At 41.9% G+C, this 72,089-nt stretch overlaps 2 protein-coding genes and 4 long non-coding RNA genes across 7 annotated transcripts; 4 read left to right on the top strand and 2 right to left on the bottom strand.

Annotated features, from left to right (window-relative positions):
- The first annotated feature begins 14,732 nt into the window (after positions 1-14,732).
- On the top strand, positions 14,733-19,849 carry LOC124266684. The gene is made up of 4 exons (XM_046701484.1): positions 14,733-15,320; positions 18,488-18,559; positions 18,942-19,028; positions 19,509-19,849. The coding sequence occupies exons 1-4, from the start codon at positions 14,783-14,785 to the stop codon at positions 19,847-19,849; spliced, it is 1,038 nt and encodes a 345-aa protein (XP_046557440.1). The 5' UTR covers positions 14,733-14,782.
- A 14,231-nt stretch (positions 19,850-34,080) lies between these two features.
- LOC124266689 lies at positions 34,081-34,531 on the bottom strand. Its single transcript, XR_006895817.1, has 2 exons — positions 34,469-34,531; positions 34,081-34,145 (listed from the first exon to the last, which is right to left on the bottom strand). It is a non-coding gene; the product is annotated as an uncharacterized LOC124266689 (long non-coding RNA).
- Positions 34,532-47,594: 13,063 nt separating this feature from the next.
- LOC124266686 lies at positions 47,595-48,403 on the top strand. Its single transcript, XR_006895814.1, has 3 exons — positions 47,595-47,632; positions 48,084-48,162; positions 48,363-48,403. It is a non-coding gene; the product is annotated as an uncharacterized LOC124266686 (long non-coding RNA).
- An 847-nt stretch (positions 48,404-49,250) lies between these two features.
- LOC124266687 lies at positions 49,251-49,710 on the top strand. Its single transcript, XR_006895815.1, has 3 exons — positions 49,251-49,283; positions 49,400-49,478; positions 49,679-49,710. It is a non-coding gene; the product is annotated as an uncharacterized LOC124266687 (long non-coding RNA).
- Positions 49,711-50,289: 579 nt separating this feature from the next.
- LOC124266688 lies at positions 50,290-51,025 on the top strand. The gene is made up of 3 exons (XR_006895816.1): positions 50,290-50,362; positions 50,657-50,693; positions 50,946-51,025. It is a non-coding gene; the product is annotated as an uncharacterized LOC124266688 (long non-coding RNA).
- Positions 51,026-58,423: 7,398 nt separating this feature from the next.
- On the bottom strand, positions 58,424-67,352 carry LOC124266679 (scavenger receptor class F member 1-like). Of its 2 annotated transcripts, XM_046701478.1 has the most exons (5): positions 66,850-67,352; positions 65,396-65,472; positions 64,774-65,169; positions 64,235-64,355; positions 58,424-61,872 (listed from the first exon to the last, which is right to left on the bottom strand). In XM_046701478.1, the coding sequence occupies exons 2-5, from the start codon at positions 65,451-65,453 to the stop codon at positions 61,662-61,664; spliced, it is 786 nt and encodes a 261-aa protein (XP_046557434.1). In that variant the 5' UTR covers positions 65,454-65,472; positions 66,850-67,352; the 3' UTR covers positions 58,424-61,661. The 2 variants fall into 2 exon arrangements, with proteins under 2 accessions (XP_046557434.1, XP_046557435.1); XM_046701479.1 differs by lacking the exon at positions 66,850-67,352 and having other exon boundaries at positions 65,396-65,694.
- Positions 67,353-72,089: the final 4,737 nt, after the last annotated feature.

Genomic DNA, 72,089 nt, shown 5'->3' with positions numbered 1-72,089 from the left:
GACGCGCATAGGGTATGGCTTCACGCAAGACCAGCTAGATAAGATCACGGACGGTGAAAAGGCCATCGCTCTAGTGTACGGGAACCAGTTCTGCGTTCCCCTCGACTTCGAGTTGCTCACGGGACACGCGCCGTTTTACCAGGCCCCGCTGGGTGATAGGCTTGAATACGAGCTCACGTTTAATGACTATAGCAAAGTAGTGCGTACGCCAAATGGTGATGAGGCCAGTTACGCCATAGACAACATCTCTCTGAAGTTGGACATGGTCACTAGCCCGGAGCTGGCCAGGCAGGTTCAAAGCCACTACTCTGGGAAGGTGGCTATCCTGTACGATCGCATACTGAGGCATAGATCAGTCGTGCGAGATAAGAGCGACACTGTGTGGAATATCAACCTGAACGTGCTGGCGCGATCGATGAAAGGCATCCTGCTCGTCCCCGTGGAGGATTACGAGCCGTTCCGGAGGGACAGCGAGAAGTTTTTCAACCCAGAGATTGAAAAGGTGGAAGTGACCATCGAGGGCGTGCCCAACCAGCTGTTCAGTCATGGTATGAGACCATACCAACAGTGGGATGAGATAAAAAAGCTACCGAGCAAACAACATTACATAACCAAGGACCTGGACCTATCCTCCGTGAAGATCGGTGAATACCTGACCACCAAGTACGCGCTATGGTTGGACATGCGATCCACAGATGATGATAAACTACACGGTAGCGGTCGTCGCATAGACAATGGTAGTGAGGGGATTACTATCCAGATTACCAAGAAGGCTCAACCCGCTGGTAAGTTGAAATTATATCTGTACGTTATTATGGACGCGCAACTTAATATAGACAATGGGAGATTCGTGCAGGCCATCTACTAAGCCACGTGGCATTGATTTGCCCCGCGACCCACACTGCGCTATAGTGTGCGGGCAGACTGGCTGTGGGAAGACCGTTTTCGTGTTGGATATGTTGGAGGGTTACTACAAGGATGTGTTTGATAACATCGTTATCATGTGCCCTACTCTGAGCATGAATAGAACGTACACGGAAAGACCTTGGGTGATGACGGACCCGGACGTACACAAAGTCGACCCGGGAACACGCCTGCAGGACTGGTTGAAAGCTCTTTACGAGAAATTTAAAGGGGAGTCTACACTGTTCATACTGGATGACTGCAGCGCTAATCGCGAGATAACAAAAAAGAGAGACATGCTATCGTACCTGGCCTTCTCTGGCCGACACGCAAATCACAGCGTCTGGGTGCTAACGCAGAAGTTCAATTTGGTGTTGAAAGACCTCAGGGAGCAGACGCGATGGGTGGCCTTATTTCGCTGCAAGGACAGGGATTCGTTCGAGGAGTGTTTGAGAGAGAACGATGTGATGAGCAAACATGATAGGGAACGGGTAAAGAAACAGCTCGCTGAAACTAAACACGCTAAGCTCGTGCTCAAGACCGACCAACCCGTGGCCTATAGGGTGTTTTAGCTTAGCAAAGCTTAGCAAAGCTTAGCAAAGCTTAGCAATGCTTAGTATAATGCTTAGCATTTAGTTATAGCTATGATATTTGAAGTGTTCGTCGTGTGCAACTTAACCTTCATTTCTCTCTGTTTCACCTATATCGTATTATATATAGTTAAAACTAAATCTTACTTGTTACATTATAAGATGGAGTGTGAGGAATTGCTAGAGCAACTGTTGGTCCCCCAATCACCACAGGTGGACGATGACAAGCGAGAGAAACTGGTGGCGTTGGCTGTTGGTGGCAAAGCCAAACATTACTTTGGGGAGTACACTCCAGATAAAATTCACAAAATGTCAGCTGAAGAAATCGATAAACTGTACGCTAGATACGAGTCCCGTCTCGGAGCAGAAATGACAAAAACAATAGGATCGGCTATGACCCAGATATACACTGGTATTGCGGCATACTTCCTTCCCATTCCCCAGGAACGCCGACTGTGGGAAGACCTCGAGAAAGACCCTTTTATCGAACACGCCTTGAGCTCTATTAGCTGCGAGCTGTACCACAAATATGGTATGTTGTTAGCCCCGGTGACGGCGGCGATTATCACGGCAAAGCATTGTCAATTTGAGAGGAAAAATAATAATAATAGTATAGATGGATGCTGCACAGGAGACACCACACCTGGAGGAAACCTCCAGGGGGGGGAAACCCCCATGTTGGGGAAACCCCAACTGGAGGAAACCTCCAGGGAGGAGACCCCTTCAGAGGTGACGGTGGAGACCCCAAAGTTGAGGGAACCCCAACCCCCTACAGTAACCAGGCAGAAGAATCCTAAGAGAGTAGCTGCCGGTAAAAAACGGTGGTGTAACCAACATAAAATTATCACGGTGACTCACCCGGGGCGCCTCTTGTTGGCTGTAGGTATGACTGCTGCCGTGGTTATCTCATGGTTATATACACAACACAGGAATCCCAGGGATTCAGGGGAGCCCCCACAATTAGAGGTCAACCCACATATCATGTTATAATTTAATATTTTTATATCATATACATAATGTCTGAGGGGAAAACGTTCGTCAACGACGCATACCACGCCACCGTTGTCGCCAGTGTAGCCGTAGGGTACGCTCGGTTGACCAAAATGGTGCTTAAACAACCGACTATCAAGCTAGATTTCAACCTGCAGGATATGGGTATGCTTATAATGAACCTTGGTATGGCGATGGCCACAAAAGACATCCTAGTAAAACAAGGGATACTACCTGAAAATATTATGAAGTAAATATAGGATGGCCACGATAGCTATGATGGTTGGTGGGGCGTCAGTAAATGCCCTAGCATTTTCCGGGAGTAATTTCCTCTTCTCAAGTCTACGGGGGTCGGACGCAGAGCGTAAGAGGCATGACCTCGCTGTAGAACGATTACAGGCGGCACAGGCCGAGTACGCTAAAAAACGCCTCCAGAGGATCGATTACATTAACGAACAACTCAGGCGTGAAAACCATGCCGTTCAAACATTCCACGATGTCGACGATGCAGCGAAAGAATACTACTTATTAACTGGTAAACAGTTGCAACCACTCAATAAACCCACACTCGCTCAGTACTACACACCATCCAAGGGACAAATGGACCGTGAACTGGTCTTCATAGCGCTGGGTATAGCAGCGACTGCGTTGGTTGCAAAACAATTAGACTAAGTACTCATATAAGTATGCTAAACATGAGACCTGCTCCATACCGATGCGAATATATACTTATGGGGAAGACCGAGACCTGTGGTAGGAAATGCAGGACTCTGGGGTACTGTTGTTTCCACATGGGAAGCCCTAACTACGCTTGTTCTGTGTGTGGTATCGGGGTTAAAGGGCACTACTGTCTATGTAAAGCTCACGGGGCGAACGTAGTCAGACATCACCTCATCTACAAGAATAAAAAGGCCTACATAAAAGAACGTAAGGCGATTTCTCAAGATAAACCCCAATTAGAGATTATACACACCTACGTATAGCTATGTTTGTGGAAATTGAGCCCAGGGAAGGTTGCCTGAGAAGCTGGCAGATGGATGTTTGGAAAAGTATAGATGTTAGTGTCCTCAAACCCATGATTGTTAGTGAACTATATAAGGGGTGCTCGTTTACAATCATGGTAAAAGTAGGGTTTGATGTGCCATGGGCTGGGCACACTTGGAATTACTTTGATGGGGGGCGAGTAGATGTGCATGGGGATATAGATATACTTGTTGACGACTCGTTGCAAGTAATACAAGACACGCGCATGTTCCGGATGGGTCGAGGGAATAATCGATAAGGTGTATCTTGATTTTTTACCTTTACTGTGACCCAATTAGACATTGGTTCTCTTAGGTGTGTACGGAGCTCAAACAAATCGCAAGACAGAGAGGCATGATCGGGTATTCTCGAATGCGGAAGCCAGCCTTGTTGAGATTACTAGGTTTAGAAGCCCCTCCTACGGTAAAACAATTAAAAGCTCAAGCAAAACAGCTTGGGTTCACGGGTTATTCAAACCTGGGGAGAGCCGGGTTACTCGCATTGTTATCACATGCCCCCGCAGCAAAACCTCCCACTGTAAAACAATTAAAAGCCAAGGCACGTGATTTGGGGTTAGGTAGGTATTCCTGTATGAGGAAACCACAGCTTGTAGAACTATTACGGCAGAATAGAGCTATTGACCTACAGTTCGTGCGCACTGAGCGCGCTGTAGGCAACTATTTGAGAGGCTGGCGCATGCATGTTGATAGGAACATAGATATCGCAGATATCAAGCCTCTGATAGCTGATAAGGTCAACCAGGAACTAAACAGTCTAGGAAGTATCAAATTTCAAATCACAGTGAAAATGTCGCTCGATAAGCAGGTGTCACTGAGTACGTTCAGCCTTACTTCCGAGGTAAACAAGAGGTTGTCACGCATACAGAGACCATTGACGCATCAATCGATACCAGTTTTCAGCAGATACGAGAATACCTAGAACGTTACACACACTTGGGGTCCGGGTGGACTGTAGATAAAATCGATAATGTCTATCTAGACATAGCTAACTACGTGCCGTTCAGAGGCGGGTCATACCTAGACTTGCCTCCCTACTATAGGAAAAAACATGCCATAGTCAATGTCAGGAATAGAGGAGACGATTGCTTGAGGTTAGCTATCAGGTCAGCCTTGTTTCCAGCTGACACTAATTCGAACAGGCCTTCTAGTTATCCCCAAGACGATGGGCTCAACTGGGATGGTATAGATGAACCAACCCCCATATCCCAGATAACTAAAATAGAAAAACAGAATAATCTGGCTATAAATGTCTTTGGGCACGAAGGTAACACAACAATAGTGCACAGGGTCAGCCCAGCGTTGGGGGAACGTGTTATCAATATATTCATGATTCAGCGAGGTGACAAGTATCACTACACATGCATAAAACACTTTAGCAGGCTGTTGTACGACCAATCAGCACACAGAGAAAAGACCCACTTCTGCGAACGGTGCCTACATGGCTTCACACGAGCTGATTTATTAGAATCCCACCGGGAGGATTGCCAAGGTGTGGGGCAGACGGCTATACGAGTCGACATGCCTAAGAAAGGTGATAATATCCTAAAATTCGGTAACCACAAGAACCAAATGTCTGTGCCTTATATCATATACGCCGACTTTGAAGCCTTGGTCAAACCTGTTACAGGTGGGGTTGTTGGGGATACTCCCAATGCTCTACCCACAGGCGGGGTTGTTGGGGGTACCCCAACCACACTCAAAACACAAGAGCATGAAGCCTGTGGGTTTGGATTCATTGTCGTCCGTTGTGACGGGGAAACAAAAGCTCCCGTAGTGTATAGGGGTCCTGATGCGGCTGAAAGGTTTCTAAAGTGTTTGCAGGAGGAAGAAAAAATTATTAGGAACGCACTGTATAGAGTCGCTCCCATGCGTATGACCAAAGCCGACCGGCTAGCTCAGGCCTGTAGCACTAATTGTCACGTGTGTGACTCACCACTGAACGGTGATTCGGTGAGGGATCACTGCCACATAACCGGTAAGTATAGAGGCGCGGCTCACAGCGCGTGTAACCTTAAGCTTAGAATCAACCCTAAGACAATAAACATTCCCGTTGTCTTTCACAACTTGAGAGGGTACGACTCTCACTTAATCATGCAGGCCATCGCGAAATTCGATGGTAATATAACGTGCATCCCCAACAACATGGAGAGATACATCTCCTTCAGCTTAAACGGCCTTAGGTTCATAGATTCAGTACAATTCTTATTGTCGTCATTAGACAGTCTGGTCAAGGCCAATGATACCTTCCCTGTTACCGATCGATACACAGACGCCGAGACTAGACCCCTGCTTATGAGGAAGGGTGTGTACCCCTATGAGTACATGGATAGTTGGGCCAAGTTCGCCGAGACCAGACTACCCCCCATCAGAGAATTTTACAGCAATCTGACAGACTCGGAAATATCCCAAGACGATTACTCACACGCTATGAATGTATGGAATAAACTAGGTTGTGAGAATCTGGGTGACTATCACGACCTGTACTTGAGGACAGATGTACTGCTGTTAGCCGACGTGTTTGAGATGTGTAGGCGGACATGTTTCAAGCAGTATAAACTCGACCCCGCATGGTATTACACCAGCCCAGGTCTGTCGTGGGATGCCTTGCTTAAAAAGACTGGTGTTAAGTTGGAATTGCTTACAGATTATGACATGCACCTATTCATTGAGAAAGGCTTGCGAGGCGGAATCTCCATGGCGGCCAAACGATACGCGAAGGCAAATAATCAATACGTGAAGGGCTACGACCCTAGCAAGCCAACCAATCACATTCTCTACCTCGACGCCAATAACCTGTACGGCTGGGCCATGAACCAGTATCTACCCACAGGGGGATTCGAATGGGCGTCACAGGAGGTCGATGTTATGAGCATCGCACCAGATTCGAATAAAGGTTATATCCTCGAGGTTGACTTGGAATACCCCAAGGCATTACACACATCACACAACAGCTACCCCCTGGCCCCCGAACGTATGAGGGTTAACCCGGATTGGATGTCTGAGTACCAACATAACTTGTTAGGCGGGCGGGTGACGGACGTTGAAAAACTCGTGCCCAACTTAATGAATAAGACCAAGTACATCATTCACTATCGCAACCTACAGCTGTACCTGTCGTTGGGTATGAGGCTGACCAAAATACACAGGGTGCTCGTGTTCAACCAGAGCCCCTGGATGGAGCCTTACATCAGAATGAACACAGACCTCCAAAAGCTTGCTACCAGTGACTTCGAGAAAAACCTCTACAAGCTCATGAACAACTCGGTGTTTGGTAAGACTATGGAAAACCTGAGGAAACGCGTGACCGTGAAGCTGGTTCGGTCGAATGAGGAAGACAAGCTCAGGAGACTGATAGCCAGTCCGGCATTCAACCGTAGCAAGATATTCACCGATGACCTAGTTGCCCTACACATGAAGAAAAGCCACATAAAATTCAACAGGCCTGTTTACGTGGGGATGAGCATCCTCGATTTATCCAAACACCTGATGTACGACTTTTACTACAATGAGCTTAAGAAACAGTACGGCGACAGGTGTGAAGTGCTGTACACTGACACGGATTCCCTGCTGATGGAGATTCGAACCAAGGACGTGTACGAGGACATGAAAAAACACCTCGATTTGTATGACACCAGCGACTACCCTAAGGGCCATACCATACACAGCACGGTAAATAAAAAGGTCCTAGGTAAGATGAAGGACGAGTGTGTTGGCACGCCCATAGCCGAGTACATAGGTTTGAGGCCTAAGATGTATTCCATACTGAAGGCCGACAATGGGGAGATCCGGAAGGCTAAGGGTGTTAAGAAGTACGTCGTGAAACAACACATCAAACACGCCAGATTCAAGGAAGCCCTGTTCAAGACCCGTACCTTTAGGCATAAAATGAACATGCTTAGAAGTGATGGGCATAAGATATACGGACTGACTATAAACAAGACGTCCCTGTCGCCTATGGACACTAAACGTTGGATAGCTATTGATGGCTAAACACGTACGCGTATGGGCATGAGAAAATTGAACATGTCACGGAACCAAAGAAAGTTTGAGGCTATTTACTATAGCCCGCGTGGGTACTGGAAAGGAGCTAGCGCTGTACATAAGCTAGCTAAAATGGCGCGAGTATCCCCGGAGGAGGCCAAAGCGTGGCTTGAAAAACAAGCCCTGTGGCAGATCTATTTGCCGGCACCACGCTACGTGCCTAGAAGGAGGTTCGGTATTAACATACCTAATAGCGTTCACCAGGCAGACCTACTGTTCCTACCCCACGACAATAGGTACAAGTATGCCTTAACTGTCGTGGATGTGGCTAGTCGTTACAAGGAAGCCGAACCCTTGACCACGAAAGATTCGGTCCAGGTAGCCAGAGGATTCGAACGCATATACAAACGCAGTCCGCTGACGTGGCCAACAGAGCTGCAAGTTGACCCCGGGCGGGAGTTCATGGGTGCCGTGTCACAACAGGTTCGGTATTAACATACCTAATAGCGTTCACCAGGCAGACCTACTGTTCCTACCCCACGACAATAGGTACAAGTATGCCTTAACTGTCGTGGATGTGGCTAGTCGTTACAAGGAAGCCGAACCCTTGACCACGAAAGATTCGGTCCAGGTAGCCAGAGGATTCGAACGCATATACAAACGCAGTCCGCTGACGTGGCCAACAGAGCTGCAAGTTGACCCCGGCCGGGAGTTCATGGGTGCCGTGTCACAACTGCTAGCCAAACACGAGACAAAGGTCAGACGTGGCACGGCCGGAGCCCATCGCAGCCAAGCCTTGATTGAGAGATTTAATAGGACTTTGGCTGAGCACTTATTCGGCCATCAGTATGCTAGGGAGATGGCAACCCCGGGAAAACGATCAACTGAATGGGTCGCGAGGTTGCCTAAGGTGGTGTCGGCAATCAACCATGAAGCCACCCGTCTCACCAGCAAGAAACCGGCAGACGCTATCAAACTAAAATCAATAGTGGCAGAATCGGCTGCTCCATTGCGTGGGAAGGAGAAACAGATACCAGATAGGGCCCTAGTGAGGTATCTATACCAACCAGGGGAACACGAGTTTGATAGCCGTAAGCGAGCCACCGATCCTATATGGTCAGTCAAAACTTACAACATAGATAAAGTGGATATGAAAGCCGACGAACCTAACTTGTACTACTTGAGGGATGGGCCAGGTAGGGGGTTTGTAAGAGCGGAATTATTGATCGTACCGTACGGCACAGTGTTACCTCCAGTCAACACGGCATAGCGTTACTTCACCCATGTCCCCGGTGGCGCGTTCGTCCCAAACTTAGGGGTAATGGTAGCAAGAGTTAAGGGCCCGATCAAAGCCTTATTTCACAAATAAGGCTTTGCAGAGGCTTTTGTTGAAAGTGATCCAGAACCCCCATTATATATACTACTTTGTTTCAGAGCAGTATGCATTTATCTTGCCTGACCTTGACAAGATGTAGTTTTTGTTACTAAGCTCAGAATACAGTACAAGCTTTAGAGGCACCCAGTCTGGTGTTTTCCGTTGCTACCTGGATTTCCTGTAGAACACGTAAATTTTGAGGTCGGTGAATATTTCATGCGTGTGGGTAATACTTTGTGCTAAGTGGGCGTGTAAATGTTGTCAGAACAGCAGATTTAAATGACTAATACTGTGATCAAAGAAAGTGAGCAAATCGGTGTCTTGAGTGAGTGAGTAATACTGTGATCAAAGAAAGCGAGCAAATCTGTGTCTTGAGTGAGTGAGTAATACTGTGATTAAAGAAATTGAGCAAACCTGTGTCTTGAGTGAGAAATTATCCACTCCTTTGTCCAAGGTGACTTTCAGCCCGCACTTGCACTAATGACCACATAATCATTCTCTGGTGTCATGTGCTTCTAAGTTTCCGAAGTCTGCCGTTTTTTGAGCGCTACGTGTCATTACTAGAACATGTTTTGCATCTACAGTTTACGCTCCGAGTGACATTGCCAGGTGCGTTCTATTTAACCTAAAATCCTGCATCCGTATTTGGGGAATCTTAAAGTAGCTGCACAAAACATCATCTTGTTAACATCTGGGAAGATCTGTGCGTGATAATTCATGAATAGAAGATGGATAGTGTCTTAGTCTCTTTCATTGCCAAACAGACAGCAGATGCTAGACAATCTGATTTATTGGAACATTGTGTGCTTGATTCATATTTCAACACGACATCATATTTATTTTCTGTTCTGGTTCAATGGGCAGATAACATAAGGCTGACAAAAAATGGATCAGAAAAATACTTTCACGCAGTGATGGATACACTAATGATTTACTAGATGTAAGATCAACACAGTTAAAACTGAATTAGGCTGGACTAGACCCAGGAAGAGATCCCACGATGAACTCTGTATTGCATACATCATTTGCAGGTTGAAGTGACCACAGATCAGATTTATCTGGGATAGATTTGGACACTAACTCCAAGCTATGAGTTGTTAGGATTCGATAGATACATCTAAACATATAGAATAAACTAATGCAGTCCTAACGAATGCTGATGTCATAAATCAGAAGTCAGAAATTAAACATTAAAATTCCTCTAACACTATCCAGTTACCTTTTCATCTGTAACTGTAGCTTTGCATCACGGAAACATGTGTGCATGTGCACAATGTGTATAGTGTCCACGGGAATAGTACAATCTACTTTGAATTGAAAAATGTGTAGATCGTAAGCATATACATTAACTATTAGTAGTATGATACACTTTAGTGTTCGAACAGAGATTTAAAAATACTAAACATGTATAAGTTGGGATGTGCTGAATGTAATAGTCGTTTCATTGATTGATCCATCTTCACATACAGCGTTACTATTCTTGCCGACTCCATTCCAAAGTCTTGGCATTCTGACAAGAACAACTACTAGTGCAGGGGCTTGTGGAATTCCGTGGGAATCACATGTTATTTTTTGGAACCAATACTAATTGTAATGGCTGCTGTGTATAGATTGAGAAAAAAACTGGTTAAATTTCTTTTGGGCTATCAGTGTCATTGTGGGGTGACTGAATATGAGTTCCCAAAATTGCTTGCGACACCATTTCGAGAAAAACATGTTTTCATAAACCTATCACAACATAGTCATGTAGCATATCAAAATGCAGCTTATGGTGTATGACATAGAGATAACCACACGATATGCTTATAATTTCAATTTGATGACATAAAATATGACATAATCATATAAATTAATCAAATATTGTCTTTCCTTCATCGGACACCAACATTGTAAGTATTTGTCTATATCAATGGAAACCATTTATTCAATTAATGTATTCTCCCATTTCATAATATATACTACCATGACAAACTTCTGTACGTAGTAATAATAGTACCCAGGTAAGGTGACTAGCATATAGTCGTGCACAAGTGACACTCCATCCTCGATAATCTCCAGGGTATACGTTACGGTCACTCTCCACTATACCCTAGATGCATCCACGGCTTGGGGCGATGATTATATTACTTCCCTTGGCTGGCTTTTTATCCAGCAAGGTGCCTACCCTGGGAAGTTGAGCGAGCCAAGCACTACTCACTTTCGCGTCTTAAATTATCTAACCGTTTAAACTTGGCAACACAATTGATGCAGAGATACTTTGAAAGAAGTGGAAGGAATTCTTTCATATATTCTTTTAAAATTTCTGATCTGTGAATTTGTCTTTATTATTTCCCCCAAAATCTGAGTGGCACGACGAACAAACCTTTGCAACTGAGACCGCAATCTTTGTTGACATTGGCAAGCTCGGTTGTAATGGCGGCTTAGCTGAATGCGGAGCCAGCCAAGGGAGGTAATAAAATTATCGCCCCAAGCCGTGGATGCATCCAGGGTATAGTGGAGAGTGATCGTAACGTATACCCAGGAGATTATCGAGGATGGTGACACTCGTGTCTGGGTAATTAAATGACAGATGACGTAAAGCCAAATCTGCAGTCAAGACAAACTGAATGTATTAATACAAGAGTGACACATTATATCACAGTAAACAGATAACTGTATGTTATAAGTAGGGTATGCAATATATAATGTGCACTAGTACGTTTATTTCAACTTTCACATTGTTAAGTACTTGCATGGTCATTAACCTGCAAGAACAACATATGCCGCTGAAATACAAGCTTCGACATTATATGTCATACAAACACAAGCACGAATTCATTTTTTTCTTAATTTTGAAACTAGAAGGGCCCTCGTTAGAGAACATGCCTCCGCCTTGCATAGCAATTTCCTTTCACTATTACATTGTTAAAGTACTACTGTGTACTTGTATTTTAATGTACTTTCACCAAACCGTACGCAGATAAACCTTGTGTCATACCTAACATAACCACCAAGATTCATTCAAATCCATCCCAAACTTGTTGAGTTATTATTCATATTCTCCATTTATTTAACATTGCGATTATTTTCATTATGTACCTCTGTGAACATGCACTTTAACATACACTCCTCCTGTGCCCATCGAAACAGTGTCATTGGACGATTACAAGCTGGTGAATTCAAGAGTGTCGTGGCGAGGACCTTCAGTATTCATCCCAGCATAATAACTCGTTTGTGGGATCGTTTTATGCATTCCCTTTCGACAAATGACCGTCCAAGACCAGGAAGACCGTGAATCACCACACAGCCCAAGATCGCAAAATCCGGGTAACCCACCTACGTGACTGTCATCATTCCGCCCGGGACACAGCACAAGAGCGGTTTTGAGCCCGGAGAATGTCCGATCAGACAATCACAAACCGTTTCCGACAGGTAGGTATGCGTGTCAGACGTCCACAAGTTACCCTCCCTCTAACACGATTACATCAATGTCCGTGCAGCCATGGAGCCTTGGAAACTAGATGCACATATGGTTCAATGATGAATCGTGGTTCGTGACGGAAGACAGCGTGTCTACAGACCACGCAATGAACGTTTTGCACTCAACTGCATCAAGCAAGTAGAAAATGGAGATGGTGTGATGATGTGGGTAGCCATCTCATACACCTGGAGATCGGAATTTGTACTTGTCAAAGGCAATCTTACGGCTGCGAGATACAGCGACCAGATTCTCACGTGCATCGTCTTGTTTACCGCCAAAGGGAGCTGTACCTCACACAGCACAAGCTACAGTGGACTACCTGGAGAATAACAACATCAATGTCCTCCCCTGGCCCTTCAGATCCTCAGATCTGAAACAAATTGATTACATGTGGGATCAGATAGATATATGTGTAACTCCACGTCGTAATCTGCCATTGAGGCTTTAACTGTAACTGTTGTTCAACATTCTGCAGCAGGAAAGGAGGATTCCAAAAACGAAACATCCAACAACTGATTCAATCTGTGTCAAGAAGGTGTCATGCAGTTCTAGCAGTAAGAGGTGGCCATACAAGGCAGTAACGTCAACGTCACCTCGTCGACAGCAGGAATGACTATGATGACTGTCATTCTTGTGAATTGCGCCTGAGATACTTATGTATTGGTTTACATAATTTCAATAACGAGCCGTTTATTTTAATTGATTTACATAATTGAATAAGACCAAATTTGTCAAAGATATTTTGCTTTTCCGTTTCTATTTTTGAAGAGTGTACTTTTTCAACATCTAACAGATTGGTCCTGGGGACATACCCAAGAGATCCAGAAAGTTTCATTGAAATCAATCTAGTAGTATTTGAGTAAAGATGCCAACACATACACACACACGCACGCACGCACGCACGCACGCGCACACACACAGTTGCATGCATACCCTCTGCAACAAACCTTCTGTTTTGGCAAAAGCACTTACGATCATAGTGATTATTGTACATACTTATATTATTGAGATTCGTGATATATAATGGTACACGATCTAGTTGTAAAACACTCATCACAAGGTACATTTTGACATACTACATGCCTATGTAGTGATTGGTTTCTAAAAATATGTTTCCTCACATTGGTGTTGCAGCTCGATTATGGATACCGATGTTCAGTTACCCCAGAATGACAGTTATAATCATCAGAAAAAATGGAACCATGTTTGTTTTGGGTTTTTTTTGTAGTTTTTCTAAATCCATATGCAATACTGACCACAATTATCAGTGGATCCAAAATCTAAAATGCACTGGGAGTAGAAGTAGAAGGTTTAACCATTATGCTACCCTACAACCCCCTGTAATGTAATGCATGTAATGTATATCCTGTACAGTAGAGTAGAAGGTTTAACCATTAGGCTACCCTACCACCCCATGTAATGTAATACATGGAATGTATATCCTGTACAGTAGAGTAGAAGGTTTAACCATTAGACTACCCTACAGTTCCCAGTAATGTAATGCATGTAATGTATATCCTTTACAGTAGGGTAGAAGGTTTAACCATTAGGCTACCCTACAGCTCCCAGTAATGTAATGCATGTAATGTATATCCTTTACAGTAGTACATAAAGGACACTGGTATGTATTATAGAGTAAAAGTAAGAAATGTTTCATTTTGGGGTTCATCTACAGGAGCATGCTCCAATATCTATTTTGTCGGATTGAGTCCCATACGGAATTCGAACCCCATTCAGTCAGGCACCTAGTTGCCAGTACACATAGTCAGACACCTAGTCGCCAGTATACATAGTCAGGCACCTTATCGCCAGTACACATAGTCAGGCACCTAGTCGTCAGTACACGTAGTCAGACACCTAATCGCCAGTACACATAGTCAGGCACCTAGTCGTCAGTACACATAGTCAGGCACCTTATCGCCAGTACACATAGCCAGGCACCTAATCGCCAGTACACATAGTCAGCCCTCTAACCCACTCAGCTTTCGCGGCTTCCTCAAGATTGAAAATCGTACAATTGGTACCCTAGGCCTTGGAACGTGTGCACCCCTCTGATAAGTGAAAATTACGACCGAAAGCTATCAATACACTATATGTACCTTTCTGTCGACTCAACTCAACAAAAGTACTAGAATCTGTCCTTCACTGAGACAGTATTATACCAACTATAACAAGTGTTACAATATATGTCGTTACGTTATAAGTGACAATACACCGAGCAGTGTTGTTCTTGCTGGGTACATGGCACTGCATATCCATCCCATGTAGTTATCCGCCATGTCGGTTGCTATCACGCCACGTGTACGCACACTACTGGTGTAGCGTGTGGTTCCCCGAGCTGGCATTGTGCCAAACACTTGAGTCGGGCTATATTAAAGCCGTTTACCCGGCGGCGAGGCAGTCGTCTACCAAGCTGCGTGCTGTACAGTTTGATTGAACAATGGAGCTATCAACACTGGTATTCCTCATTCTTGTGCTGACTGCTGTCAGTGACGTGCAGGCTGTTCGCAAGCGTGGGACCTTGTCTAAACGGGTGAGAGAGGTGGAAATGGATATCAACGCTTGGAAAGGTACAGTTGCTAATCTTGAGGGTAAAATGATAAAACGCTTTAATTACTTGGAGTCGTCACTAAAAGAAGAACTGACCAGAACTTTCGTCCCTGCCCTAATAAAGCCCCTCGTCAAACAAGCCATTACCGACATCATGAATGAAGATTACATCGGGAACATGATCAGCGGGCATGTTCTAGAGGAGGTTCAAAGTTTGAAAACAAAAGTACAAAGCACAAAGATAGAAATCAAGGCACTGGCACAAAGGTTGAGAAGTGTTGAACAGGAAAGAGACACATACAGGAAAAGTCTCGGAAAACTACGTGGAAGTTTAACCGAAGACATCCGTGTATTACAGCTGAAAGTGAACCAGACAGTTGCTGACCTGCGTGATGCCAGGACCACCACGTATCCTGGAACTACAGCAGGTGAGAGATTTAGTAAAGATTAGTCGCTTAATTAACGCTCCCTCTTGACATTCCAACCGGAAGATATGAGAATATTAACATTATTATTTCGTTTGAATTTAGCCAATGTTTTTACAGTCATACTGCATACGTACTAAGTTGTATCTTCTGCTTTGAAACAATATGTTGGAGGTAAACTTTCTGTATTTTTAGTGGAGACCTTTCATTTCCGAATATGACAGTGTTAAACTACTCTTATTTCAAATCCTTCTTGACCAATAAAATGTGTGAACACACAGGCTGTCATTACAGGACATGTCAACACAGGATTAACATAACATGTCAACATTGGGTTATTTGCTCAAGCACATTGTTTATTGGTCATGTAATATAGGGTTGATTGGACATATATTTTATTGGGTATGTGTACATATAGGTTATTGTGTATCTCAGCGGAGACTGAATTGACGTCACGATGCATGTCAGTTGTCATCGCCTCGTACGGCCTCCTACAGTAAACTACTCCGTTGCATCCCCTTCCTTGGTTTGCACTTGCTTCACGCAGCTAACATCACTGGTGGAAACATTACGTTTATGTTTTACGACTCACAAGTTTTCAGCGACACGGAAACGTTCGCAATGTTTACATTCCCTCAATGCCATCGTGGGATGACGCTTGACTACTCAGCTTCATCTGGATGTACTGATCCAACTTGCGTTGGTAGTAGAAATTAGGGGTGTCGCGATACGCGAATGTATCGATACATCGATACATTTTTACTGACGATACGATACGCGATACATGCTTGCGTGTATCGATTCCTATTTTAAGACTTTATCGATTCAAATTTTTATGCTATATCCATCTCCGTCAAAGTCTTGATAGTAAAATTATACCAGACCGCTCCGATAAATAGATGTAGCTAGCTTTACTTAAAAAATAGGTTGGAAACTAACAGCTTTTGTGATTGGCTAGACTATTTTGATGGACCAGTCAGCGAACGCGTACATTGCCGGTAAGGTAATGCTATGAAAAGGCGCGATAATTATGTATCGCGATACGTATCGTATCGTGACCTTAAAATCGTGATACGTATCGTATCGTGAGATTGGTGTATCGTGACACCCCTAGTAGAAATGCGACGTTCATATTGCCCAATGTGGTTTACGTTAATGGCAGATGTAATTAAAATAATTCAGAGAAGATATTTAATCCGAACGTAAACCGTCATGAAACTGCTACCATCAATGGTACAGAGCGCCAGTTAGCCCTGTGCGAGGATTCTTTATTTAGGTCACCGACACCGTAGTTTGTTTTCTGCCATAAATTAATCGTAATTATCCTTAGAAAGTATTAAATTTAGCATCCTAGAAAAGAAATTCAGTTTGCTCTAGGAACTGTATTTCTTAATTAGTACTCTATCTTAGTTACATTATTAAAAAATGATGTCATATAAATTACAATTCCATCGTGGTACTAACCTCACTAATTATAAGAAATATATTGAATCTGAGATATGGTTACATATTTTAAGGTGAAATGCAATTAAATCTCAATGTATTTGGTGGTTGCATGAAAGCGATAGTAGATACTCACTCTCGATACATGACAAGTACTTGTAACAGCCGCCCTCCATCTTTCGAGCCCACAAATCTTGTGTGACGCACCCAGGGTCTCGGTGGCTTGGAGAAGGTTTGGCAAGGGTGGGGCAAGTATCTTTTGATTGGAAACTATAATCCGTTATCAGTAGTGTTTAGTCGTAACAGTGAGTACTTCCTAATTAATTCCTTCTTAATTAAACCTAAGAATCAAGTGACACCTTCAACTCAAATTGCCCTAATTAGTTTACACTACCGCATCTCTTCGATTTATGCCGCACCGTGTGTAAACAACCTCAGCTCAGAGGGATACTTGCCCATGAAAGGTAGGTGAATACCGAGTTTCTTATTAATATCGAGTTAAAAGGATAATTTTGCTTTTGGGACCATGAAATTATATCAAGATATCCGAAATATCGAGGCGTCCGTATCAAGTTAAAAGGGCTTGAATAATGATAAAATATGAAGGATTTTACCCTTGTTGTTTATCCAAGCACATTGCTTCCATCCACAAGTAAGTACGGCTGTGTCAGCTGCAGTTTTCGCCTCAGATAGTAGTTGTGTGAGAATTGCACTGCCGCCATCGTTCGGTATGCTGACATTTTCTGCGCGCTTGGACAAAGTTTGCCTGACACTTTGTGACTAAATTTAAACTGTGTTGCACAAACAGGAAGTCAAAAGGCGAAACCGCATTATCAGTGGTTCGTTTCGTTTGCTGTTGTTTCACTATGTAGTAACTATTTCATGCATTTTGTATCAATATGTGATGCTTAAATTGTATTTATGTATATTTCTTTCGTCAGATATCTGTGATTTTTTTTCGACAACGTTTCAAATTTTGTTTAGTTTCAAATTTGTGCCCAATGTAATGAGACAGTGTACCCTCCATTGAACACTAAACTTTAAACCTGCTTCACATTAGAATTTATGGAATTGCCTAAAATACCATGTACAAAAATAAACAGCTAGGGTGGGGACATCAAGGTAAGGCATTTTTGAAATTCCAGTTACGGTTAATGAATTCAAACTGAAAAAAGGTGGTCATTCCAGAAAGAGGAATTATAATTAGGTATAAGTGCAGATGTTTTTGTTTGTTTATCTATTGTTTTCTTTCAGTGTAATAATGAAAATATGTTTATACTTAAAGTACCCGTAGAATTTGCTCGACACTAGCCTAACCCTAACCTAACCCTGAGGGCAAACAGATCCTTTAGTTACACTGTTCATGTTTATATTTCAAAACAGCACAACAATCTATTCAGTTACTACATTTCAACAAAGAGGAGCATCGCAGCTGCTGGGACACAGTCAGTGCAACGCTTATTACACTTACTGAATCAAACTGTAAAAATATATGTAGGAAATGTTCTTTTTCTCTCCTGCAGAGACACGGGGTCTTGATGAACAGGTATCTCAATCAAAGCAAACCGTATATATTTAATACTTCTGCTATAATAGATGTATTTGGAATTTATCCACACATAATATTGAAAGGCAAAACAGTATGGAAAGCGAAAACTGAGGCCAGTAGTAATAATAATGCTTATGTGCTATGTATAGTTTTCTGAATATAATATCCCTTGTTTCAGCCTCGACTGGCCCGACCCAGAACAACATGGTTCCACCAGCGCCAGTGACGACACAAGACTCTGATCTACAGGGTAGGTGGTAAAGCCCAGCAGATAGGGACGTCAGTCCTTAATTCTCCGTCCATTTAACAGAGTGGAGTATATATACCAGTGGAGATTCTGACTTGAGGTCACAGGATTTCAAACTGCCACTTAAGGAAGGATTTCAAACTGTTAAAAATTATTTAGGGAGTGTTACTCTTTTCCTGCATAGACATGCGGTCTCGATGGAGAATTATCTGAGTCAAATTGAACAATATATATTTAATACTTCTTTCATAAGATATGTATTTAGAATTTAATCATACATAATACTGAAAGACGAAACATTATGTGGAAAGGCGAAAACTGAGCCAGCACTAGAAATGCTTATGTGCTATGTATAGTTTTCTGAACAACATATTCCCTGTTTCAGTCTCGACCACTGACGTGAGTGATGATCGGACACCGAGCAAGACGGTTCCACCAACGCCAGTGACGACACAAGACTCTGATCCCCACGGTAGGTGGAAAACCCAGGAGTCAGGAAGCTTAGTGGTGTCGATCGACGTTCATGTTGTCGGTCACAGGATTCCACGAACCAGATAATTATGCTGAGGTTGCCACCAGACAGCTGGAATACTGCTGAGTGTGGCGTCAAACACCAACCAAAACACTGTGACATAAACCAACGTTATATCTTATTACCCTAAAACCAAACAACAGTTGTACTGACATTATCAACTTGTAAAGTTCAACAAACATCAACACTCTCCAGCCGAACATAAGATATTGCTACAACTTCTGGGTCTAACAGAAAGTTCTGTATTAAACACACCATCGTTTATCCCAGAAACCAAATGTTGACATTCCCGCCATGTTGTATTGTTGTCAGCCATGATGGAATTGTTTAAATGATGTAGCAATGTCCGAGTCACGTATCACATGATGAAAACATTGTAGATGTGTGACACAGATGTCTGATGTTTACTTTGTGTTGCAGCGACTCCATCACCAGCAGCAGGCCGCCGCTTCTACTTCGCCAGCAGAGACGGCAACCTGGAGACAGTGAAGCGGATCCTTGCAGCGGGTCACGTTGACATCAACTATAGAGGAGGAGTCTTCAGTGCGACACCGGTGATGGAGGCAGCACGGAACAGACACAGCGATGTGGTGGAGTTCCTGGTGGGTAGAGGGGCTGATATGTCCCTGGTCAGCAGTAGCGGTGGCAACGTCCTTCACTACGCCTGTGGTGCTGGAGACCTGGAGACGGTGAAGCTGATCGTGTCCAGGAACGTGCTGGACATCAACGGTGATTCCTTTTTCCTTTTTGAATATAAATAAAACTTGTTAAATGTGTTTTCAGACATTTTGTCATTTGTTGTGTTTGGAACCTCGCAGGATCAGGTAAGAAAATTGTGAAGTGAGTGTAAACATGAACGGTGAGTGATTGTACGTAAATGTCGCCCGTCTTAACAGAATTCTGTGTTAATTTTGTTCTGAGAATATAGCGAATTGTGAAACAGACAACAACAAACTGTTTGTTTACATGTTGCTGCACTCTGTGACCACAGACTGAGCCGAGGTTCACCCAGTGACATGGCGCCAGTTGTACAGTGACAGTGACGCCACACTGCTGGTGACGTCACAGGTACACACTGAGGTGGCCGTCCGTCTTCTCAGCCAGATAGGACAGAGAGCGGCGCAATGCTGGCTTAATGCCATGCACCACAAGCAGTGTTAGTCAAATACCATTTGGTCGGTATCGTTCATCAAAGGAAGAATGGACATATGTAGCTGATTACTGCTGAGATTTAACCCTTTTGGTGCCACAGGGACATGCACCCCTTCTACAGTGACTAAACACACAGTATACAAAATTAAACTGAAAACAATCATCACCCGAATCATCTTAGCTTTATTAATCCCTGGATGTCAGAATATCAAATATCTCCCACAGTGTTCTAGCTGTTTCTTGATCTAACATACTGCTATTTGGGTAAATGAAATGAACGGTAAGAAGTATGTATATCGTAAATCTCGCCATTTTTGACACATGAAGAATTCGCCATTCGCGGCATCGTGTACTGTATGTTGTAAATGTAAATATCGGATATTTACCCGTTGAACTGAATTAGAAAAATAGACAATTAGTGCTCACTGGCAGGTGTTTGTCAAGTCGCCAATGATTATGCTGGAACCTCGCCTATAACCTTGGGGTAACCTTTAAATCGTCTTGGGGGCAGGCAAACACAAACACCGAAGTGAGCCTTCCTATATATTTGATAGTGAGTGAGTTAGCTTAGTTTTACGCCGCTTTTAGCAATATTCCAGCAATATCACGACCTGGGACACCAGAAATGGGCTTCACACATTGTACCCATGTGGGGAATCGAATCCGGGTTTTCGGCGTGACGAGCGAACGCTTCAACCACAAAGCTACCCATTCGGCCCTATTTGACAGTGTTTACAAAATCCTGTTTCACGTGAGGTCTTCATGAAACGCCCATTCCATCGCACGTGATTAACACTCAGTTGGAACACACACATGATGATATTAACCCCCTGGATGCCGTTCAAATAGTGTTGAGGATATTAACACCCTGGATGCCGTTCAGACAGTGTTGATATTAACCCCTGGAGGCCGTTCAGATATTAACCCCCGGATGCCGTTCAAATAGTGATGATGATATTAACCCCATGGATGCCGTTCAAATAGTGTTGATGCTATTAACCCCTGGATGCCGTTCAGATATTAAACCCCCGGATGCCGTTCAAATAGTGTTGATGATATTAACCCCCTGGATGCCGTTCAAATAGTGTTGATGCTATTAATCCCCTGGATGACAGGTTTTGTTTGAAGAGTGAACGTTTTGTGAGAATCGTGCTCACACAGCCCTAAATCTATCTTGGGCTATAAAATTATACAGAAATGTAGAATATTAAATTCAATTTCCTATCCGATGGTATAAATTCAAATACTAACTGTAGATACTGAACCGGCTTGCACAAATAAACCCTACTAAGTGCTGTCTGAAGTTTTGTTATGGTAAATATAAGTAAATGTCCCCAGCAGTTATGCCTATACTATGGTCCAACAAAAGCACTGCGCGACGATATTTGTTTTCGTTTTTACTGATTGTGTGTACTGATTGATAGTAACAAACAAGCCCATTTATATTGAAAAGGAGCCCTAGGGAGACCAGAGAACCTGGGGAAAATTAAACTTTCTTTATTTTGGGTTTTAGCATTGCAGAGAGGGCTTGGCGGTAGGGAAATTAATGTGGTTCAGGGACTGTGAGACAGACTAACTGTGCCATTGTAACTCAGGTCACGGGATCATACAAAAATCTTAAGTCCAAAATTTGCTTAGCCCCCCAAAAATCTGAAGTCTAAAATATTTGTTTAGCTAAGATTTTGGATAAGACTGGATCATGAAACTGTCTCAGCAAAAGCTTAATTAGCTAAGATTAAACCTAAGACAGTTACCATGGCAATTTTAGAATGATGTTATCATGTCCGGTCACTCTTAATTAATTGAGGAGAATAGTTTAGTAGCAGGCGCCTGCAGAAATGTTCCAAACAAGTCAGCTGACGCTTTTATCCCTGCCGCGGTGAATTTGAGTGTCTTTAAGGTTGGGATGTTTTTGAAATACACCAACACGAACGCTTAAGTGCGCTTTCTGCCATGTTGCATTGGATAGTGTTTTCAAATTCACGTTTCGCGAAGGCCGGTATTGAGACGCACGTATATTACATCACGTATATTTTATTCAGCTGTGACAAATACATCACTGAATCCCTCATACATTTTAGTATTAAATGAGAAATGGTCTTTGTCACTAAAACCAAGTGTCTAGATGATATGAAACGAACGCTGTGCGCGAAAGACAGCACTTTTTGAAATGTAAACAAAGAAACATTGAGACTTTACACTGTGTACTGCATTTTCTCAAATTTCAGACACCCATTCGTCTATTCGTAGCATGCATAGGCTCAATACTTTTAGAACATACATGGAAATAGTATCGTAGCAAGAAATAGCAAATTAATAATAGATACAATACAGTAATGTGATATGTTTATACGAAATTGTCAAAGTTTCTGTGCAGCGTGACGCCATGACTGACGGAAAATGTCGCAGAACAACAACGGTAATACTCGGCATATCTTGCTTCTTCTGTTACTTACAATAATAACGATAAAACATGTAACAATACACAGATAGTCAGTTCATTCTGATTACTCACATCACACATTTATACACAAACGAATCTAGAATCAAGGGAACGGTTCTCGCAAAATCCTGTCTACCCACGTCAGCGAAGCCGCCATTTTGTAAGAAATCGGTCAACGATAGTGATGTCATAAGCGTCAACATTGTTGTTACATATTTGGCAATTTCTTTGAGGTGAAGGTCGGTTGAATAAGAGTACACACAATCGCCATGTCCCAACGATTACACTTTCAGTGTTGTAATAATATCTATTTTGTGTATCGTTCAGATATTTCTTCATAAAAATAATGTCATTATCTACATTTAGCTTTATTCCATATCATGTCCGTGAATAAAAGGTAAACGGTTTTTATTCTTTCACGGGTTTTGTTTGTTTGAATAATATTTACATAGGAACCTGACATAATGAGTGTAGTGGACCATATTTTAAACCATTAAACAAGTATTAGAAGAACAAACGTAGGCGTAACTGCAACATGTACTTAAATAGTTCCTACCATGTGCAATATTCGCCATTCGGACCAATATTACAGTTGTATATGAACAGGTTAATGAACAGCGATTTAACTTTCATGACCCCGAGGCCAGGTGTTGTGAAATATTCTTTTTAATTTACGTCAAATTGATGTCAAACAGGTGCGCGTGTTGTTCATATTAAGAAACACTGTCAAACCATCTAATTATGGATCTATTCAGGACATTATTTAAATGTTAAAATCAGCCATTTTAAGTTCTGTCGAAAGTGTGCTAAATTTGGACATTGAAACTGAAACCTTTTATACAATTCATGGAAATTAGTTGAGATATATACTAATCAGCATACCAATGTCATCTTTTTCAAACTACATAAAACAAGCAATGACGTCAACTCCAATGTTGTAGTCTTTTCAGTAATTTCGCTACATTAGTCAAAATACATCTACACAGGAGAATATGTGAAACTAAGAACTAATTTACATATCGGATAGGGCCATCCAAATCGCTTTCACGTGTTTTCTCATGAAGTATATTGTCATCTTTTCTTATTAATTGTGAAACTACCAAAACGTAGTCAAAATACATGGACACAAACAGGAGAATATGTGAATCCAAGAACTAATTTACATATCGGATAGGGCCATCCAAATCTCTTTTACGTGCTTTCTCATGAAGTATATTGTCATCTTTTCTTATAAATTGTGAAACTACCAAAACGTATCCGCTGATATTGGGGAACTTTGTATTGGAATAGTTTGGTTCACTGTGAACAAAATATAAGGAAAATATAGCGTCCGTATCCACAACAAGTTATGTTGACCTAGTATTAAGCATAGCGGAGTTATGCCCCCTTATCTTTATACGTGCATGACCTATCTGTCGTCGTTTGACGTCATACAAGAAAATCCATTTTCGACATTTACTGCGAGTCATTTTTAATGTTGAGCGTATAACGTTATGCAGAAGCAAATAAACCCATTTCATATACATGTATATAGTTCAGATATCAGGCTGTATTTTCTTCGCTTACACTTTCCGTATAGATGCCAAATTAAAAAAATCATAGCATATAGTTCTTTTATCGGTGCACGATAAAAAGCGAAGAAATGTACTGTTTTTTAACGCATACAATTTTTTGGGACATTATTTAGCAGTGTCTATTTCGCAAACCGCCGAGGTATTTGCATTTATTTTTTTACCAACGGATAGGAAATTTAATATTCCACATTTCCGTGTAATTGTATAGCCGTACGCTGATCCAGGACCACGCGAGCGCAAATCTCGCAAAACGTTCACTTTTCAAACCTTTTGAAAATGTGCGCCTGAAAAAAACTCGGCATCAAAAAGGGCTTAAGACTGGTAGGTTGCAGTCTCAGGATTTAAGACAAAAATTGATCTCAGTCTTAACTTTTAAGACTAAAAAATGTACGTGAGCCCCGTTTTAAGACAATATTTTGGACTTAAGATCAAAATTACATACTTAAGCCATTTTTAAACTTAAGTCACTTTCATGACCCCGGGGCCAGGTCACTTGGACAGAAGTCACTGTTGATAAGGACGCTTTATTGTCGTGAGGTTTCGTTCACAATAAACCAGACTATTCCAATACAGAGATCCACTTTGTAACCGGATACGTTTTGGTGGTATCACACATTACAAGAAATGTTGAAATAACACAACATGTGAAATCACGTAACAACAAAATGGATGGCGTAGATCCCATATCTACTTCAGTTCTTAGATTCCCATATTCCACTGTTTGTGTAGATGCATTTTGAGTATTTACTCCCAAGTATATACTCCAAACCGTTGTGTTCCTCATAATAAAGAAGTTGACACCCATAAAGCTCTCCTCATGTGTATAACGTCTAGATTTTCATCAAAGACCTGAAGGCAAAATAACATAATGAAATTAGCTTCGTGAAACATATCTGAACACTACACAAAGTATACATCATCATACTTACACTGTAAGTAGTTTGATAGTGTGACTCTGTTTACTCTTTTTCAACCGACTTTCATCTTAAGCAAATTGCCAAATATGTACAACAATGTTGACATACGACATCACTACTGTTCACAGATGCTTGCCATTTGTTTCTGTTGTTTTTGTTGTTTGTTTTTTTATTGCAACAAAGAGAGGTAAGAAAGGCCAATGATTCCGTTGTTGCCTCGTTGATTTTGCGTCAGTCGTGGCAATTTCGTTTTAATTCTCCAAGTCATTGGATGTCTGTCAATATTAGAAAATGTTACACAGTGTAAAAACTTGATTGTTCTGTGTCTACATGTCAAACAAGCGCAGTCTTACGAGCTCAGTATTCGTTTTCACACCAAATATATTTCGTTTGATAGCGCCTCAACACTTGGTATTGGTGACAAAGACCATTTGTAATTTGATCCTAAAATGCACGGGGAATTCAATGATATATTTGTCGCAGCTGAATGTGAAATATACGTCTCGTAATGGTCGTCTCATGACCGGCCTTTGCAAACGTGATTTGGTAAACACTATTCCAGTATGTCGGAAAGCTCACATCGGCGTTTGGGCTTCTCTATGTTCCACTCCATCCAATTCTAGGTTTATTTCAGAATTACCATTGATGATATAATGAACATGGATATAAGTCATCACTAATATGCTACTTTTTTAAATTCTTCCGACTTATGATCCGATTTTAACGTTTGGCAACATACAGAAAACAACTCCGTCAATGGGGGTTTCGCAAAATGTCAAAAATGGCGAAATTTACAATGCATATGACTTTGAAAAAGTCATTTTCAGCACTTTTGCTTTGCCGATGATGAGCAAGTTTAGGTAAAAATGGAAAACATTCAGACAAATAACAATACACACATCATTCACTCATATACTGAACATCATTGAAAACGCACCACTTATAAAAGTTCAGTTTATTGAAAGCACGTGTAAGGAATTGATATTTTTTGAGTGGATAATAACAGATGGACAAATCGAAAAGTCAATATCGTGTGTGAGCGCCATTTGCATTAAAACATGCAGTTCAACGTCTCCTCTTTGAGTCAATAAGCGTCTACATAGAGTTCTTGAGGATGACATACCACTTCTGCAGCAGTGCAGCCTCAAGTTCCCGGATGTTTCGCATCTGTTGCCGCCGCGAAAGACTTTGACCAATTTCGTCCCACAAGTGCTCCATGGGAGATACATATGGCGACTGTGCTGGCCAATGAATAACCTGGATGTGTTGCTGGGCCAGATACTGCATGGAAAGTCTTGTTGTGTGTGCCCGTGCGTTGTCCTGTTGAAAAATATGGCCATCTTGGTGGTGATTGAAGACAGATACGATGTGATTCTGAAGAATCTGCTCACCGTAACAAATGGCATTAACTCTTCCTTGACAGACATGAAGGCAGTGTCATGATTGTAATTTATTCCACGCTGACCATGACACTCCCACCACCCAAAGATCTCTCTGAACCACACACTTATCAGCATAACGTTCACCACGTCTACGCCAAACACGTAATCGGCCGTCAGCATTACGTAGATGAAGACGTGATTCGTCAGTGACTACCACACCACGTCATTGTTGCAACCTTCACTGAAAATGCCTGCTAGCCCATTGTATACGCTCATTACGGTGTCTGTCAGTCAGAATTGGTCCAACGTAAGGACGTCGAGCATGGGGCCCTGTAGTGTGTAGACGGCGTCTCATGGAGTCAGCGCTGATGACACCCACGTCAACCTTGAACTAGTGCAGCGGTCCTGGCAGTCGGCAGTGTTCCATCACTGATATGGACAAGGTCAATATAGCGATCTTGATGGAGCGTCATAACAGGTTGTTGCCAAGGTCATTGAAGGTCAAGGGTGCTGCCTGTCTACTGATGTCGTCTATGGAGCCTAACGATGGTGGAGTGGCCAAGTCCAAGTTGTCGAGCAATATCCCTGCTGCTGGAGCCAACCTGAATCATGCTTAGTGCACGATCTCTTTCGTGAGGTGTTAACCTCGGTATCTCTGTCCTCGTTTCACAATCGTTAGTGAAGCAACGAGAATCGGTTCTCATACATCTGCTTTTAATGTCACAGTCAGTATAATTTCAGAATGAAATTCGCGCTTTGTTTCATGGCATGGCTGCATGTTGATGCATTTTGCAATTAAGAGTCATTCTATGGACAGGAATTTGTTTCTAAAGCATTTTTTTCAGCTGGACATGACCTTCGACTTCATGTTAGTTATATTCATTGATCATTGTCATGCTGAAATCCATCTTGATTAAAATATGGACAATTTTAGACTGGTGCGTTTTCAATGATGTCCAGTTTATAATCTTCACATCAACGAGTGTACAGTTAACAAAATTCAAAGTACAACCATGTTTAAAGTGAGGAATTGTTCGCCTTTATGTTGTTTGATCGACATATAACAATGGTCGGTGTCCTCCCATTACGCAGACACCCAGTTCGCAGACACCTTAAAACAACAACATTTACGGTTCAGTGAACAGATTATCTACTGCCTGTTACCTACACATTATAATGGAATAGTCCAAATAAAAGCACAGGAAAAAACTGAAGCTATAATATTTATTTGGAAAGATGGACGAAAAAACAGTAATTTGAATTTGTATTGCTCAATATAAAACAGTTTATTTTCATAAACACTTCGGTTTAACCTTCTAGTCTAACGGGAGTCGGCATCATCATATTGAAAACATTAGCTTAGCTATTAGATATTGCGACACTGTTGTATCATATAAATCAATTAAAGACAAATGTGAACCTAAATATTATTCCTATGGAATAAAGAAGTGATATGTTTTGCACACAATATTAAGATATATATATATAAGTAATTACACCTTATTTAGAATATATTTAAAATATGACACATCATGTCAATGCGGCCATGGATGTGAGAATGTTTTTCATTACTTCCTTGAATGTCCATTCTATACTACTCAAAGACATAAACTGTTAAAATCTTTAGAAAGTATTATTAAAATTAGAACACTGATTGCTATTTATCGTGTCTTACATGGCAATGCATCTGTCTCATTTACTGCAAATCAGAATGTTTTCAAATATGTACATATCTATATCTCACCAACAAAACATTTTCTCTGTTAACTTCTGTTGTACATATGCTATTATCTGCAAGGGGCTTTTCTATCAATAAACACAATTAAACCTCTCAGTGACAAACCTCTTTTCATATTCGATAGTAATTGACGGTAAAAACAATTTTGAGAAGAGAAATCATTTATCATTTAATCACAACAAAGTTCTGTTTCTCCACAATCAAACTTCTCAGTTACGAACCTGTTTCAGGCTCACCCTGCTCTACTCACTTGACAGTGGACTGTTCCATTATACACGTAGGTAATGAACCTTCTTGTTCAGTGTCTGTCAAATGGGTGTCTGTCAATTGGCAGATAACCCAATGGTCCAAATAAATCGCAAGGTGCACGTTAATATTAAACGTTTTACGTTTATCAGGTTCCATGCTGTATCACCTATTCCGTATTACTCTGCAAAATATAGAAACTCAAAAGTAAAAACGTTGGAAAGATATGACAATGTTTTGCTAATTTCATACAAAATGACAAGCACAATATTATTGGGGAAATTAACTTACATCGTTGTGGCATAAGAGGTAGTATAACGGGTTTATGATAGCTCTAAATTTAACAGGGGCGGTTGGGTAGCCTTGTGGTTAAAGCCTTTGCTCGCCACGTCGAAAGCCCAGGTTCGATTCACCATATGGGTACAATGTGTGAAGGCCATTAATGGTGTCCCCCGCCGCGATATTGTTGGAATATTGCTAAAAGCCGTGTAAAACTAAGCTCATTATTTATACAATTCCGTCAGTTTAAACCACAGGAACTATATCTTCAGCAACAATACAGTAAAGTTCGTAACAACATATACATCAACTTGTAATTGCTACATAGTGCATACATTCATTCAAGTTGATATCAGATACAAAGTGGATACATTCATTCAAGTTGATACTAGCTACATAGTGCATACATTCATTCAAGTTGCTATCAGCTACATAGTGCATACACTCATTCAAGATGATACCAACTACATAGTGCATACATTCATTCAAGTTGATACCAGCTACATAGTGCATGCATTCATTCAAGTTGATACCAACTACATAGTGCATACATTCATTCAAGTTGATACCAGCTACATAGTGCATACATTCATTCAAGTTGATACCAGCTACATAGAGCATACATTCATTCAAGTAGATACCAGCTACATAGTGCATACATTTTTCAAGTTGATATCAGCTACATAGTGGATACATTCATTCAAGTTGATATCAGCTGCATAGTGCATATATTCATTCAAGCTGATACCAGCTACATAGTGCATACATTCATTCAAGTTGATACCAGCTACATAGTGGATACATTCATTCAAGTTGATACCAGCTACATAGTGCATACATTCATTCAAGTTGATACCAGCTACATAGTGCATACATTCATTCAAGTTGATACCAGCTACATAGTGGATACATTCACTCAAGTTGATATCAGCTACATAGTGGATACATTCATTCAAGTTGATATCAGCTACATAGTGCATACTTTCATTCAAGTTGATATCAGCTATATAGTGCATACATTCATTCAAGTTGATACCAGCTACATAGCGGATACATTCATTCAAGTTGATATCAGCTACATAGTGCATATATTCATACAAGCTGATACCAGCTACATAGTGCATACATTCATTCAAGTTGATACCAGCTACATAGTACATACATTCATTCAAGCTGATATCAGCTACATAGTGCATACATTCATTCAAGTTGATACCAGTTACTTAGTGCATACATTCATTCAAGTTGATACCAGCTACATAGTGGATACATTCATTCAAGCTGATATCAGCTACATAGTGCATACATTCATTCAAGCTGATATCAGCTACATAGTGGATACATTCATTCAAATTGATACCAGCTACACAGTTCATACATTCATTCAAGCTGATACCAGCTACATAGTGCATACATTCATTCAAGTTGATACCAGTTACTTAGTGCATACATTCATTCAAGTTGATACCAGCTACATAGTGCATACATTCATTCAAGCTGATATCAGCTACATAGTGCATACATTCATTCAAGCTGATACCAGCTACATAGTGCATACATTCATTCAAATTGATACCAGCTACACAGTTCATACATTCATTCAAGCTGATACCAGCTACATAGTGGATACATTCATTCAAGTTGATACCAGCTACATAGTGCATACATTCATTCAAGCTGATACCAGCTACATAGTGCATACATTCATTTAAGCTGATACCAGCTACATAGTGGATACATTCATTCAAGTTGATACCAGCTACATAGTGCATACCTTCATTCAAGTTGATACCAGCTACATAGTGCATACATTCATTCAAGTTGATACCAGCTACATAGTGCATACATTCATTCAAGTTGATACCAGCTTCCTACTGGATACGTTAATTCAAGTTGATATCAGCTACATAGTGGATACATTCATTCAAGTTGATATCAGCTACATAGTGGATACATTCATTCAAGATGATATCAGCTACATAGTGCATTCATTCATTCAAGTTGATACCAGCTATATGGTGCATACATTCATTGAAGTTGATATCAGCTACATAGTGGATACATTCATTCAAGTTGATACCAGCTACATAGAGCATACATTCATTCAAGTTGATATCAGCTACATAGTGGATACATTCATTCAAGTTGATATCAGCTACATAGTGGATACATTCATTCAAGTTGATATCAGCTACATAGTGCATACATTCATTCAAGTTGATACCAGCTACATAGTGCATACATTCATTGAAGTTGATATCAGCTACATAGTGGATACATTCATTCAAGTTGATACCAGCTACATAGAGCATACATTCATTCAAGCTGATACCAGCTACATAGTGCATACATTCATTCAAGTTGATACCAGCTACATGGTGCATACATTCATTGAAGTTGATATCAGCTACATAGTGGATACATTCATTCAAGTTGATACCAGCTACATAGTGCATACATTCATTCAAGTTGATACCAGCTACATAGTGCATACATTCATTCAAGTTGATAACAGCTACATAGTGCATACATTCATTCAAGTTGATACCAGCTACATAGTGGATACATTCATTCAAGTTGATACGAGCTACATAGAGCATACATTCATTCAAGTTGATATCAGCTACATAGTGCATACATTCATTCAAGTTGATATCAGCTACATAGTGGATGCATTCATTCAAGTTGATACCAGCTACATAGTGGATACATTCATTCAAGTTGATATCAGCTACATAGTGGATACATTCATTCAAGCTGATACCAGCTACATAGTGGATACATCCAATTAAGCTGATACCGACTACATTTTGCATACATTCAGTTAAGCTGATACCGGCTACATATTGCATACATTCAGTAAAGTTGAAACCAGCTACATATTGTATACGTTCAGTTAAGGTGATACCAGCTACATTTTGTATACATTCAGTTAAGGTGATACCAGCTACATATTGTATACATTCAGTTAAGCTGATACCAGCTACATAGTGCAATACATTCAGTTAAGTTGCTACCAGCTACATATTGTATACATTCAGTAAAGCTGATATCAGCTACATAGTGCATACATTCAGTTGAACTGATACCAGCTACATATTGCATGCATTCATTCAAGATGATACCAGCTACATATTGCTTGCATCCAGTTAAGGTGATACCAGCTACATATTGTATACATTCAGTTAAGCTGATACCAGGTACATAGTGGAATATTCATTCAAGATGATACCAGCTACACAGCCATAAAATATACGTATGTGTATACATTGCCTTTGTGAAACAGCCATTCAAATATTTCTGTGGTGCAATTATGATGACTTCAAAGTGCGCCTGCCATGGCCGCAATAGCACCCTTCAAGAGCAGCCTCCTCGTTGTGTGTGCTGGGTAACGCCAATGGCTCTTCACCCCCGTGTGGACCAGGGGTCGTATAGGTCCACAGGACAACCCGTTTGCCGTGGGTTGCGTCCCTGTGTCGGCAGAGGAGGGGAGTCTGGTGGTTGAGGATGACGGAACCGGCAATAGTGTTCAATAATTCCAGAACACTTACTCTTTTGACTGTAGAGCTAAGGAAATCGGAACTACGGCCTGTTAAAGAGGGAACTTTTTCTTTAGGCATTGGAAAGCCAGGAAGTGTTGATTCTTGCTAGATTTTACTGGCGCTTCCTTCACCTACCTCAAACGCTATCTCACCACTAATAAAATGCGAAACATCCGTGTTTGTGTCGTAATTGTGACGTAATTGTGACGTAATTATTGACTTATACATGACAATAATGTGAAGCAAAAATATTCCCCGTTCAATTATCGACGGTTTGATAACTCCACAACTGTGCAAGATATCAGCATGCCATGAACAAGCTGAGTAGTCCCGAGTGTGGGCTTTACAACATTATATCAAACACGATAGTACTATATGCCGTTCAGGAGGAGAAGATTTGTAAACATAGGCTTTCGCAGAGCTGTGACATTTTTATGAACAATATAGAAATGCGTTTTGACAAAATTAACCATTTTCCATGGGTAATAACTATGACACTATTCAAGTTATCGACATGCCGTGAACAAACTAAGTAGTCCGGAGTGTGGGCTTTCTAACTGCATATCGAACATGATTGTACCATATGCCGTTCTGAAGAAGAAGACGTGCGGACGTGTGAAAAATCGCAAAGTTTGTGTTTGTGTCGTAATTGTGACGTAAATATTCATTATTACATAACAACAATCTGAAGCAGAAATGTTTCCCATTCAATTATCTCGACATTGGTACTTTGGGAAATTAAATCCATGGTGTTTTCGAAGAGAGATATTTTTTTAAACCCTATGAAAACGCGTCTTAAAAATTCACCAACTTCCAACTCCAAAATCATTCAATATATCGATATTCATTGTGCAAATTTTGTAGTCCGCTGTGTGAGCTTTCTAACGGCGTATCGAACATGAGTGTACTATTTGCTGTTCTGGAGAAGAAGATGTTTAAGCACAAACACCGTCAAAACGTGAAAATCGGCAAAAAATTCAGTTTTTCCAAAATTGCGGGACATTTCATCTGCTGCCCGACTTATTTTATGCCTTGAATCAATTGAGTATGAAGATGTCTACATCGAGGGAAAATGTGGTCAATTTATCGCTCCTAATTTTAGAGATATTGGGGTTCAAAGATTTTGACGTTTTGGGTTATCTTACCGGAAGTAGGAAGTCGGGATTTTTTCAACCGGGCATCAATTTAAGCCTACATGCTATCATCCCTGTAAGTTTCATTGAAATCGACACAGTGGTTAGTTCAGGGCAGCTGGGCCAAAATTCGTACAAATAATAATAAGAATAATATTCGGACGAAAACAGTAGGTCTTCCAGACGGTCGTATTTATCAATTTCTTGCACGTACATTCCGATAATCACAGACGATTGAAGTGTCATTACAAACAGCATCTAGAATGTCAAATATTTGTTGCTAAATGATCAGTTGCTAAGATCTTGACATATCCATCACCATCATCATCACAATCATCACAATCATCATCATCATCATCATCATCATCATCATCATCATCAACATCATCATCATCATAAGAAAGCAATTCCTCATACGTAGATTCTACCTCAGGATATAATGTATTTACACATACTAACCGCACGATATCTATGTTAGACATATCAAATGCACGTGCATACCCTTGAAAAGTCATGGAAGTTGATTGTCTGGTTATAGCAGCCGATCGTGCGGTCCGGGATTCCAGGATAGGTCAGCATAGATTTGTTGTGCAGCTCGATGTCCGTGGGGATATTTTCCCCTCCCCTGGGTGACACGGTGCCGTGAGCATACTATGATAGGAACATACTAGGATATAGTTTAAAGTGCCCGGAATATGCGTGAATGTAACGTACAGTGTCACGATCATACTAGAAGATAGTTTAGAGTGCCCTAAATAACTAGAATAAAAGGTACAGTATTGCAATCATACGAGAATATAGCTTGCTGACAGTGTCCCAAACATACTGGGTAAAGATCATACTAGAATACAGTTTATAGTGCCCATAATATACCTGAATAAAAAGTGATCGTGATCATACTAGAATATAGTTTGCGAAGTTTCCTGGACATACTGTGTGATAGCTTTCGTGAACAAATGTATTTGAATGCTCACCTCTGATGGTTCGGCTCCACGTGCGAACAGTACAACGAGAGTGACAGCGAACAATTCCGTTTGGAGGTGGCTGAGGAATAATATGTAGTTCCGTTTGTCTCCAAAACAGCAATTATTTTTGCATGTACTGCAGTTTCGTCAGATTAATAATTTATGTTTGTACCATGTTTTCAAACACAGTTATACATTCGGTAGCAAGTTGACATTTGGTCAAGAAGTAGTGACCCCAATGGAGAGCCCCCATTTCTTCATGCATACGAATAATACGTTCAAGTAGCAATTTAAAGTGTACACGAGGCAGTTTGTCGAGGTAGATTATCTCCAGTGTCCAACATTTTTCATTAAATAACCAGTTCCCTTCCGCTGAACTAGAAATTGAGACCAGTGAGACCACTTGATGTTTTTTTTTTCATATTTAGATATATGCAAACAGATTCAGAGGGGATAATCTGTCCACAAGGCTGCATGACAAAGGGAACGAGTCCCGGTTTCAAATAGTCAACTTTCCTTCACGTCGAGGAATAGTCTAGGTTCAATCAAGCTTGTTGCTTTCGTCAAGATTGAAAATAATGTCTCAGAGATGCGTTGACTGATTATGATACTCTAGGCCTTAGAAGAACTTGCAAAACGCTTATGTTACTCGTGGAGGACAATGTGAAATATGGAACACCAAAGTAAAAAATGATGTCCGATGCAATTCCCTATTTTGAATTGTTCTCTATGTTTCTGGTACTACAGAAAAACAAATGACCAAACCCATGTTGACGATTGCATAGTGACATATATACTGAAAAGAGCCCCCCCCAAACCAACCACACACACACACACACACACACACACACACACACACACACACTCCCCTTGCATGATAAAGCACGTGTAGTCATCAGCTCTCACGAAAAAGAAACGATATCACTTTTCGTGGATCACCAACAGAAACTTATATGTACACAAAATACAATGCGGAGGCTTGCTTAAGACGCAAATTTGTTATTACAGTTTGAACTTCGACATTTATACGTCATGTTCTCCTTCGGATGAATCAGTGTAAAACTTAACATGTTAAGAAATATCTACTGTCTACTCATGTACATTCATTGTTGTCGATAGTAACATTGTTAGCCAACATTAGATTACTTGAGATTATGTCCTTCATAGGTTTTCAGGGCATATGTGATAGTTTTGAGTAAACACTCCACCTAAAACTGTTCTAAAACTGAGGAAATAGTTTCAATATTTTACCTAACTTGAAACCAATGTTAAATGTGATTTTGTTGTCGTCCTTGTCCGTACGCTTAACCAAGTTGTACGTTTACATTATTTAGATTATAGTTTGAAGGCAGGATAAAAGTTGTCTCCTTAAGTCTGCAAGACTGAGTGTCACCTCACGTGTTCATTACTTACATTATAGTTTGAAGATAAAAGTTGTCTCATTAAGACTGCAAGACTGAGTGTCACCTCACGTGTTCATTACTTACATTATAGTTTGAAGATAAAAGTTGTCTCATTAAGACTGCAAAACTGAGTGTCACCTCACGTGTTCATTACTTACATTATAGTTTGAAGATAAAAGTTGTCTCATTAAGACTGCAAGACTGAGTGTCACCTCACGTGTTCATTACTTACATTGTAGTTTGAAGATAAAAGTTGTCTCATTAAGACTGCAAGACTGAGTGTCACCTCACGTGTTCATTACTTACATTATAGTTTGAAGATAAAAGTTGTCTCATTAAGACTGCAAGACTGAGTGTCACCTCACGTGTTCATTACTTACATTATAGTTTGAAGATAAAAGTTGTCTCATTAAGACTGCAAGACTGAGTGTCACCTCACGTGTTCATTACTTACATTATAGTTTGAAGATAAAAGTTGTCTCATTAAGACTGCAAGACTGAGTGTCACCTCACGTGTTCATTATTTACATTATAGTTTGAAGATAAAAGTTGTCTCATTTAGACTGCAAGACTGAGTGTCACCTCACGTGTTCATTATTTACATTATAGTTTGAAGATAAAAGTTGTCTCATTTAGACTGCAAGACTGAGTGTCACCTCACGTGTTCATTATTTACATTATAGTTTGAAGATAAAAGTTGTCTCATTTAGACTGCAAGACTGAGTGTCACCTCACGTGTTCATTATTTACATTATAGTTTGAAGATAAAAGTTGTCTCATTCAGACTGCAAGACTGAGTGTCACCTCACCTACTGCTTTGCGCTTAGTATCATTCCGCACATGATATCCGCAAAAATATATTGTGCCTGTGAAAATATAACAATCACTGAGAGATGTATTGAAACAGTGAAGTTACCAATGATGAAGTTTTCCTTCCAATGCAGCGGAGAACAATGCGGTCGTATTTATATCTTCAAAGTGTGATATCGTACGTGCACAAAAGTTATGAAATCATCAGAGCTGACAATTTCACAGCTGATATGATACGCCCTTGTCAACAAAAAGTGTTAAGTCCGTTAAATGTACTGATTTAAAACACGAGCAGGATACGTACACAGTCTGGCAGAAATCTGATCACTCTCAGCTTTATATCAATGCAATCAGTTCCATAATCGTTGGTATCACTTGTTAGACGTTGGCGCAGCGTCACTTACTCAGACGATGCACAGATGGGCTTGCACCTAACATGTTAAATTTAGGATGAGAACACAGAAGCTGTGGAGACAGGCTGCACGGTCTGGTAGGACATGATATAAGTAAACAAGTCTAAAAACGTAACAGTCCTTCACAAGTGTACGTTGCAACACTGAGTTTATATATTCCACAATATATGCTGGATAACAATAATCGATATATGTAAATTTTGAAATTATGAATAATGATCTATTTATTCATTGACAAACTTATGAAATAAAACTCATAAGAAATGCCAATATGTGTGTGTGTGTGTGAGTGAGAGAGAGAGACAGTGAGAGAGAGAGAGACAGACAGACAGACAGACAGACAGACAGAGAGAGAGAGAGACAGAGAGAGAGAGAGAGAGACAGACAGACAGAGTGAGAGAGAGAGACACAGAGAGAGAGAGAGAGACGTTTAATCGTGTCAATATTATAGCTATATGGCGATGGAAACAATATTTATGCCTTTTTTTAGTGGCATTTTAGAAGTGAGACTTTCAATATGGAACAAGTTTTTATGGATAACAACTTCTTTATTTCGTGAGTGCGACGTTTCGATACAGATTCTTGTACCGTTGTCAAGCAACTCTTGCTTGACAACGGTACACGAATCTGTATCGAAACGTCGCACTCACGAAACAAAGAACTTGTTATCCATAAAAACTTGTTCCATAAAGATTTATGCCATCACGTTGGCTTTTACTCACTGTGACTGTTGGTTATGCTAGCTAATATCAAACAGACGCAAGCCAATCGAATTTCTGAAAAAGTAGACACTATCCTGTACTTTGATCAACAGTAAACACTGGCAGAAGGATAGCATACTTAAGCTCCTTAACCTACATTGTGCCACCGGCATATATGATCTCATTTGACCATACTAATTCATTTAATTTTAAAACATAAACCGATTACCAACATTTACCTACAAGTTGAATGTCTCCAAAATGCCAACAGTTGAATGAACATCGACAGAGGAGTACATATGTGTGTAACGAGAATAACCATTAAGACATCGTCGGATAGCGACCTCTTGACACTGGACAGATAGGCTGAGTAGGTGTAGCCGGTATTGTTTTGTTTTTTTAATTGCATGACACGGACTCGAACATAATTGCATACTTACTGGCACATGAAACAGTAACACCAACACAGGCACATACACGCGCCTACGTACTCACTTTGACACAGACAAAAAAGACAGAAAAATCACATGGGCCGGGTAAGACACATGCATACACGTACACGTATACCCTAAACACACGCACACACGCACGCACACACACACCAGAACCACCACTACCACACACACATTCACACAAAGAGAAAGGCGCGCACCCCCACACATTGTCACAATTACAGACTTGCGCGCGCGCACACACACACACACACAATCTCAAAACCACTAGTTAAGCAAAATAGTATCTGATGTTGTTTCACAGCATAAATTAATCTGTGAAGTATGAACACGTAAAACAACAACAGGTGTTGATAGCCAGCAATCCAACTAAAGCCACCTACTAGACTGATCATTTCCCCTTTTGACAACGGGGACATTGTTAATGTGTGTTTCCCTCTTGTAAATGTAAATGTCTTTATTGGAACTATTACTCTTCCGTGTGTACGAGCTGATAGTAGGAGGTAAATATACTCCCACTCATTGAATTCTTAGTGTACACACACGGACAGAATATATCTCGTGGACCTGACACCCTTCAAATTCCAATTCGCCGTGAAATTCTCCTCGTCACCTTCAGACATTGTTATTGTATCTATGCAATGTATTTACTTTCGTAGGCTGGGAATATATGTTCAGATATAGACATGTGCTTAGGACAAAGGTCCATGAAGGAGCAGTGGGATTGTTTTAACCAAAAATTTCTTCACATATTCCAGGATCGCAACTTCCCAAATCTCGTTCGGTTTTCAACATAAGCGTGTTTATGAAAGCTGTGGCTACTGGTGTCCCGGGTACCCAGTCTCTACATCAGTATGTACGAGGCCTGTTACTCTTGTAACAATCATGCATGCATGCATGCATACATAGATATATACATACATACACACACACACACACACACACACACACACACACACACACATACACACACACACACACACACACACACACATACATACATACATACATACATACATACATACATACATACATACATACATACATACATACATACATACATACATACATACATACATACATACATACATACATACATACATACATACATACATACATACATACATACATACATACATACATACATAATCTTTTGTTGTATGATGCCGAAGTCTCGAAGTGATCTATCACGTATTATTGTTTTATGATATCCTTTACAGCAAATCCATTTAGATAATAAATTACCATGGTGGTCTAAATATCGTACAATTCCTGAGAAATGGAAAGAATTTACTTGCAAGCATTCTGCTTAATCGGAATCTCAGTTAAACGGCTTTTACATATAACACGTCACAATTTAATTCTGGACTCACAAAAGTCCAGAAACTCTCCCCACTGTGGACACTTTCTGAAAGAGATTCGACAAAATTAAACATGCAGTTGTTATGAATATATGCTAAGTATGAAAAAATGAAAAATTGTTTTGTCGAAAACTCAAAATTTACACTTGTTAGCCCATGAACCGGCCCCATATGAATAAATGCTAAGGATGAAAAAATAGAATTTTTTTCTTTTCGAAAACTCAAAATTAAACTCGCTCTGTTTAATGTTTAATGTGCCAATAGCACCGCTCAGAATTCATTTTTTGGAGCTGTAAATAATGAGTGTATGCTTAAAAGCATCATAACACAAATTACAACTCATGTTGACTTAGTTCGGCTAATTTAGAGCGATATTTTAAAAACCCCAAAGCATTGCTAAACATTATATACAGTTATGTATGTTATGTGTTATGTATGATTGTGATTAGTAATTTATCAATTTCAGTATGGTCAACATACAAATGATAGTCAAATTGTGTCTTTCTTGGCTTTGTCATCTCCTCCGTCATCGCCCACCCTCCCCCACCATTGTTTTGGCCTCAATCCGCCCGTGTGTGGACAACATAAGCAATTATCTATAAACAAGTTCATGATATTTCGTGGATACACCAATTGCATAACACCGCCTCTGATCACAAACCCAAACGGCCCATCCCTTGTGACAGGTGTTAATTAGACGGTACCAACTAGAGAATGTATTCTACAACAATAAGTCTATTATTCTCTGGCAAGGGTTCACTTTTATGACATGTAATAAACCAAGTTCAGTCAGTCAGTCAGGTAAACTTTTAATTAATACATGATGTCACGTAGGTCTATGTAATTTGTGGACTCTACCTTCATATATCAGTCATGTCTGCCAATAGCACCACTGCCGCTGTGAGATGAGGAACATATATGAGGACTATACCTTCATATATTAGTCATGTCTGCCAATAGCACCACTGCCACTGTGAGATGAGGAACATATATGTGGACTATACCTTCATATATCCGTTATGTCTGCCAATAGCACCACTGTCACTGTGAGATGAGGAACATATATGTGGACTATACCTTCATATATCCGTTATGTCTGCCAATAGCACCACGGACACTGTGAGATGAGGAACATATATGAGGCCTATACCTTCATATATCCGTTATGTCTGCCAATAGCACCACTGTGAGATGAGGAACATGTACGTGGACTATACCTTCATATATCAGTCATGTCTCCCAATAGCACCACTGCCGCTGTGAGATGAGGAACATATATGTGGACTATACCTTCATATATCCGTTATGTCTGCCAATAGCACCACTGCCACTGTGAGATGAGGAACATATATGTGGACAATACCTTCATATATCAGTCATGTCTGCCAATAGCACCACTGTCACTGTGTGAGACGAAGAAGATATATGTGAACTATATATCCATACATCAGTCATGTCTGACAATAGCACCAGTGCCCCATTTAACAATGGACATTTATCAACTGACATTTAATACTATTTCTGCCACTTTTTTACATAAATTAATGAGTGTATTAAAGGTATTTTGCCTGATACATTTCTCAAAATTAGTTGTTTGAAATAAAAAAATGTTCTTGATAACAATGTGCACGAATCGCCCTCTCAAAGCACTTTCTCGTTTTGCAATTTCCTTCATATGAAGGATGAATGTCCTCCCTGTCGGGAAGATTTGGTGCATGTGGGTGTTTAGGACATTTTACGTTCGTAGCACTGCTCATCAAACGTCCTATAGATGCAAAAAAAAAGGATGGCAAGAACGAGGAGCAGACAGAACCATTATTCTCTGTTCTTGAAACTTACCTGGTTCCCTGTGCCGTGACCTGTTGGCCAGACACCTACTGTCTGTATTTTGTGTACAACAGACACAACAAACTATGCCGTGGTTACGGGGAGGATGGTAGGTACACGTTTACTGTCCTTAGCTTATTGTATGTTAAGGTGTACCTGATGTTTTTTGGCGCGTGTGTTTACTTCTAAACTTTTCTACCTGTCTTATTTTTACTGTCGACATGAACGAAATACCTTTTGATAGAAACAATTATAATGGTAAAATAAATGTTAGCATTCCATCTAAACATCTGTTCGTGGAGTGAGTGAGTGAGTGAGTTAAACTAGAGTATCACAGATGGTGTCTAAAACTAGCATGGAAATCTAAAACTATTATATTCACGAAGACAATACAATGTAAAAACAGGCTATAGGTCGCTAACAACCGAAGATACATCACCATACTAGAGACCATTGGGGACATATTTGCAGTGCTTTCGCTACCTGCATGGACCCTAGTTGGATTTACACCATCCCTTCACCCGCTGGCGATTGTAGAGCACGTTACCCGACAGTTTAAAATAACAAAAATACTACGTTTAAAAATCTGGTAATTTTAAATTTAACTTTGAATGTTTTGGGAGTTCTTATGTATCCTCTTAGAAGGACAATAAGTTTACAATACTTTAACCCCCTTTTAGGATACAGGCACTAAAAATTGCAGTTGCTAATTTAAAGTACCATGTTGAAAATGTCATTTATCTTTTTACAAAACATATTCAAAATGTATCCATCACCCATATAGGGCGTGTGAGGCAGTCACCCATGATTTCGGTCACCACTTTCAATACGTGTTTGCTGTGAAGGACATATTCGTGTATGGTTTTCTTTGTGCATGTGTCCTGTCCACTCTATTACCTATTTAAACTAAAACACTATTTACACTTTCTCTTGAAGTCTGTGACGATGAGGGGAGCGACAAAACATCGGGAGACCTGGTGTACCAACAAATGTGCAAAAAAGGATGCCGAAGTAAGTACCCTCTTTAATGAAGGTAGATGTAAAATGATGCCACATTTCAGTCAACTTCAGCTTGAAAGGGTAACTAACAATCATGTTTCAGACATTAACATCAAACATTTCTAAGGGGATTATTGGTTTCTGCTTGACCATGCTTATTGGAAACACAACAACTTGATGCATGTGCATACACAGTTCCATGAAAGTTTTTTTTTTATAATTTGTATATTTATCTAAGCATTTAGGAGAATAGAGCATGGCAGTTTGACCAAACCCTATTGAAATAGTCTTTATTACAGTTAATGACAGAGGTATACTTTGTTAACTTATAGAATTCAGTGAACCCCTTCTGTATGAACTGGAATGTTTGTGGGTAATTAAAGTTGAAAATGATTCCATGAAAGTTGCATTTGTTAAACATGCTTAGAACATGAGCGCAAGCATACAACTTACATTGGACTTTTGGCATTTTCCTTTCATCAAACAATACTGTCTGACATTATTTTGCCAAGAAGAACACGGCAAGGCATGCTATGTGTGTTGCACTACATGATGGGACTGTCTGAATGAGCCGCAATAAACAGTTCTTTTACCCTTTTGGAGGTAGGTTAACGTGTCCTGAGTGGAAGGTCCATGGAGGTAGGTTAACGTGTCCTGAGTGGAAGGTCACAGGTCACCGACGGACAATGAAGATAAGCTAACAGTTCCCACCCGGAAAATACTGAAGAACGCCGGAGCACACTGAAGGTAAGCTTACAGTTCACACCCGGAAAGATGGTGAAGAACGCCAGAGCACACTGAAGGCAAGCTAACAGTTCCCACCTGGAATGATGCTGAAGAACGCCGGAGCACACTAAAGGTAAGCTAACAGTTCCCCACCTGGAAAGATGCTGAAGAACGCCGGAGCACACTGAAGGTAAGCTAACAGTTCCCACCTGGAAAGATGCTGAAGAACGCCGAAGCACACTGAAGGTAAGCTAACAGTTCCCACGAGGAAAGATGCTGAAGAACGCCGAAGCACACTGAAGGTAAGCTAACAGTTCCCACGAGGAAAGATGGCGAAGAACGCCGGAGCACACTGAAGGTAAGCTAACAGTTCCCACGAGGAAAGATGCTGAAGAACGCCGGAGCAGACTGAAGGTAAGCTGACAGTTCCCACCTTGGAATGTGAAGGACAATGACACCACATAGGAAAGCTGACTGAATGAAACACAGCTGAAGAACGCCACCACGAACCAGATTAGCTCAAAGTCTAAAGTCCATGAAACAAATGTTTTGGTAAATATTTAACATGTTGTTATGAAGCAGTGCACACTGCATTTCACATGTATTGATATTCAGGCCTACCAATGAACACTTTCCCACTGTGCAGAAAAACGCAGAAAAGCCCACATTAATCGTGGAAATAGCAACATAAACACAATACCTCGCTATTCTGCACAGTGGGAAAGTTTTCTGTCGAAGGCCTGATATTGTGGAAAAGGTCAATGTGACCTTATTTGGGACTTCCCAATACACAGCTTCAAAGAAATATATACTGTCCCTTATTTGTGGAAATGATTTCTTTCAGTTTGTTGCCGACTCTGTGTGCGGTGTGGACTCTCTTGGTCTTGTATTTGCTGATGCCTGCCACAGGGATGACTGGTTCGTTGCATACGTGAGTCTAAAAGTTTGTGAATATGCACGTGTGAATGAATTGAGACTGAATATCGTATCGGCAGTATGCCAGCTGTACAGGGATGAGAAGATATCATAGATATGATAGACAATGGTTATTGAGCAAAGTCCATCATTACCGAGAGACTAAGTTCAGTAATAAGGAGTAAGGACTATGCACTTTAGTCGATATGGCATTGAAATCCACCAGTATCGAATCATTTCACAGCACATACTTGAGATATTTGTGACAGAGGCTTATTATGAGTTTCAAACATTGGTGCAGTTTGTTATGGAGGATAGGTGCTTCAACAATAGCAGAGACGCACCGCGATCGCCTACGCTGACCAAGACTCTTGCTCTGATCTTTGGTATGTTACTAGGTGTTGATTTCAGTGTTATTGTGATGTTTCAGGTTGTAGTGGAGTATGAAGAGATGGCCACGGGCAACAGGGACAGAGTGAAGTTTAAGACAAACTACAGGCTCAGTGCAAATGCAGTCAATAAGACAAACTGGAATAGTGAGTTTCTACGTGGTTTGGGAATTGTCTATGTCCATCGGTATAAACCCTGTATCTACTAAATGCAAGCCTTCTCAGATATGTGAACATTAAATATATAATTCCGCCTGTTTAATAAACAGTCATAGTTTTGTTCGAAGTGAACCTATATAACTGTCATGATAATATTTACGACATTCTTGTAACTATCTCTGTCACAAAAAACATGTTAATAACGATAAAATTACCAGCAATGATTTCCCCATCTGAGTATAGCTCTGGAGGACACCGTAACCCTTGCTTCTACAAATAATCTCATACATCCCAAAAGCACTCAATGGTGGGATACACCTGGATGGAATATACCAATTTGCCAATCAAATGTCAGCTCATTAATCCAGTTGGCTTAATTTAGGATAATTAAGTGGAGAGTTTCGTACAATTTCTCCTTGGTAGTGAACCTAGTTGGAGAAAGTGATGGTGGAGGCAGATAACGACTAGCTAAGCATCATCTGCAGAGAATAGGGAATTCAACTCTGTGCACACAAATCAGATGACATAATTTACAATTGTGTGTAAAATTGTATCACTCTACAGCACCCTCAGGTGGCTCAGATTTTCTCCTCAATGGGATAATAGATCAGACTCGACAACGCACGCACGCCTTCGTCGTGACTCTTGGGCTTCCCGAACTTCCGAGCCATGGTGATGTCGGCCTGGCTGCAGGTAAAGGTTCTTGCCAGCTCTCGTTGTGAAGCCCTCAATATCGGCCATACCGATCGCCCTGTCTCGTTGAGCTTCAATACGTCTTGGCATATTCCTGGTGTTTTTTTTGTGTGTTTCTTTCGTGGTGGGGTGGGGTGACACATTTTGGACACATTCGTAAGCGCATTTGGACCAAAGTCCCATAATTATGTTTTCCACTTTTGGAAAAACTTTTACGGACAGCTGCTTTGCGTTGTTATTGACAGTGTTGCATGCGAATGTTTTCTGATGGGTTCATTTAACGAAATTGTCCAAAACGATTCATCCAACACATATGCAAACACACATAATCAATCACCTGTTGACATCATTCGTTTCCACTCACTGGTTTATGACATTGTCAGCCCCACGAAGTTCTGTAGGGACATGCGTGAGTGAGTGAATGAATTTAGTTTAACGCCTATTTTAGCAACATTTCAGCATCATCACGGCGGTACACTGGGACATTCGTGAGTGAGTGAATAAATTTAGGTTTACGCCTATTTTAGCAACATTTCAGCATCATCACGGCGGGGACACTGGGTCATTCGTGCTCCCCTGGCATTTATAACACTTCCTCACATTGATCACAAGAAAACATTGACCACACATATCTCTTTGTATCAAACCATTAACTTGATGAGCTCACATTGATCACAAGAAAACATTGAGCACACATATCTCCTTGTATCAAACCATTAACTTGATGAGCTGACATTGATCACACGAAAACATTGAGCACACACATCTCTTTGTATCAAACCATTAACTTGATGAGCTGACATTGATCACACGAAAACATTGAGCACACACATCTCTTTGTATCAAACCATTAACTTGATGAGCTGACATTGATCACAAGAAAACATTGAGCACACATCTCTCTTTGTATCAAACCATTAACTTGATGAGCTGACATTGATCACACGAAAACATTGAGCACACACATCTCTTTGTATCAAACCATTAACTTGATGCGCTCACATTGATCACAAGAAAACATTGAGCACACACATCTCCTTGTATCAAACCATTAACTTGATGAGCTGACATTGATCACACGAAAACATTGAGCACACACATCTCTTTGTATCAAACCATTAACTTGATGAGCTGACATTGATCACACGAAAACATTGAGCACACACATCTCTTTGTATCAAACCATTAACTTGATGAGCTGACATTGATCACACGAAAACATTGGGCACACATCTCTCTTTGTATCAAACCATTAACTTGATGAGCTCACATTGATCACAAGAAAACATTGAGCACACACATCTCTTTCTATCAAACCATTAACTTGATGAGCTGACATTGATCACAAGAAAACATTGAGCACACACATCTCTTTGTATCAAACCATTAACTTGATGAGCTGACATTGATCACAAGAAAACATTGAGCACACACATCTCTTTGTATCAAACCATTAACTTGATGAGCTGACATTGATCACAAGAAAACATTGAGCACACATATCTCTTTGTATCAAACCACTAACTTGATGAGCTGACATTGATCACAAGAAAACATTGAGCACTCACATTTCTTTGTGTCAAACCATTAACTTGATGAGCTGACATTGATCACAAGAAAACATTGAGCACACACATCTCTTTGTATCAAACCATTAACTTGATGAGCTGACATTTGTTTTCAATATTCATTAACGTGTCTGTTCCTTCTTTGTAGTATGTGGTTTGTAGTATGTGTTTAGTGATCCTCAATACCGTGGGTGTGCTGATGTATAGAAGGGTTAGGTCACTATTTATTGAACCTAAATATTTGGACGAAAGCTTGAGTTAGAGAGGGAAATCAGTGAATCAGTCTACATTTAGTCTGCTATTAAACGTAAAAGAAATACATGTTATACAAACAGAATAGAACACACAGAAATTCATGATGAAGTTTAAAGAATTCTGACCATTCACTTAATGATTAAAGGAACAAAATCATAGCATATGGACATCAGCACGAATGCCTTCTGTCAATATTAAACAGTCGTTGGTCCTCTCAGAAACAATATCTCTCACAGGTGCTGATGTCAGTGGTAGGTGTGGTACCCATTTCCCTTGTGATGTAGATGTCAGTGGTAGGTGTGGTACCAATTTTCCTTGTGATGTAGATGTCAGTGGTAGGTGTGGTACCCATTTCCCTTGTGATGTAGATGTCAGTGGTCGGTGTGGTAACCATCTCCCTTGTTATGTAGATGTCAGTGGTACGTGTGGTATCCATATCAATTGTACATGTCAGTGGTCGGGGTGGTATCCATCTCCCTTGTGATGTAGATGTCAGTGGTCGGTGTGGTATCCATATCCCTTCTGATGTAGATGTCAGTGGTCGGAGTGGTAACCATCTCCCTTCTGATGTAGATGTCAGTGGTCGGGGTGGTATCCATCTCCCTTGTGATGTAGATGTCAGTGGTCGGTGTGGTATCCATCTCTCTTGTAGACGTCAGTGGTCGGTGTGGTATCCATCTCCCCTGTAGATGTCAGTGGTCGGTGTGGTTCCATCTCCCCTGTAGATGTCAGTTGTCGGTGTGGGTGCCACATCTCCCCTGTAGATGTCAGTGGTAGGTGTGGTAGCCATGTCCCTTGTGATGTAGATGTCAGTTGTCAGTGTGGCATCCATCTCCCTTGTGATGTAGATGTCAGTGGTCGGTGTGGTATCCATCTCCCCTGTAATGTAGATGTCAGTGGTCCCTTGTAGTGGTCGTTGTGGTATCCATCTCCCTTGTAGATGTCAGTGGTAGGTGTGGTATCCATCTCCCTTGTGATATAGATGTCAGTGGTCGGTGTGCTATCCATCTCCCTTGTAGATGTCAGCGGTCGGTGTGGTAGCCATCTCCCTTGTGATGTACATGTCAGTTGTCGGTGTGCTATCCATCTCCCTTGTAGATGTCAGTGGTAGGTGTTGTATCCATCTCCATTATAGATGTCAGTGGTAGGTGTGGTATCCATCTTCCTTGTGAGGTAGATGTCAGTGGTCGTTGTGGTATCCATCTCCCTTGTGATGTAGATGTCCGTGGTAGGTGTGGTATCCATCTCCCTTGTAGATGTCAGTGGTAGGTGTGGTAGCCATCTCCCTTGTGATGTAGATGTCAGTTGTCGGTGTGCTATCCATCTCACTTGTAGATGTCCGTGGTAGGTATGGTACCCATCTCCGTTGTGAAGTAGATGTCAGTGGTAGTTGTGGCATCCATCTCCCTTGTGATATAGATGTCCGTGGTCGTTGTGGTATCCATCTCCCTTGTGATATAGATGTCAGTGGTCGGTGTGGTATCAATCTCTATTGTGATGTAGATGTCAGTGGTAGGTGTGATACCCATCTCCCTTGTGATATAGATGTCAGTGGTAGGTGTGGTATCAATCTCTATTGTGATGTAGATGTCAGTGATCGGTGTGGTATCCATCTCCCTTGTAGATGTCAGTGGTCGGTGTGGTATCCATCTCTATTGTGATGTAGATGTCAGTGGTAGGTGTGGTACCCAACTCCCTTGTGATATAGATGTCAGTGGTTGGTGTGGTATCCATCTCCCTTGTGATACAGATGTCAGTGGTTGGTGTGGTATCCATCTCCCTTGTAGATGTCAGTGGTCGGTGTGGTATCCATCTCCCTTGTAGATGTCAGTTGTCGGTGTGCTATCCATCTCCCTTGTACATGTCAGTGGTAGGTGTGGTAGCCATCTCCCTTGTGATGTAGATGTCAGTTGTCGGTGTGCTATCCATCTCACTTGTAGATGTCCGTGGTAGGTGTGGTAACCATCTCACTTGTGATGTAGATGTCAGTGGTCGTTGTGGTATCCATCTCCCTTGTAGATGTCAGTGGTAGGTGTGGTATCCATCTCCCTTGTGATATAGATGTCAGTGGTCGTTGTGGTATCCATCTCCCTTGTAGATGTCAGTGGTAGGTGTGGTAGCCATCTCCCTTGTGATGTAGATGTCAGTGGTCGGTGTGGTATCCATCTCCCTTGTGATGTAGATGTCAGTGGTAGGTGTGGTATCAATCTCCCTTGTAGATGTCAGTGGTCGGGGTGGTATCCATTTGCCTTGTAGATGTCAGTGGTAGGTGTGGTATCCATCTCCTTTGTAGATGTCAGTGGTCGGTGTGGTACCCATCTCCCTTGTGATATAGATGTCAGTGGTCGGTGTGGTATCCATCTCCTTTGTGATATAGATGTCAGTGGTCGGTGTGGTATCCATCTCCCTTGTAGATGTCAGTGGTCGGTGTGGTATCCATCTCCCCTGTAATGTAGATGTCAGTGGTCGTTGTGGTATCCATCTCCCTTGTAGATGTCAGTGGTAGATGTGGTATCCACCTCCCTTGTGATGTAGATGTCAGTGGTAGGTGTGGTATCCATCTCCCTTGTAGATGTCAGTGGTAGATGTAGTATCCACCTCCCTTGTGATGTAGATGTCAGTGGTCGGTGTGGTATCCATCTCCCTTGTGATGTAGATGTGAGTGGTCGGTGTGCTATCCATCTCCCTTGTAGATGTCAGTGGTCGGTGTGGTATCCATCTGCCTTGTGATGTAGATGTCAGTGGTAGGTGTGGTATCCATCTCCCTTGTGATATAGATGTCAGTGGTCGTTGTGGTATCCATCTCCCTTGTGATATAGATGTCAGTGGTAGGTGTGGTATCCATCTCCCTTGTAGATGTCAGTGGTAGGTGTGGTATCCATCTCCCTTGTAGATGTCAGTGGTAGGTGTGGTATCCATCTCCCTTGTGATATAGATGTCAGTGGTCGGTGTGGTATCCATCTCCCTTGTGATATAGATGTCAGTGGTCGGTGTGGTATCCATCTCCCTTGTGATATAGATGTCAGTGGTCGGTGTGGTATCCATCTCCCTTGCGATGTAGATGTCAGTGGTCGGTGTGCTATCCATCTCCCTTGTGATATAGATGTCAGTGGTCGGTGTGGTATCCATCTCCCTTGTAGATGTCAGTGGTAGGTGTGGTATCCGTCTCCCTTGTAGATGTCAGTGGTAGGTGTGGTATCCATCTCCCTTGTGATATAGATGTCAGTGGTCGGTGTGGTATCCATCTCACTTGTGATATAGATGTCAGTGGTCGGTGTGGTATCCATCTCCCTTGTGATATAGATGTCAGTGGTCGGTGTGGTATCCACCTCCCTTGTGATGTAGATGTCAGTGGTAGGTGTGGCATCCATCTCCCTTGTGATATAGATGTCAGTGGTAGGTGTGGCATCCATCTCCCTTGCGATGTAGATGTCAGTGGTAGGTGTGGCATCCATCTCCCTTGCGATGTAGATGTCAGTGGTCGGTGTGGTATCCACCTCCCTTGTGATGTAGATGTCAGTGGTAGGTGTGGTATCCATCTCCCTTGTAGATGTCAGTGGTAGGTGTGGTATCCATCTGCCTTGTGATGTAGATGTCAGTGGTAGATGTAGTATCCACCTCCCTTGTGATGTAGATATCAGTGGTCGGTGTGGTATCCATCTCCCTTGCGATGTAGATGTCAGTGGTCGGTGTGGTATCCACCTCCCTTGTGATGTAGATGTCAGTGGTCGGTGTGGTATCCATCTCCCTTGTGATGTAGATGTCAGTGGTAGGTGTGGCATCCATCTTCCTTGTGATGTAGATGTGAGTGGTAGGTGTGGTATCCATCTGCCTTGTGATGTAGATGTCAGTGGTAGGTGTGGTATCCATCTCCCTTGTGATGTAGATGTCAGTGGTAGGTGTGGCATCCATCTTCCTTGTGATATAGATGTCAGTGGTAGGTGTGGTATCCATCTCCCATTATCTTAAAAACACAGACACCTTAAAAAACACATACAACTTTAGATGGTATAGTGATTATCACTCCTTTTCTCATCGTGGTGAAAAAGCAACTGGGGGCGCTTCTATTTTGGTACATCAGAGCGTCAAACGCTGCCCAGTCACTCTAAACACAGATCTTCAAACCGTTGCTATTCGACTCTGTACATTGCGCTGACATTGTGCAACTTGTATATCCCTCCATCTTCTACTATTCAACAATCAGATCTCCAAAATCTGTATGATCAACTGCCGGAGCCATGTCTCATCATGGAAACGGACACAACCCGCTTTCACAAAGGTGAAATCCTTGAGGAATTCATTACAGACAATAACCTATGTATATTTAACAATGATTCACCAACCTATTTACATCCAGCTACAGGAACATATACTTCCCTTGATATGTCAATCACCGATTCTTCCTTATGGTCCATGAGGACCTATGTGGGAGTGATCAGTTGTCATTTTTGCGAACGGCGAAGATCCAAAACAGCTATTTTCAGAAACTGAACAACATTTTTGACCAATCTATACCAAAATCCTCTCCAACTCCACACATTCGTAAACCATTGTTTAATAAACAGGCCAGAAAGAGTAGGAAGAACCCCGAAAAATATTTCGACGACATCCTACTGTACATAATTTGAATAAAGTTACAATTTTAAATGCCAAGGCTCGACGCGCATTTAAGCAGAATAAGCGTCAGTCTTGGAGAAACCATGTTTCTAAGATAAATTCCCATACACTGATTTCAAAAGTGTGGAATAAGATACAGAGAATTAAGGGCAAAGGTTCCAAATCAACTGTTCACAATCTGAAGAATGGTGAAGAATCATTTATTAACTGATAAGGCTGATATTGCCAATAAGCTTGGTGAAACTCTCGGCAAACATTTTTCTTCTGCGTTCCTGCATGTCATCAGTACCAGAAACAGGAGAAGAAACGTATAGATTTTAACTCGATTAATAGAGAAGAAACGTATAGATTTTAACTCGGATAATGGAAAAGAAACGTATAGATTTTAAGTCGAATAATGGAGAAGAAACGTATGCGTCGAGGCTGATAAGCCATCTCTTAAAAAACGCCGTATAAAATAAACTGTAAAGTATATAACAAAACTATACTGAAAGGCAAAAGAAATGTCGTAATATTGGAAATGACATTTAAGTATCAATGAAACATTTGAACCTATTTTTTTTTTAAAATACGCCACTGAAATGCAGTACCGACTTTCATCAGAGAAGATAAACCCTCTCTCTTGTCCCCCACGACAGTTTTGCCGCTCTTGTGTCCACTTGGATACGTTCCCGGCGGTGACGTTGGGTGAATATGGGTCTCCTGGCAAGACATCGACAAAACAGGTTCCTGGCTTGGAGACGTCGCCGAATGGTAGGTCACTGACTGGTCGCTGGTGGTTTCCTATGGTCACCCAAGCTGTTTCTCTGGCCCTTACGAATAGGTCTTGCACGTGTTGATGGACGATATGACGGTCCTGGCGACGTGTTGTTACAGGGGGTTGACCACTACGTGGACGGTCATCAGTGCTGCTGGTGGCGTTGTATCGTTCGTACGCTGCAACTGAAGTCATTAGCAATGACTGGAGCATGTTGACCAGCGTGCAGACGGCCAATGGCTTGTTGTGGTTGATCTCTCGTTAACCTAGTCATAGCTGCTGTGTTCAGAAAACAAGTGAACGATTACCATTCAAGCCGGCAATTTATGCCTGAATGCATTTATGATGCACGTGTATCTCGATTTCAATGTTGTGTTTGTGGGAACTTTTCCCTCTCCGAAAAACAAAAACATTTCTAACTTCAATCTCAAACAATACGTTATTGAGCAATGCAGGCTATACGACCACGATTCATGTTTCCTCAAACTTGACTTCTGGTGTATATTTAAAAAATAGGTTCAAATACTCCATTGATACTCTAATGTCATTTCTAATATTACGACGTTTCTTTTGCCTTTCAGTATATATTCCAACGAGTCAAACCATGCTTTTAACTGTGTCTTTAATCCCCTATATGAGGATCTGTATAACAAGAAGTCTTCTCTTGTTCCATCTCTTTGTATAAGAGTGAAGCCTTTCCTTTCTGCTGCTGGCATTGAGCTAGAAGATATAGGTCCTTCCCGTCTGCTTTGTTCGCTCCTTGGAAATTACTGAGGCCACAAGTTGACCGAACACTAACAACATTTAAAAAATCAGAAACTAATGAATTACAGTATAAACACGAATTTAGTCAATTAAATAGTAAATATAATACACACGAATCCTTATTTATAGATGGATCGAAGGATAGTGGCGCAGTTGCTTGTGCCACCGTCATTCGATCCAGAGCAATATGTTCTCGATTGCGTGACAACAGCTCTATTTTCACAGCAGAAGCAAACACTATATTAACAGCCTTAAAGTATAGTAATAAACATCCTAAATACAAGCAATACATAATCGTTTTCGAGTCTCTTTCTTGTCTTCAGGATATTAAAAATCTTTCTTGTGAACATCCACTTTTAATGGAAATTCTTGAATTATATAATGATCTTGCTACTGGCCAACTCGACATCGTCTTTTGTTACTTACCCAGCAATGTTGGGAACACAGTGGCCGATCTTGCTGCTAAGGTAGCACTCAACAATCTGTGACATCACTTCTTATTCCATAATCTGATTACAAAGCTAGCATTAGAACCTACATCCGTGATCTGATGCAGGAGAAGTGGGACAACCAAGTAGGTGTAAATATCAATAGATTTCATGATATAATACCCTACATTGGTTACACCTACTTGGAGTGTCAGTCCAGATTTGAGGAGATCATTATACAACGATGTCGCATTGGTCATTCAAGATAGACACACGAATATCTATTGAAAGGCGAAGATCCTCCGTTTTGCATCCCTTGTGGTAACAGAATAGTGTCCTGCTTGACTGTATTGATTTTTCCATCACAAGGGATAAGTATTTCAATGTAAAAAACTGTCAAGGATAGTTTTAGTACTGTTAATTTTCAATGAATCATTGAATCTTTAAAATAAATAGAATTATTCGATAAATTTTGATGAATGGTTTGTGTATTTCATTATTGGTAGTTAAGATTAGTAACTGGGATTGTTAGTGGCTGTATCCTCAAAGGGGGTTGAAGTATTGTAAAGTTATGAGAGGGTACGTAAGTCCAAATACATTCATGGTAAATTTAAACCTACCACTAATTTTAATCCTATTTTATAGGTTATATCAATGTATGGCTAGATCTATCTAAATTGTTAACAGCTGAAGGGATGATGTAAATCCAGGTAGGGTCCATGCAGGTAGCAAAGGTACTGTAAGTCCCCATGTTCCCTGGTATGGTGATCTACCTTCAGTTGTTGGCAATGTATAACCTGTTTTATATGGTATTGTCATCTATAATTAAAATGGTTTTGTGTTAATTACTAGTTTTTAATTGAAATATGTGATAAACTAGTTGTTTTGCTGTCCTTTGCTGACAGGTTTTATACAGGCTGGTTGCGTTTGCACAAATGTTGTTGTCGGGGGGAGTTGGTTTGTTTTTTTTACTTGCATGCTACTTTCTTTTTTAATCTGAGTAGACATTTCGGTGTTTTTTTTCAAACATAATTTTGTAAAATGTATTCTCCTACAATAGTATTTGTAAAAACCTGTAACACTATACACGTCATGCTTCTCGACTCATTAACCATCAATTTACTTTCTATTCTTAGCTTTTGTAACACATATCAATACAGTGAAGCAGGACATGCTTGACCATGATTCTTTTATCACAATGGATACAAAATGGAGGATCTTCGCCATATAACAAATACTCACGAGTATAGCCTGTATGGCCAATGCGACATCGTCACATAATGATCTCCTCAAATCTGGACTGACAGCCCAAGGAGGTGCATCCGACTAGGGTTTTATTGCATGCACTCTATTGATAACTTGGTGTCCCACTTCTTCTGCATGAGTGAGTAAGCGAGTTATAATTAATAGTCGTATCGGTAATATATCAGCCATATCGTGACTGAGACAGGAAAACACGTCAACACTAGCTAATATCAGAGTATATAAACTGTCAACGAGGGGCAGTAAAATCACAAGAAAATCTCAGATTTAGATATATAACTAGTATGTAAATCTAAAACAATTTTAACTATAGAAGACGATGCATTACAAAAAACAAACAAACACACAATAAAATAAAACAGGCTACAGGTCGCCAACAACTGAAGGTTGAGCACCATTCTAGGGACCATGGGGACTTACAGTGCCTTTCCCACTTCTATGTACATGTATTTATATCACCCCTTCAGCCGCTGGCGGCTGTAGGCACATTTAGGCATAATTTCAAATAACAGAAATATTACGTTATGAACATCAGGCAAGTTTAACTTTCCTTTGAATGTTTCGGGACATACGTACCCACCCAGGAGGACAATAGTTGTACGATACTTTAACCTTCTTTGGGGACACAGGCACTAAATATATAACAATCTCAGTTACTAATTTCAATTTCAAATAATAAAGAAATACATCTGTCTACAATACATAACAATCAAAATGTTCAGTTAGTTCAGTTATTTCTTCTTAAAAAATGATAATTAAATGGTAATTTACATTACTAAAGATATTTTTTACTGTTTTTGCACTGAAATATTTACCCCTTAATCGATGCAGCCAATCAGTTTGTATTTGCACTTTATGAAACACATGATATAGAAACATTTTTTTCTAGATGTTGCTAGCTAGAATAGGTTAATAGAGATATAAATGTATGAATATTATGATGTACAAAGTCATATTTCTCAGTATACTCATGTCTCAAAGTGTGGTAGGCTTTACAGGCACAATGATATTCATCGCCAATTAGATTCAAATCACACATTTTTCATATTCTATCTTATCTCTGTATTCAAATATAGCTACCTGTTTCTACTAACAAATCATGGGATGAGCAACGGAAGTTTGTAAGCGTTATTCTATATTTCAGAGCATTCAAAGATGGTAAATAGGTCCCATTGTATATAGACTGTTTAAACATTCTGTAATAAAACATATATTCGATACACATAATTGGTCAAGCCAATTCTGGAGACATATATCTTTGTACCTTTGTTTAATGGAAATGAGAAAATCTGGATGCGAGTCTATGCACTGTTCTGGCCATATATAACCGAAACCAGTTGAAAATAGTAAATGCTCAACATCTGTGACCCAATTACGTTTTCCATTTCTATCGTACAAATTGCTTGACCATGATTCTGTCATCACAAGGGATGATAAAATGGAGGATCCTTACCTGTTAGCAAATACTCATGTGTATATCGTGTATGGCCAATACGACGTAAAATGACCTCCTCAAATCTGGACTGACAACTCATGCAGGTATAACTAATATCAGGTTATATTTCATGTAATTTATTAATACCTACGTTGGTGTGCCACTTATGGTATAAGAAGTGGTGTCACCATCGTGTTACCATTGATTCCAACAAAAGACGATGTCGTATTGGCCAGTTGCAAGGTCATTATATAATTCAACAATGTCATTTAAAAGTGGATGTTTACTAGAGAGATTTTTGATAGCCTTAGGGCATGATAGGGAGTCTGAGAACATTACGTATTGTTTATGTTTAGGGTGTCTTATATATATTATTATGGCGTTTGCTTCTGCTGTAAAAATAGAGCTGTTATCCGGTGTTCTAGAAGATTTTGTTCAGGATCCAATGACAGTGGCAGAGGCCACTGCGCCACCATTCTTTCATCCATCTGTTAATAAGGATTTGTAGGCATTATATTTACTTTATAATTGGTTAAATTGTTATCTGATTTTTTTATAAGTTGTAAGTTTTAGCTCTGCTCGTGGCCTCACCAATTACCGAGGAGGAGGAGGAAACAAGATGGATGCTTAATGCCAGCAGCAGACGGGAAAGGTTTCACCTGTTGTCCAAAAGACGGAATACGTCAAGATAATACAGACCCTCTGGAGCGGATTAGCGATCTATATAAGTGTAGGAGGGTAGTTTGGTACCCTTCCCACTTAGAATTTGAAACGACTTTTAACTGATTAAGTGCCTTCAGTCATTTAGCTTTAAGGGATTTGATATGTGGCAGAAAAGTTAAACGTGAGTCGAAAATAAGATCCGAGAACTTGGCCTCCTTTACAACCTTTGGGTGCCGTTTAAAACTAATTATGGTTATTCATGCGGTTCATATTTTCTGCAAAAATGTATACAATTAGTTTTTGTTTGAGAAAATTTAGACCCGTTTGCAAGTGACCATTTTAACTTTTTTATGGAGACAGGCTTCTCACTGCCTCTCTAGCACCCGTGAAGAGCAACCTCCTCGTGGTGGGTGCTGGATAGCGCTAATACATCTTCCCCCGTACAGACCCGGGGTAGAATAGCCCATAACAACCCATTGCTGGTCTTGAAAGGTGACCAAATTGGGCAAGCCCTTGGCCTTTGCTGCCATGTGTCGGCTGAGGAAAGGAATCTGGTGGTTGAGGATGACAGATGGCTTGTTTAATGTAGCTATATAGATACTATATGTGTTGTGGATGGGAGCGTGTGTATGCATCTGCCATTTTGTTTTGATGACGTCTTCACACAAGTGTGTGACCTTTTTGTGACCTAATCGATTTTGACAGAGGGTTTTCAACCCTTAAGCCCCACCTCCATTTGGAATGAGTCTCCTTTCAGCCTGTGTGTGTGTGTGTGTGTGTGTGTGTGTGTGTGTGTGTGTGTGTGTGTGTGTGTGTGTGTGTGTGTGTGTGTGTGTGTGTGTGTGTGTGTGTGTGTGTGTGTGTGTGTGTGTGTGACCTTTAGGTTGACATTAGTGGTTTGTGATAATTATTCAATTATATTATGAGTGGGATGAGTTTGATTTGGTGACTCGAGTGTTGGATTCACATAGCAAAATCTTGCATTGAATTATATAGAATTAATATCACATTATGAATATTAGGTGCATTCAGATGCTATTTATTAGGTCAAAAGCCAGTCTTGTTCGAAATATCAGAGCGCAGTTTGTCAAATCAAAGCGCGACGTATCACCAGGTAGTTTAAAATAGATTTCTTTCTTAAGGACTCGCGAATTGGTATAAGGAACAACTCAGAAGTTCTGAGTATTTATTTCCATATCTGTGAACAATAAACGATTGTTGCTGTTAGCAAATAAAATCCATGCGCTATGTGGGCCCGTATATGATTATTGCGTGCGTTAGTGGGGCGCAGCCTATATACAGGGTGCAATGCACTAATGAAGAATCACTTGCTCGCTGAGTCCAATGTCAAAACCAAGACGAAAATGCAATACACTATTTATTCACAAAACAAATCAAAGACAATTTTTACAACAATGAAACAGTCATCAGCCCTGAAGAAACCAGTCGGCACGGAGCTAAATGTCCGAATACCGCATTAATAGGAAAACATCCCCATTCCATAAATCATACAGAGCTGTTTGATCGAGGGACAGCAGGGATATATGTACCACTAGCCTACACCCTCATCCTCTACATCATACAGAGCTGTTTGATCGAGGGACAGCAGGGATACCTGTACCATTAGTCTACACCCCCATCCCCTACATCATACAGAGCTGTTCGATAGAGGGACAGCAGGGATACCTGTACCATTAATCTACACCCCCATCCTCTACATCATACAGAGCTGTTTGATCGAGGGACAGCAGGGATGTCTGTACCATTAGTCTACACCCCCATCCTCTACATCATACAGAGCTGTTTGATAGAGGGACAGCAGGGATATCTGTTCCATAAGTCTACACCCCCAATCTCTACATCATACAGAGCTCTTTGATCGAGGGACAGCAGGGATATCTGTTCCATAAGTCTACACCCCCAATCTCTACATCATACAGAGCTGTTTGATCGAGGGACAGCAGGGATACCTGTACCACTAGTCTACACCCCCATCCCCTACATCATACAGAGCTGTTTGATCGAGGGACACCAGGGATACCTGTACCATTAGTCTACACCCCCATCCCCTACATCATACAGAGCTGTTTGATCGAGGGACAGCAGGGATACCTGTACCATTAGTCTACACTCCCATCATCTACATCATACAGAGCTGTTTGATCGAGGGACAGCAGGCATACCTGTACCATTAGTCTACACCCCCATCCCGTACATCATACAGAGCTGTTTGATCGAGGGACAGCAGGGATACCTGTACCATTAGTCTACACCCCAATCCCCTACATCATACAGAGCTGTTGGATCGAGGGACAGCAGGGATATCTGTACCATTAGTCTACACCCCCATCCTCTACATCATACAGAGCTGTTTGATCGAGGGACAGCAGGGATACCTGTACCATTAGTCTACACCCCCATCCTCTACATCATACAGAGCTGTTTGATCGAGGGACAGCAGGGATATCTGTACCATTAGTCTACACCCCAATCCCATACATCATACAGAGCTGTTTGATCGAGGGACAGCAGGGATATCTGTACCATTAGTCTACACCCCCATCCCCTACATCATACAGAGCTGTTTGATGGAGGGACAGCAGGGATATCTGTACCATTAGTCTACACCCCCATCCTCTACATCATACAGAGCTGTTTGATCGAGGGACAGCAGGGATACCTGTACCATTAGTCTACACCCCCATCCTCTACATCATACAGAGCTGTTTGATCGAGGGACAGCAGGGATATCTGTACCATTAGTCTACACCCCCATCCCCTACATCATACAGAGCTGTTTGATCGAGGGACACCAGGGATACCTGTACCATTAGTCTACACCCCCATCCCGTACATCGTACAGAGCTGTTTGATCGAGGGACAGCAAGGATATCTGTACCATTAGTCTACACCCCAATCCCATACATCATACAGAGCTGTTTGATCGAGGGACAGCAGGGATATCTGTACCATTAGTCTACACCCCCATCCCCTACATCATACAGAGCTGTTTGATCGAGGGACACCAGGGATACCTGTACCATTAGTCTACACCCCCATCCCCTACATCATACAGAGCTGTTTGATGGAGGGACAGCAGGGATATCTGTACCATTAGTCTACACCCCCATCCCCTACATCATACAGAGCTGTTTGATGGAGGGACAGCAGGGATACCTGTACCATTAGTCTACACCCCCATCCCGTACATCATACAGAGCTGTTTGATCGAGGGACAGCAGGGATACCTGTACCATTAGTCTACACACCCATCCCATACATCATACAGAGCTGTTTGATCGAGGGACAGCAAGGATACCTGTACCATTAGTCTGCACCCCTTTCCCTACATCATACAGAGCTGTTTGATCGAGGGACAGCAAGGATACCTGTACCATTAGTCTACACCCCCGTCCTCTACATCATACAGAGCTGTTTGATCGAGGGACAGCAGGGATACCTGTACCATTAGTCTACACCCCCATCCAATACATCATACAGAGCTGTTTGATCGAGGGACAGCAGGGATATCTGTATCATTAGTCTACACCCCCATCATCTACATCATACAGAGCTGTTTGATCGAGGGACAGCAGGGATATCTGTATCATTAGTCTACACCCCCATCATCTACATCATACAGAGCTGTTTGATCGAGGGACAGCAGGGATACCTGTACCATTAGTCTACACCCCAATCCTCTACATCATACAGAGCTGTTTGATCGAGGGACAGCAGGGATATCTGTACCATTAGTCTACACCCCAATCCCATACATCATACAGAGCTGTTTGATCGAGGGACAGCAAGGATACCTGTACCATTAGTCTACACCCCCATCCCATACATCATACAGAGCTGTTTGATCGAGGGACAGCAGGGATATCTGTATCATTAGTCTACACCCCCATCATCTACATCATACAGAGCTGTTTGATCGAGGGACAGCAGGGATACCTGTACCATTAGTCTACACCCCAATCCCATACATCATACAGAGCTGTTTGATCGAGGGACAGCAGGGATATCTGTACCATTAGTCTACACCCCCATCATCTACATCATACAGAGCTGTTTGATCGAGGGACAGCAGGGATACCTGTACCATTAGTCTACACCCCCATCCCATACATCATACAGAGCTGTTTGATCGAGGAACAGCAGGGATACCTGTACCATTAGTCTACACCCCCATCCCATACATCATACAGAGCTGTTTGATCGAGGGACACCAGGGATATCTGTACCATTAGCCTACACCCCCATCCCATACATCATACAGAGCTGTTTGATCGAGGGACAGCAGGGATATATGTACCATTAGTCAAAACTACCAACCCCGTTTCGATGAGAACATTACCGCAGTACAATCATTCATTGCTTGTGGTAAGAAGCGACTACCGGTTCCGGTTGGTATCGCTGACACATGTCATTGTATCTCATTATTTTTGCGTAAATCGATGTTCATGACGTTGATCACTGAGTTGTCTGGTCCAGACAGTTCGAATGTTCTCGATTGCTGCGTTATACAAACAAACAAAGCTTCAAGTGACACGTTCTCGCTCACAGCGGTGTCTGCACTTTCCAGGTCACTTGATGCATTCTACTTATGTACCGACCTCAACTCCTCATAGCCAGAACAGCTGGCAGAGGCAGGTTGTCCCTCACAGCCAGAACAGCTGGCAGAGGCAGGTTGTCCCTCACAGGTGAGCCCGTCGTACATCTTTGCTTCATCAACGACATCGTACTGAGGAGCATCTCCTGCCTCTGGGGACACGTCCATGTCCTGGGTAGGAGTGACGTACAGCTGGAACCTGCAAATGTTTGATAGACGTTTTGTAGAAATTCACGGATGACATATCGACGCACATACGTTGTTATCTCCCTTTGTATTCTTTGAAAGCTGCGATCTATAAGCTTGTTTAGACTACATATGTGATCAGGAATGAATGTTTATTGGTTATCACTGAAGATTAAATAACGGGAACATGTAGAGATGGATAGTTTACCATCTTGCGTTAACGACAAGTTGTGTTAAGTTGTGTCCAAACGAGAATGAGATTATAATTATGTGTATGTGTATAATTAAGCGTGATACCACAGCGTCACGATACTCGGTGAGTCGAAACATCATTTGGCATTTATGTCGACGTTTCAGCAGAAGAATCAACTTACAAACCGACCTCCTTGTGAACACCCGCCACTAACGACCCCACATAAATTTGATTGATTATAACTACAGCCTGTATCATTTCTGGCAACAGAAGTGTATCTGCGAGATTAGGGAACAGTTTGACGACTTTTTGCTTCTATGGCATCTGTGCAAGACGCCCAAATGTTCAGGAGGCTGAATGGGATCTAGGCTAAAGCAAGGCCGTCAATTATTATGATTGAGAGGAACTTGAATGCTGTCAGGTACCGAGACGAGATTTTGTATATGGCAGCTTTATTGTTCTTTACAACAGAACGTCCTGGAGTGACGTTTCACAACTTGAAAGGCTTGAAAATCACGAACCGATATAAAACCTTTAATATGACGTAGTTGTAGAAGCGGCCATGGTGTGTCCATCACGTCAGTCACGAACCTGCCAAAAACATTTTGTGTGCTGTAGTTGTGACTCGTGGTCGACTGGATCTGGATAGGTCACGTGTTGACCCCTGCATCAGATAAGGGTTACTTAGTCTTGTGATGGTGTTTTGGGATGTGTGGAAACATCTGACCCCTCCATCTGATAAGGATTCCATAGTATTGTGATGGTGTTTGCCGACACGTGGAAACATCTGACCCCTGCATCTGGTAAGGATTCCATAGTATTGTGATGGTGTTTGGCGATACGTGGAAACATCTGACCACGGCCGAAGCCATGTAACCTGTGTCCATTGTAACCTGTGTCCATTGTAACCTGTCTCCAGTGTAGCCTGTCTCCAGTCCGCAGATGGCGTCATTGTCTTCAGTTTCAGTCGATGTTTCACTTCTCAATTGCGATACAGTTGTGAGTACAGATAAAACAATTTGTTTCCATAGTCCAACAATTCATGTTGCACATTCAACTAGTGTTACGTATTTAACGATTTGTGAAGATCAGGGTTAGAATTCAGTAAACTCTGCTTCTCGTTGGTGGCGACGTAAGAGGCGACTAACGGGATCAGAAGGTCAGACTCGCTGACTTGGTTGACAGATGCCATCGTATGCTAATTGCGTAGATCGATGCTCATGCTGTTGATCACTGGGTTGTCTGATCCAGACGCAATTATTTACATACAGCGGTAATATTGCTGAATGCGGCGTACAACTACACTCACTCACTCACTCAATCTCGCACGTTTCTTCGTTTTAGCGTGTCAATGGTTTCAGGACATACTATATTTTACCCTCACAAATCACTCCCGGTGTATGTAGACGTGTGACATTCATATTCCTTATTCATTTTGTATGAAAATCAGCAAAACTCCGTCAAGCAAGTCCAATGTGTCTACTTGTGTCATGCATTATCAAACCTATGGTCCATTCAAGTTGTGTGTTGCAATAATGACAATAGATAAGGAAATAGTAACATCACTTCAGCATGAAACAAAACCGGAATATTATGATCTTCCGTGTACTGCAGCAGTCAGCCCAGCGACATCAGGTTTGTTTGTCAGCTGTTTGAGCTGGGCCATGTAAACCAGAGGTTAATACCACGAACTACATACCAACCCGTCAATACAAACAGTGACACATTCATCCACTGAACACTGACCACCCCAGTGAGGTGAGAATTGGGTTTAACGTCGTGCTTGAGAATATTTCGCTCATATGACGACGTCCATGCGTGTGGATGTGTGTGTGCAGCTGCTTGTACTAGCCCAGACTGAAGCTGGTTTTATAGTTCAGCCCAATGAGATACCATGCCGCAGTGAAGCATGAATACCCCACTCAGACACATTATACTGACTCCGAGCCGAACAGTCCTTGCTGTACCCATTAATGCCGAGCGACAGGCAGGGACCATATTTTAACGTCTTTTGGTATGACGCGGTCGGGGATCGAACCCGCTACCTTCCGCTCTCCGGGGGTACGCTCTAACCACTACACCACGAAGGCTTGCCACCCAGTAATCAAACAGTGAACTCTTCTAACAAGCACGTGGTACTGTCAATCACAGAATATCGTGGTTCGTTCATTCCCTCACTCACCTTTCTGATCTCAAACGTTGACAGTAACTGCAGCACGCAACCAGAGTGGCCATTACCATGACAAGGAGAGAGGCTACAGCTAGTCCTGTAGATAGTGCTGTAGCCAGTTCCACGTTGTTACCTACCAAACAACGGGGTTAACGAGTTAATACAATAAAGGAGAGAGACTGTAGCTAGTCCTGTAGATAGTGCTGTAGCCGGTTCCACGTTGTTACCTACCAAACAACGGGGTTAACGAGTTAATACAATAAAGGAGAGAGGCTGTAGCTATTCCTGTAGATAGTGATGTAGCCCGTTCCACGTTGATACCTACCAAACAACGGGGTTAACGAGTTAATACAATAAAGGAGAGAGGCTACAGCTAGTCCCGTAGATAGTGCTATAGCCATGTTGATACCTACCACACAACGGGGTTAAGTTGTTAAAACAAGAAAGGAAACAGGCTACAGCTAGTCCTGTTAATGCATGAGCAGTAGCTACCAGTGTCCCTGCCATTCTCAAGGTTGTACGAGTGAAGCACACCCATGAATAATACTCACCTGGTATGTCATCACATGTACCTGTCGACCTGTTGCATGACGTACATCCACTTGAACATTTCTTACAGCCAGTCCCGTAGTAGGAGTCTACACATCCAGACACACAGGATGACCCCACCTGACAATATCCTCCATCACAACCACCTGGACATGCTGTACAGCTACCTCCTGGACTGTCACATGGTATGTTGCACCCAATACCTTGATATCCTGGCACACAACCCTCGTTGCACCGTCCACTACCGTCGGCAGACAGATTACACGGGTTACCTTTACAATGACCATCGCACACAGAGAAACATTTTAGATCATAGTACCCCATTTCACACTCAGTGAGGCAATGTCCCGTATTGACGTCACAGTCTGAACAGTGCTGGTTGTCCAAACATGGACCAGCTGAAATGAAGGCTATAGGTATTGATAAGATGATAACTGAATAGGATTTAATATGTGTAAATAGCGTTGATAGTTCTAAGGCTGATCCTTTCTAAAAGTAATTGTAGTGGTCGATATGGTTTTGAGCAACACAACTGACAAACTCTAAGTTATTGAAATAAGGCCTACTATATCTTACAACTATGTAACGAGACCAGATGAGCAATATTAACGATAGACGTTTTACCTTCGGTATAAAGTACCACGTATGTTATCCATATGCAAAGCTTCTTCAGGTCGGCCATTCCGTTGACCTAAACTGACCTGAAAGAACAATTTGTGACAAGGAACATGACCCATCAGCGCAAACAAGGAAACAACAACCATTGAATGTAAAACATAAACATCCAAGAGATTTGCAGAAAACATATACGTCCAGGAGATATGCTGAAAAAATAAACCTCCAAGAGATATGCTGAAAACACAAACCTCCAAGAGATTGCTGAAAACATAAACCTCCAAGAGATATGTAGAAAACATAAACCTCCAAGAGATTTGTTGAAAACATAAACCTCCAAGAGATTGCTGAAAACACAAACCTCCAAGAGATTGCTGAAAACATAAACCTCCAAGAGATATGTAGAAAACATAAACCTCCAAGAGATTTGTTGAAAACATAAACCTCCAAGAGATTGCTGAAAACATAAACCTCCAAGAGATATGCTGAAAACATTAACCTCCAAGAGATACGCTCAAAACATAAACCTCCAAGAGATTTGTTGAATACATTAACCTCCAAGAGATATGCAGAAACACTAACCTTCAAGAGATATGCTCAAAACATAAACCTCCAAGAGATTTGTTGAAAACATAAACCTCCAAGAGATTTGTTGAATACATTAACCTCCAAGAGATTTGCTGAAAACATAAACCTCCAAGAGATTTGTGGAATACATTAACCTCCCAGAGATATTGTGAAAACATAAACCTCCAAGAGATATGTAGAAAACATAAACCTCCAAGAGATTTGTTGAAAACATTAACCTCCAAGAGATATGCTGAAAACATAAACGTCCAAGAGTTAAGCTGAAAACATTACGTCCAACGTCCAAGAGATATGCTGAAAACATTAACCTCCAAGAGGTATGCTGAAAACATTAACATCTAAGAGATATGCTGAAAACATAAACCTCCAAGAGATATGCTGAAAACATTACGTCCAACGTCCAAGAGACATGCTGAAAACATTACGTCCAACGTACAACTTCCAACGTCCAAGAGATATGCAGAAAACATTAACGTCCAAGAGATATGCTGAAAACATTATCCTCCAAGAGATATGCAGAAAAAAACAGAAATGCCCTTCGAAAAATGTATCTATTTGAGGAATCGAACCCGGGCACGAGGAGCGAACGCCTTAACGGCTGGGCTACCCTACCGCCCTAAAATGGGATGAAACAAGCTCAGATAGAAGTATGTATGTTATGTAGTTTCCATTTTAAATTGTGGCATGATATATCTGTGACTAAGGAATGCATTCGGCACAATATAGCACACACACTCACGATCACACGCACACACATACTTGTGTGTACATACTCACTACATATGAGCAACAATGTTGAACACAACGGTAAACCTCAATCACCCTACTACAACGTCACACCATACTTACCTAGTTGTTGGACTTATTTGACCTACCTGTATATAAAACTGACCATCTGCAGGTGAACCTGGAGAAATCTGTGTCTCTGTTGTGTCGCAGGCAACTTTTGTTATACAAAAATAGCGTCTGGAGTTGTAAGTATTATTTCCCCCTCTCAGGGATGATGAACATGTAATCACTGTCAAGGAAATATTTCCCAGATTAAATGTTTCAAATATTGAGAGAGAGTATGTGTGCATATGGGTAAGGAATGCGTTACTCGCAAGATTTATTCTTGGAGACTTTAGAAAGCAGTTTTGTATACAATGGAACAAGGTACACATTGGCTTTAAAGAATGTCCGAACGGAAAGCTATGCCTGTTTCCTGTAAAGTAGTGTGCATCATATGTTTGTGGGAATACCGCCATCACGTTGACACATTGGTCAGACCAACATTTGTCACAGCTGATTCCGAGTTAAAGACAACTCCAGAGCGACGTGAATTAATTATGGGCAGCATTTGAGTGAATGCACTCGAGGAATCGTGATGAAGACATCTGATGATATGAAACCTTGGGGTTGCTGGTTACAATGAACGGGTGTACATACTTCCAGTGTGTTGTGAGCGGTTAAATATACGAAGCACAAAATACATGGATTGACATTTAACTTCCCCTCTACAGCATGCCACTTAAAGCGGGTTTAAACATAATTTACAAAAAACAATACAACAGCTTCAAGATGACAAAACACGTTTAATAATTGAACCAGACAGTACAAGGATGAAGCAGGTTATGTTAACACACGGAAACTGGCGGAGGTGGAAACAAGGAAATATGAAACTCCTTCCAGTTTCCAAGCAGCGATAAAAACAAAGCGTCATAGACTGAAGCTGGCAACAGACTTGCAAGTAACCAATTTGCGTCAGGCATATCACAGCTTAAAGCACCCGTTGCTGACAATTCCAGTGAAGATCCGGGTTATAATTCAGTAACCAATGCTTGCCAACCTCGCCGACTTGATTAACACATGTCATTAAATGCAACCGATCGATGGTCATGATGTTGATCACTGGATTGTCTGGTCCAGATTCGATTATTTACAGTCCACCGCCAAACAGTTTAAATGGTGCTGAGTGCTTCGTTAAAAATAAACTTGATATAATGTACGGCTTGTAATGTACACTAATGCTCCTGTAAGACACGGCTGCATTTTGATAATATTATGGGCAATAATTACCGCAAATTGCTAGAAGTCTTTTGAAACTAAACTATGTTTCACGTCTCGCTCAAGATAGTTTCAAAGAAACAAAAGTAATTATTTACTCTCTATCAGCAAGGCAAGTCCAGTGGATTAATCCGGCGGCAGGCAAACACAACATCAATGTGAGTACATAGGCACCAGATCAAACTATGAGTCTGCAATCAGACATTTTCGAAATACTCAACTTCTAAGCATGTGATAACTTTGAGTATATATTATCAATAATAGCAGGTAATTGCCGCTCGCCTCCATCTGCAACGTCATAAACATCATCATCTACAACAGCAGCTTCACCTCCATCCCGGTAGTTCCGACCAGATGATTCATAAGCCATGACTGTGTCCGTCCTTGGAATGTCAGTATACCCTTCCAGCTCATCAACAGAGGCGTCGTCCATCTCGGCAACGTTGTTCCTCACATCAGCTTCCGTGTGGGTGACGCTGTGAAATGAGAACGATGTAATATGTTGCCATCAACAGCGTACCAACATTTAATGAAATATGCCAACCATTTTCTCTATTTGTCCTTCATTTCTATATTTTCAATGTTTATATTTTAATTATTTCTTCTGAATATTTCTGCATTTGTAGTAAGAGTGATTAGCTACACAACGTCATAACACATTCGGTGTGTCTAAACAAACCCTGACCAATTACAAAATATATTGAAACTATCTGGAGCAACACAAGCATGTTTGCCACAATACAGTATATGTCATGTTATGTACAACCACAACTTTAGACGCCTGGCGATCGATCTACCTTGGTCGTCCTGTCTTAGATTATAACAGTACTCGATACATGGTATTTACTTTGAATGTTCAGCTGGGCTAAACACTCTCGTTTGGAAGAATTACGTTAATCCTTAAATTCAGTTTCAAGGTCAGAAGGAGTGAGTGAGTGAGTTTGATTTAACGCGCGTGGAACATCATTCCGTTTATTTCATGGTACGTCAGCGTCATGGTGGAGGAGATTCCAGAGTGATGAAGGCCCTACACTTCGGGAAATTGTATCATCATCTATGTTTCAGCTCTGCCACATAGACCTAGACATACATATATGCTGGTGTTGTAATCAAGTTTCTCAAACTACGACCAAGATTTCTAGCCGTCGGCGTTTACACTTATGAACAACCACACTGGTTCCCGTCTTAAGTCCGGCATGGCGTGGTCCACACTGACACCCGTCAAGTGTCCAGCATGGCGTGGTCCACACTGACACCCGTCAAGTGTCTAGCATGGCGTGGTCTACACTGACACCCGTCAAGTGTCCAGCATGGCGTGGTCCACACTGACACCCGTCAAGTGTCCAGTATGGCGTGGTCCACACTGACACCCGTCAAGTGTCCAGTATGGCGTGGTCCACACTGACACCCGTCAAGTGGCCAGCATGGCGTGGTCCACACTGACACCCGTCAAGGTCCACACTGACCCCGTGGTCCAGACTGACACCCGTCAGTGTCAAGCATGACGTGGTCCACACTGACACCCGTCAAACATGTGTCCAGCATGGCGTGGTCCACACTGACCCTGTGTGTCTTATGCCATGGCGTGGTCCACACTGACATCCGTCAAGTGTCCAGCATGGCGTGGTCCACACTGACCCCGTCAAGTGTCTTATGTCCAGCATGGCGTTGTCCACACCCCGAAACCCGTCTTATGTCCAGCATGGCGTGGTCCACACTGACCCCGTGTAAACCTGTCTTATGTCCAGCATGGCGTGGTCCACACTGACCCCGTGTAAACCCGTCTTATGTCCAGCATGGCGTGGTCCACACTGACCCCCGCCAAGTGTTCAGCATGACGTGGTCCACACTGACCCCCGTCAGTGTCAAGCATGACGTGGTCCACTGACCCCGTGACACCCGTCAAGTGTCCAGCATGGGGTGGTCCACACTGACACCCGTCAAGTGTCCGGCATGGCGTTGTCCACACTGACACCCGTCAAGTGTCCACCATGGGGTGGTCCACACTGGCACCCGTCAAGTGTCCGGCATGGCGTTGTCCACACAGACACCCGTCAAGTGTTCAGCATGGCGTGGTCCACACTGACACCCGTCAAGTGTCCAGCATGGTGTGGTCCACACTGACACCCGTCAAGTGTTCAGCATGGCGTGGTCCACACTGACACCCGTCAAGTGTCAGCATGACGTGGTCCACACTGACACACGTCAAGTGTCAGGCATGGCGTGGTCCACACTGACACCCGTCAAGTTTCCAGCATGGTGTGGTCCACACTGACACCCGTCAAGTGTTCAGCATGGGGTGGTCCACACTGACACCCGTCAGTGTCAAGCATGACGTGGTCCACACTGACACCCGTCAAGTGTCCAGCATGGCGTGGTCCACACTGACACCCGTCAAGTGTTCAGCATGGTGTTGTCAACACTGACAGCCGTCAAGTGTTCAGCATGGCGTGGTCCACACTGACACCCGTCAAGTGTCCAGCATGGCGTGGTCCATATTGACACCCGTCAAGTGTCCAGCATGGGGTGGTCCACACTGACACACGTCAAGTGTTCAGCATGGCGTGATCCACACTGACACCCGTCAAGTGTTCAGCATGGCGTGGTCCACACTGACACCCGTCAAGTGTTCAGCATGGCGTGGTCCACACTGACACCCGTCAGTGTCAAGCGTGACGTGCTCCACACTGACACCCGTCAAACCTTCGTCAGTGTCCAGCATGGGGTGGTCCACACTGACACCCGTCAAGTGTTCAGCATGTCGTGGTCCACACTGACACCCGTCAAGTGTCCAGCATGGGGTGGTCCACACTGACACCCGTCAAGTGTCCGGCATGACGTTGTCCACACTGACACCCGTCAAGTCTCCAGCATGGGGTGGTCCACACTGGCACCCGTCAAGTGTCCGGCATGGCGTTGTCCACACTGACACCCGTCAAGTGTTCAGCATGGCGTGGTCCACACTGACACCCGTCAAGTGTCCAGCATGGTGTGGTCCACACTGACACCCGTCAAGTGTTCAGCATGGCGTGGTCCACACTGACACCCGTCAAGTGTCAGCATGACGTGGTCCACACTGACACACGTCAAGTGTCCAGCATGGCGTGGTCCAGACTGACACCCGTCAAGTTTCCAGCATGGCGTGGTCCACACTGACACCCGTCAAGTGTTCAGCATGGGTGGTCCACACTACACTGACACCCGTCTTATGTCAAGCATGACGTGGTCCACACTGACACCCGTCAAGTGTCCAGCATGGCGTGGTCCACACTGACACCCGTCAAGTGTTCAGCATGGTGTTGTCCACACTGACACCCGTCAAGTGTTCAGCATGGCGTGGTCCACACTGACCCCGTGTACACCCGTCAAGTGTCCAGCATGGCGTGGTCCACATTGACACCCGTCAAGTGTCCAGCATGGGGTGGTCCACACTGACACACGTCAAGTGTTCAGCATGGCGTGGTCCACACTGACACCCGTCAAGTGTTCAGCATGGCGTGGTCCACACTGACACCCATCAAGTGTTCAGCATGGCGTGGTCCACACTGACACCCGTCAGTGTCAAGCATGACGTGGTCCACACTGACACCCGTCAAGTGTCCAGCATGGGGTGGTCCACACTGACACCCGTCAAGTGTTCAGAATGTCGTGGTCCACACTGACACCCGTCAAGTGTCCAGCATGGGGTGGTCCACACTGACACCCGTCAAGTGTCCGGCATGACGTTGTCCACACTGACACCCGTCAAGTGTTCAGCATGGCGTGGTCTACACTGAGACCCGTCAATTGTCCGACATGGCGTGGTCTACACTGACACCCGTCAAGTGTCCAGCATGGCGTGTTCCACACTGACTCACGTCAAGTGGCCAGCATGGCATGGTCCACACTGACACACGTCAAGTGTCCAGCATGGCGTGGTCCACACTGACACCCGTCGAGTGTCCAAGATGGCGTGCTCCACACTGACACCCGTCGTGTGTCCAGCATGGGGTGGTCCACACTGACACACGTCAAGTGTTCAGCATGGCGTGGTCCACACTGACACCCGTCAAGTGTCCAGCATGGCGTG

The sequence above is a fragment of the Haliotis rubra genome, unplaced genomic scaffold, assembly GCF_003918875.1.
Source record: "Haliotis rubra isolate DU_JTF1 unplaced genomic scaffold, ASM391887v1 Scf1270, whole genome shotgun sequence".
NCBI classification, from domain to species: domain Eukaryota; kingdom Metazoa; phylum Mollusca; class Gastropoda; order Lepetellida; family Haliotidae; genus Haliotis; species Haliotis rubra.
The sequence above is the reverse complement of the archived record's forward strand: the minus strand, read 5'-3'. Positions and strand labels throughout refer to the sequence as shown.

What these genes read in the sequence shown, in the direction of transcription:
- LOC124266684 (XM_046701484.1), top strand. Translation starts at nt 14,783, where the DNA reads ATGGAGCTATCAACACTGGTATTCCTCATTCTTGTGCTGACTGCTGTC. An exon ending in ACAAGACTCTGATCTACAGG is followed by an intron (nt 18,560 to 18,941) that starts GTAGGTGGTAAA and finishes TCCCTGTTTCAG; the next exon opens with TCTCGACCACTGACGTGAGT. An exon ending in ACAAGACTCTGATCCCCACG is followed by an intron (nt 19,029 to 19,508) that starts GTAGGTGGAAAA and finishes TTTGTGTTGCAG; the next exon opens with CGACTCCATCACCAGCAGCA.
- LOC124266679 (XM_046701478.1), bottom strand. Translation starts at nt 65,453, where the DNA reads ATGGCCGACCTGAAGAAGCTTTGCATATGGATAACATACGTGGTACTT. An exon ending in CGTGGTACTTTATACCGAAG is followed by an intron (nt 65,170 to 65,395) that starts GTAAAACGTCTA and finishes CCTTCATTTCAG; the next exon opens with CTGGTCCATGTTTGGACAAC. An exon ending in TACATGTGATGACATACCAG is followed by an intron (nt 64,356 to 64,773) that starts GTGAGTATTATT and finishes GTTGTTTGGTAG; the next exon opens with GTAACAACGTGGAACTGGCT.